This window comes from Apium graveolens, unplaced genomic scaffold, assembly GCF_009905375.1.
Source record: "Apium graveolens cultivar Ventura unplaced genomic scaffold, ASM990537v1 ctg1272, whole genome shotgun sequence".
Lineage (NCBI taxonomy): Eukaryota > Viridiplantae > Streptophyta > Magnoliopsida > Apiales > Apiaceae > Apium > Apium graveolens.
In genome coordinates this window covers 1-61,644 of record NW_027417161.1, presented here as the reverse complement: position 1 = coordinate 61,644, position 61,644 = coordinate 1, and the positions used below count along the sequence as shown (strand labels likewise).

General features: G+C 33.7%; 2 long non-coding RNA genes across 2 annotated transcripts; both read left to right on the top strand.

Annotated features, from left to right (window-relative positions):
• The first annotated feature begins 12,552 nt into the window (after positions 1-12,552).
• Positions 12,553-13,493, top strand: LOC141699754 (uncharacterized). Its single transcript, XR_012566091.1, has 3 exons — positions 12,553-12,786; positions 12,868-12,971; positions 13,233-13,493. It is a non-coding gene; the product is annotated as an uncharacterized LOC141699754 (long non-coding RNA).
• Positions 13,494-43,543: 30,050 nt separating this feature from the next.
• LOC141699753 (uncharacterized) lies at positions 43,544-44,203 on the top strand. Its single transcript, XR_012566090.1, has 3 exons — positions 43,544-43,710; positions 43,792-43,895; positions 44,158-44,203. It is a non-coding gene; the product is annotated as an uncharacterized LOC141699753 (long non-coding RNA).
• The last annotated feature ends 17,441 nt before the right edge of the window (positions 44,204-61,644 follow it).

The window sequence follows — 61,644 nt, the reverse complement described above, 5'->3', positions numbered from 1 at the left end:
AAGTACAAAAGGAGCAAGAAGCAAGAGGATGGAGATGATAAGATCTTGGACAAATACCTACTAAATTCTGACACCATGTTGCCAACCACTCATTTTAATTTAAAAGATGACAAAGATGATGATGAGCAGAAGCATGATGAGCAAAAACCTTCTGGCTCAAATCCAAGCCAATCTTCAAGAGTAACTTGCAGCAAGGATAAAATAAGGATGAGAAGAAGGATGATGATAAAAAAGAGGGGATGAAAGAAGGAGGAAAAATAAGGAAGACAATTCAGGACCACACCAACAAACCTATAAATCCAAATCAGTCAGTCTCAACCTACCAAACCTTTTAGCTCAAACACTCAACCATCTCTCACCTCAAAGCCAAAATTTCTATACAACAAATTTGTTGATGGCCAACTACAACCGAAATAATATTGCGATAGTTAATTAATTTCCAGCAACAACCGTAAAGATTATAACAACAAATTTTGTTATCAAATTTATTTCCTGAAAACCTCCATTAATGTCTTTATTAGTTGTAGATACCGAGTAGAGACCAAATTTAAAATAAACTAATAAAATATTAAAAATAATAGATGTTGTTTTCTATTTTAGAATATACTAAGGATATGACCCGAAAAATCAAATTCATACTTAAATTTTATATTTATGATAAAAAATTATTTAATCATAATTGTTTGGTAAAAGTATAAAATATTTTATTAAAAATACTATATTTAATAAAAGATATTTTTATATCCCATAAATTGAAAAAATGAATAAATTTTGATCCGAATCGAAGCGAATTTAACCAGAATCGAATTTTTCCTGATTTTAATCCAAATTTTATTTATTTTTCATCAGATTTAGATGCAAAATGAATCACATCCAATCTGATCTGAATGGTCTCCAGATATATTATAATCCGAAAATAATCCGATCCGAAATCGACCCGGTTATTCAAATTTTCAGTTCTACACCCAATTAACAAACACATAAATATATTTTTTTCATTCTTTTTAAGAAAAACGAGTTCGCACCGAGTCGAGTTCAAAAAAATTCAGCTCGACTCGAGGTTTATCAAGTCTGAATTTGTGATCGAACTCGATAACGAGTTTGAACACAATCGAGCCCCATTTAATCAAGTCAAGATTCGAATTGCTCCACCAATACTAGGAATAAAGTAATTTTAAAATAATATCAAAAAATAAAAGATCATGTTTTTGTGGATGTTGATAAGGAGTTTTAAAATAATAACACAATTCATATGTGGCGTAGTGGTGGAAGATGTGAACATAAATAACTTTTATTAACCTTTGATGTCTCAAATTCAATTCTTCAAAAATAAAATTCATGTTAAGCCATAGTATATATACGATAATTCTAGAGGTACCAAATCGGTACCCAAAATGAATTCTTAAATACCACTTATTATGGTTTGATGTTGTTATAACTTAATTAGTAATTATGTACCCCGGCCCTACACTCACATAAATTCCCCCAATCACATTATCCCAAATTATCAAGTCACCAATGCCACGTCATTTGAGACCAAATTTGGTACCTACTCTAGCACTACTCATATATATAATGGATTTTATCAAATCTATACTAAACTATAATAACCGTAATGAGGTATAATTTGGTTTCAACCTCCATTTTGGTTATCCTATCTCACGACCATCGATTTTTTTAATCAAATTATCAGAATCGTTAAATCTAAATATTAAAATGACGCAATACTAAAACTCACAGGTTTGCATCCTTCCAACAACAAATATTAAATTATTATTTATAGAGATACAATAAGTTTCAAGGTTCGAATCTCACCAACAACAAACATTATTCAATACTAAAATATGCATAATCATACCATAATAAGTTCGAATCCCTCCAACAAAAAAAGTTATATTTGTCATGTTCGAATCACACCATAATAAGCATTTATTGTAATGTTAAGAATAAGTTAATAGTTTAAATTAAAATCATATATAATTATACTATTTCACATAATCTTGAAATTATATACATTTATATAAAAATGATATTCTTATGAATACTTTTTAAAATTTAACTATTTACATGAAATTTTTAATAAATTTATATAAATAAATTAAAATATATAAATATTAAAGAATCCGTGAATCGCACGGAGTTTAAGTTATATCTTAAGAAACATAAATAACTTGAATAACTACTTGCACATTTTAAAATTTCAGTTCAAATTCGACTTTTAAATTTTTATGAACTTTAATATGATTTTTTTGCAAATTGAGTAGGGTTATAAGAAACTCACTACTCATAATCTTGTGAGAAATAAAATGTTAATCTCATAATTTCAAAGAAAATAATTTGAAATATCATAATTTGTGATTTTTTTATTTCACACATAAAATAACTATTATATGCGTTTATAATTTTTTTCAAACTAAATATTTTTCAATGGGCATCTGTTTAATACAATTCTTTTTTTGCATTTTCTCCCACAATTCAAAAAAAAATGTTTTTCGTGTTTGAAAATGCAAATTTAACTTACGTTTTTATAACAACGCATATTTGAATTGTGTTTATGCTCCGGCGCAATAAAAACTCGCGTTTTTTCAAGTGATATTGTAATATCTGAAATTTTGGCGAGTTATATTTCCGTGAATTTGTGTGCATTAATTATTTTTATGCAATTTATGTGAAATTATTTATTTTTAATATAATTATTTCAAAAATTAAATAACTTACTAAGCCACTTATGATCATGTATTTAATGGTTAGTCAGGTCATAAATGTTTCGTGATCATATTGTTAAATTTTGAAAAATGGTTTAAACATGATGATGAAAAAGAATGTACCAATACCTAATTATGTGACCCATAAGTGTTTATGTGATTTCTCAAATAAAGTGAATATGAAATATGATAGTAATTTGATTTTCTTATAAGACTAGTAAATGCGAAAAGCTATCTATAAGCATAATTATAAATAGAAAATATAATAAATGATGATATTTAATGTTTGAAAAAGTAATTGATATTTAACATGTGCATGTTTGATAGTATAATCAGTATATGATTTTAAATGATTTATTTTGTGAAATTTGTCTTTAAACTTTTTACAAAATCATTGCAGTATATTTAAATCAATAATTTTTTATAATTTTTAAAATACCCCTAGACACTTTGTAAAAATTATAGTTAAATTTATTTTAGTAATTTAATATTTTTAAATAATTTTGTCATCATTATTTCTATTATTGAGTATTATCTTGTAAAATACGTATGAAATAATCCACTCGCTCATAAATAATTTTAAAATTGTTGAGAAAAATTTAATTCGTATTCTATATTTTAAAAATAAAAATTGTATAATCGGTACCATTTTTGAACAATTTTATAAATTTATAGTAAATTTTTAGGTATTTTTAGCATTGATTAAATATAAGAAAATAATCATTTTTATTTAGGAAAATGCGAGATTTCCCTGCCCCTTTTAACCTAGCTTTGCCTTATCTTTTCTTTCCCCAACAACCTCTCTCTCTATCTCTCTCTCATGCTTGGTTTAGAAAAGAAAAGAAAGGTTGGATTATGTGATTTTAATATAGTTTAAGGTATGTGACTCTACCCTATCCAGGGGTATTCAAAAAATCCGCCAAACCGTGAATCCGGATCAAACCACAACAAATCTGAACGAAGAAAAACTGAAATCGCTAAAAGCATTTTTAATTGTTAAGTTAACCGAATTGTTTACGCATGAATGATTTTATTACATTTTCCAACAAAAAAATCGTTTAAACCAACCGGACTACTATATAATAATATATAAAAATTATAGTATATACCTATAAGCTAAGATATAAATTATGGTTTTGTGTATGTGTGGGTGTATATCATATTAAAACATCAAGATATTTTTTAAATTAAAACCTGAGTTAATTGTTAATATATTATAGTTATACTCTAATTCAATACTTAGTATTATATAAGTTAAATTAAAGTATATGACAATCATATATAAACTAAATATATATTACTGATATATAATACTGATATATAATAAATTTTATATTACATTTACTTAAATAACCGTTTCGTTATAAATTTAACAAAAACAAAACAAAAGTAAATGATTATCTTTAAACCGTGGTTCGAAACCAAACCAATCCATTATTTTATGGTCTGGTTTAGTTTGGTTTCGGCGTTTAACTGGTTTGGTTTGGTTTGATTTTTAAAAAACCGTTCTTACTGGTTCGGTTCGGAAAAACGAGAATCCGGACCATATCAATCCGTGAACACCTCTAACCCTATCTTTTAAGTGGTTAAAAAAATATAAATGTTATAAATAACCATTCGTTCTAGAAATCATTACCCTAAAAAGATGGAGAGATTTAAACGCACAACTTGTGAGAGTGTTTATAACGGTCCCGTGTACCATTAGATTCTCTAAACTAACTCAGGTAAAAGGTCTTATGAGAAGAGTGATTTTTAGACTTTTGGTTGTTTAATCTTTTAATTTCAGATACATCTGTGTTATTTGACAGCTCCAAATCGAAATTTCTAATTTTATAATTTAAAAGGATTTTAATAAATTTATATTTTTGGTCGATAGTTGTAATTTATTTCATTACTTATGTTGTACTAAATATTTGAAGCGCTATGAGTTATTATATATCATTTACTATGTAGAGTTTGATTTATAAGTAGTGTCATGACTTCTCAATCTTGTCCTCGAATTCTAGATTGTCACATATATAAAACAATCATTTTAGCTACTTATGAGATTACTGATAAGTTCAGCCCAAATTATAAGTAACCATCCCCAACTTATTTAATTTTGAACAACATAATTAGGCCCATAACTATCAAAGAAGTTAAGCTATATTAGTTTCATACGAATTTTACTCAATATTGAATCACACTCGACTCAAAACTTGGTCAGATCGAACTCTATTCGAGAAGTAATACTAGATACATGAATTCATAAATTTGTATGATAAAAATATGAAATACGAAAGTTGAAATGTAAACTATGTGCATATCATCCTCTATCCTGTCTTAAATTAATGACTAACCGATGATTTTTAATATTGGGCAACTTTGACTTAATCCCTATAAGGTCGAAGCAATTTTTGTTTACAATAAGTTTGAAACAATTTAAAAAATGAAAAGATTTGTATATTTTCCTATGAAATTTAAACGAAACTCAGTTCGATTCAAAATAGTATATATTGAAGAAGTCGATCTTGACTCACTTTCAAATCGTTAATTGTGTTCGGCAAGTTATCAGGTTTGTCTCACGTCGATATTAAAAAAAGTTTGAATTGTGTTTGATAATAGAAAAACTCAATTCACTTACGACAACAATTTTGAATGGTAAAGAAAGTTCCTTATAAATTGATCAAAATATCTCGTTTTATGATTCACATTCTAGTCATCCAAATTATTGATTTTTAGTAAACTAAATATTTAAAACAGATGAAAATGACATAAATTAAATGTTATATATTGTATCACATCGTTCCTTTGGATGTTTATATTTGATACGATTCTTACCAAGATTATAAAATTTCAAGATAACTTTTAATCGGTTGCATCTTCAAAATTTAAAGGATTTTTTTAAAATATTTATATCCCCGCACAAAGTTTAAGGCCTTGCTCCCAAATTTTTATTAGGGAAGGAGTAAGTGATAAGGAGCCAAAGTACTTTTATTCAAAAAATGGGTTGAAAGTTTTAGAGGTAAATTATGTAAAATTTACATTCATGACCACTTGATTTAGCTCCATTTAAAAACACTGGACGATTAAGAATGAAAGTGAAACTATTTTCTTTACCTTTTACTTTTTTCCATCCTTTTTAAAATTACTGAGCAAGGGGTAAAATCTTTAAAAAAATCCATTTAACAAAACTGAAGACATTTCTTTACAAAAACTCAATCAAACCTATGCTCATCAACCCTAAAATATAAAACTTTTTAAGTTGCATTGCATCTGCTAATTCTTTGGGCCATTTGACCACACTCTTCGTATAAATACAAAATTTTACTCGTAAATCTGCCCAAGTAAAGATTTGCAAACATGTCCACAAGTATATACATGTCCACAAGTATATGTAAAATAATGATGAAGCATTTCTGATAGTATAATCTATGATATAAGAAGAAAACCATGTTCAATCCAAAATGTTGCATTAAATGTAAATCAGTAAAAATAAAAAGAGATGGAAAGAACTGTGATCTTCATGTAGCTAATTAACTAGCACGGTAGCACCTGATCATTTTTTGCAGTTACAGCTGTGCTCTAGAACGGCTAATGCTGATATCCATCTACATGTTTTCACATCTCATGAAGATGTTTTCAGGACCAGCTTCACTGAAATCCGCAGGGTTTCGGCTCAGAATGCACACTTCATTGATATGACTACCTGGTCCTTTGTACTGGTCTTCCTGAGGGCGGGATGACTCACCAGCAGCTTTTGTATACTTTCTAGGGATGGAACCTGCATTTGGTGTACCAAGTTATTTATATAGAGTAATGTTAGCTATATCAAGTGAAAGTTTAGAAATTTTATGTTTCCGAATCAGTCCAACTTCGTACCTTTCCGTCGAGAGGCAGTTTTTCCATGCTAAGCATAACACTACAAGAAAAACGCAATCAGACAACACCGATCAGACAACACTCGACCAAAAAAGTGTTGCCCGAATTTTTCATACAACGGTTTTTCTGTAACCAAAAAACTGGTGTTGTCTGACGTTGATTACTACAAGCAATTAAAAATGTTGTCTAGTAAAACAAATCAGACAAGTATTTTCGAAATCAAGGTGTTGTGCGAATGGGAAGGCTTTAGCATTAATACAACGCTTTAAAATCCATTGTCTAGTTGATGAAGACAGACAATCCTTTCTAAAGTAATGTTGTGCAAATGAGTAAGTTTGCACAACGAGTTTTAGAATGCATTGTCTGAAAATGATTGAGATAACGTCTAGTTTAACAGTTGTGGAAATGAGACAAGTGTTTTTTCTATTGGTTATTTAAGCTTGAATCGGACAATGTACAAATTAGGTGTTGTCTAAATGATACCTCATAGACAAGTGTTTTACCTATATTGTATACTACCTATATCAGACAATGGTCAAATTCTTAAAATTGTTGTCTTTCTTACCAAATTTAAAAACATGTTGCATAACAAAATGTTCAAATAAACCGTTGTCTGATTTATTACAGTAAAAATAGTAAACAATTTAAAAAACAATTCCAAACAATTAATTTTAAATTTTTTTAAAACTACAAATTCTAATTAAATCCACTTTCATCCAGATTAAATATTAAATTTTATATTTCAAAATAGTTTAATTATATACTTTATAATTAACAAAAAAAATAATCACAAGTACTTCAAATTTATATTGTTAATTGTTCAATTCAAACAAGTGTTTTTCGACAAAACACGTTGTATTAATCTACCTTATACAAGTTTTTTTTAAAATAAAACACTTGTAACAGTCAGACAACTGTTATCGATATTTATAATCTGTTGTAAAATTTATAATTCTGCAACAATCTTAAAGAAAAAATCGTTGTAGAATTCCAACAACGGTATTTCCTAAAAACGCTTATGTAAAGTAACTTACTACAACAAGATTTTAGAAAAAACCGTTGTTTATACTTTTACTAGTTTCTTATTTTTTTTTCGGAATAATTATATGCCACCGTTTATTAATTTATACGAGTAACCAATAACTTACACCAAATTAATTTGTGTTTATTAAGATTTGAAATCACCTTTTTCATAGAATTTTGAATTCTTTTACCTATTAGTATTATACGTTAGACGAATATTAATAGCGTCAACAGATAATCACATTGATGAGGACATAACGTGTAGATTAAGTTAAAAATGTAACTCATAATATCTATTTATTGGTTTTGTGGACTTCGTACGGACGTTAATAGCGTTAACTTACGAATATTACTCATAATAACATAAAGCAGCACATAATCTAAATACTAACTTACAGATATAAGTCATAATAACGATATTAGGATTTAGTTGACATTATCTACGAATGTTAATAGTGCTACTTTTCAGATATAACTCGTTATAATATTATTCAGCGTATCATATGTGTGCTAACCTATAAATATACCTAATAATTACACTTCAAATTTACATTGTTAATTGTTCAATTCACACAAGTGTTTTTCGAAAAAGCACGTTGTATTAATCTACCTTATACAAGTATTTTTAATATAAAACACTTGTAACATTCAGACAACCGTTATCGATATTTATAATCTGTTGTAAAATTTATAATACTACAACAATCTTAAAGAAAAAACCGTTGTAGAATTCCAACAACGGTATTTCCGAAAAAACACTTATGTAAAGTAACTTACCACAACATGATTTTAGAAAAAACCGTTGTCTATACTTTTACTAGTTTTTAAATTTTTTTCGGAATAATTATATGCCACCGTTTATTAATTTATATGAGTAACCAATAACTTACACCAAATTAATTTTGATTTATTAAGATTTGAAATCATCTTTTTCATAGATTTTTTGAATTCTTTTAACTATTCGGATTAGACGTTACACGAATATTAATAGCGTCAACTAGATTATCACATTGATGAGGACATAACATGTAGATTAAGTTAAAAATATAACTCGTAATATCTATTTGTTGGTTTTGTAGACTTCATACAGACGTTAATGGCGTTAACTTACGAATATTACTCATAACAACATAAAGCAGCACATAATCTATATACTAACTTACAGATATAAGTCATGGTAACGATATCCGGATTTAGTTGACATTATATACGAATGTTAATAGTGCTACTTTTCAGATATAACTCGTTATAATATTATTCGGCGTATCATATGTGTGCTAATCGATATATCGATATCCTTCACGATATATCGATTTACAGGATTAATTTTTTAAAATAATTTTTCGACGATCCAACCGTACGGATGTTAAGATATATTGATTTTAGTCATAAGAAAAAATTATTAAAAAATTTGAAATTCATTTTGCATGTCAGGATTAGAAAAATCTGGTAAAAGTATCCCTCCCGACAATGAGACCCGTTCCCGATTTACAGGATTAATTTTTTAAAATGATTTTTGGACGATCCAACCATGCGGATGTTAAGATATATCGATTTTAGTCATAAGAACAAATTATTAAAAAAATTGAAATTCATTTTGCATGTCAGGATTAGAAAAATCTGGTAAAAGTACCCCTCCCGACAACGAGACTCGTTCCCGATTTACAGGATTAATTTTTTAAAATGATTTTTTCGACAATCCAACCGTACGGATGTTAAGATATATCGATTTTAGTCATAAGAAAAATTATTAAAAAATTTGAAATCATTTTGCATGTCAGGATTAGAAAAATCTGGTAAAAGTACCCCTCCCGACAACGAGACTCGTTCCCGATTTATAGGATTAATTTTTTAAAATGATTTTTCGATGATCCAACCGTACGGATGTTAAGATATATCAATTTTAGTCATAAGAACAAATTATTATAAAATTTGAAATTCATTTTGCATGTCAGGATTAGAAAAATCTGGTAAAAGTACCCCTCCCGACAACGAGACTCGTTCCCGATTTACATGATTAATTTTTTAAAATGATTTTTCGACGATCCAACCGTACGGATGTTAAGATATATCGATTTTAGTCATAAGAAAAATTATTAAAAAATTTGAAATTCATTTTGCATGTCAGGATTAGAAAAATCTGGTAAAAGTACCCCTCCCGACAACGAGACTCGTTCCCGATTTACACGATTAATTTTTAAAATGATTTTTCGACGATCCAACCGTACGGATGTTAAAAATATATCAATTTTAGTCATATGAAAAAATTATTAAAAAATTTGAAATTCATTTTGCATGTCAGGATTAGAAAAATCTGGTAAAAGTACCCCTCCCGACAACGAGACTCGTTCCCGATTTACACGATTAATTTTTAAAATGATTTTTCGACGATTCAACCGTACGGATGTTAAAAATATATCAATTTTAGTCATATGAAAAATTATTAAAAAATTTGAAATTCATTTTGCATGTCAGGATTAGAAAAATCTGGTAAAAGTAACCCTCCCGATAACGACACTCGTTCCCGATTTACAAGATTAATTTTTAAAATGATTTTTTTTGACGATCCAACCGTACAGATGTTAGGATATATCAGTTTTAGTCATATGAAAAAATTATTAAAAAATTTGAAATTCATTTTGCATGTCAGAATTAGAAAAATCCGGTAAAGTACCCTTCTCGACAACGAATATAAAAATATATTAGCTTTTGTCATATTAAAATATTAAAAAATTCAAATTTATTTTATATATTTTAAATACCCGCTTCCCCCTCCCCCCTTCAACTTTTCATTTCCCCTTCTTTTCTTTTCAATACCCGCTTCCCCCTCCCCCCCTCCCATACCCCATTTCATCTCCTTCTCTGTAAACATAAAACACCAAAGTACACAAATCTAAATCTCTCTCTCTCTCTCTCTCTCTCTCTCTCTCTCTCCTAACCCTCTCAATCCACCTCTATTTCAAACACTAATTACACTCTGAATGACGAATTAACTTCATAACCCTCTCAATCCCCCTCCTTTGATTGATTTGTATGTTTCTTTAATGGAGTATGGTTCCGTTTAGGGTTTCAATTCGACTTCAATTTGGGGTTTTAGTTCGTGTTCAAAACTAAGGCTTTAGGGATTATTTGTGGATTCAATGGAAGGTGCTTGTCTTTAATTTTGAGGTATCACACACTCTCTCTCTCTCTGTGTCTCTGTGTCTAACTCTCTCTCTCATTTTAGTTCTTATTTTGTGCTGATTTTAGTTCTTATTTTGTGCGTACAAGTAAGTAAAGGGGATGTGGAGGGGAAAATTGAAGCTCAAGAAAAAAATTGAGTGTTTTGATGATTTGTGTAGGTTTGTTTCTGTGTGATTTAAGATGTAAGTGATTTTTTCTTCTCCCAGTAGCAGTTTTGTGGGTGTGTCTGTTATGACTTGCTTGAATGCTATATGATAGTTTCCGTAACATCTCTGTATAAGGTATTATCCATCTGGACTGTGTAATGATTTTAGGATTCCCACCATTCTACATGAAATGCAAATATGTGATCAGCTAAGAACTGCAAGAGTACTTGTTTCAAATAGTCTGCCTTGTAATATTCATATAAATTGTATCTGCAAACAGGTTAAGCCATGGGTGTAAACAAGTCTTGCACCAGGGTCTGGAGTTGTTACCAAGTACATGCTTCAAAGGTATTACAACTATTCTGTAAAAGAGTGTATTTCTGACTGATAATAAATTCCCAGCTTTGAATTGTTTACCTTTCCGTGTTTTAGTGGCATGCAAGAGTACTTGAACCAGCACAGCTTCAACATTGTTGGGTATGGTTGTACGACATGCATAGGAAACTCTGGGGACCTTCATGAATCAGTTACTGCTACAATTACAGACAATGGTATTGTCTTCTTTTTTCTGATATTTCATTCAATGCTCCACTAAAATTAAGAAATGTCAGGGTGCTTTCCATCAATATTTTGCCTCCCACTGCTCTGTTCCACTGGTATATTGGTCTTAAGATTTTGATTATTAAAACAATTTTCATATCACCCCATGGTGAAATCATCACTTGTATTGTATCTTATATTGTGGTCAAGAGGCTATATTTAGTGAAAACATACGGAATTTAAGATTTTATCATCTTTTTACAAGGGAGTATCATTTTTTATTTCACATCAAGATTGATTATGTTACTATGGATGAATTAGAAGATAATACAACCTGTATTTTAAATATAAGTTACCCTTTTAAACGGGGAAAAAGTATTATAATTGTCCTGAATGAAGGCAACAGTTGTGTGTTGTTAGCTGTCTTGATTTACCTTCTTTTCTTTCATTTTTGTGGACCAGACAATAATCGCTGTACACCTATACTCTGTATATGTATGTTTTCCGGACATTGTAGTTGCAGCTGATCTTTCCGGAAATAGAAACTTCGAAGGACGTGTTCACCCACTAACAAGAGCCAATTATCTTGCTTCGCCTCCATTAGTTGTGGCTTATGCACTAGTAGGCACAGTATGCTTCCTTACTTTTTACTTTAATATTATTTGTTTTTCCCCATCTAAAATCTGATTAATAATGTGCATCGGAGGGTTCCACTAAGCTTTTTGTGCTAAAAGATGAAGAGCTTTCAAGCTACCATATTATGTCATTTTTTCAAATAGCCATATTATTGTCTTTTTCTTTATCCGGGGTTTTTGGAGCTGGGGGATTATGTTTTATATTTAGTCAGGGCTTTCCTTTTCGTTGTCTGAACTTTCTGATTCCAGCTCAATGCGATGAGCTTACTGTTGACATTGTCCAGGTGACACATACCTTCTGTACATTCTTCTTGCTTGTAATATTAAGCTAGGCCATTTTGTATAGCTATCTGATATTGAATATAAAAATTTAATGTTATGATCAAGAAATTCTTATCATTATATACAATTGCTAAAGTAGTATCAAATTTAATATTATGTTTCCTTGCCCAGATGGCAGGCTTTGCTCTATACAGAAGATACATATCCCAGTTCAAGAAGATGCTCAATATCATTTCCCGAAAGTTTGTCAGTGCACTTGAACAACGACCAGATCTAGCCAATGTAGTCATGAACACTTCTTCCTGTATGCCTGCCTTCCTTCTGTCCACACAAAATTGCAAATATGAGTTCAATTTTCAGCACAAATATTATGTTTTCACTTGAGAAACTGTCCTTAACATGCTAAACTAGGTATGTTTCTAACCTTACACAAGATAAAATTTGTTCTAGTTAACTAGGTTGAATATCTTTTATTAAAAAGTGTGTTGATAGTCATATAATGCAGGTGAGAGGGGAAAGGGATAAATTCAGCAGGTGATCTGTTGATAGTCCTGACCAGCAGAGTTGCTACCATCCACATGTACAGAAAAAACCAGGTGCCAAGTTCTATTTTTCTTAAAACTTATAGATTTTAAATCTCTCTCAAATTACTCTTTCTTATTTAAAAAAATCTAGTGTACATCCCTTTATGATATCTAACAGTATCTAGTGTACATTTAGGTCAATCACATCCAAAAGTTGTCACAAGGATAAATGATTTTCTATGTAATTATGTTGTATGTAATTATGTTGTAATTATGTAATTATGTAATTATGTAATTATGTTGTCGATTTATTTTGAAGATTGTTTTCTCCAGATTGGGAAATTGCCTATCACATGCTGTAATGATATTGCAAGGACAACATAGCTCTTGCGGAAGACGTGAAGAGAAGCTGAAAATCCTTGTAGACTCTATATTTTCTTTAATTTGTAGTAGAAATCTTAGACTCATGAAGGCAGTGATATCAATATGCTTTTAGCTTTTGTATAACTATGTTGCTGTGATTTTCGATCATGGATTAACTTTAGAACTTTTGTTTAGATTTGCAAAGTTAATTTCATTTGATTACTTGTTATATTTTGTGTAAGACAACGCTTTTAACAACCAAGCTTCATTAAAATATCATATTTTTAATACTAAAACAATGCTTTCGAACACAAAACTCTGGTGCAAAATTAACTCTCACAACACTAGTAAACCATTGTCTATATAATATTAAGATAATGTATCAAAGGTATTCATGCAATACGTTTGGACAAATAAATAGTTGTATGTATCTGATCATGCTATACATTAAAATCCAAAACTGTTGTGTGTAGAAATTTATTACAAGAGTTCTACGAGCTCAATTTCATTTTTGTTGTCTATCTGAATACACAACAACATTTATACAACAATAAGTGTTGTAGGATTGGTTTTAATGTTATACCTTACACAACGGTTTTCTGAGTTTGTGAGAACCCTCGAGTAATGTCGCTTTTTATGACGAAAACAAGTAAAAAACGTTGTCTTTTCTGGATGTAATACAACGGGCTTAATCCATAATCATTGTCTGTATAATCTCAGACAATGTTTTTTAGCCGTTGTCTGATCCAACTAACAGACGACGGCTCAATAGTCAACGGAAAAATAGGGTATCAGACAACGGACATAAACCGTTGTTGAAGCTTGTTTTCCTTGTAGTGTAAGCAGTTGTCATTTCTCTGGTGCTACCATCAGTGTGTGCTGATTCTAAATCTATGATTTTACATAAAGTAAAGGGCTTCTTAAGGAACTTGCTCATTTCCTTCTGCCTCAGGGATTTCAGTGATGAAAAGCTTATTTTGTTATCCAATGTATCAACACTGCGTTTCCTCTTTCTGTTACTCTCAACAGATATAGCATCATTTTGCACCTTCTGATTCCCTTCTGTTCCAGGGATGTAGAGGCTGAGAGAAAGATCATAAAACAATATAGAGCAATAAATTAATATTGTTGTCACTAGCTATCCAATTATTGTTGTGACAGTAAGATGTAAAGACAAGATTGGAGAATATCAAATAAGTAACATAGTGGCATAACAAAATAAACAATCATAAAAAGAACTCTGTAATCTATAAAAATAATAATTAAAGGCTCATACCAAATTACCGCTACTAGAGATATTTCCCCTCTGCTGCTGCTGATTCTGCAGGGTGTTTGCTGTACTTGCGATTCTAGCATTAAGATCATCAAGGAGAGCTTGGCCATAGGGACGACCTCTCTTTAATTTTCGTGAAGGCTTAACAATACCAGAAGTCTGACCAATTGCTTTTCTGATCTCCTTAGGTTGTCTGTCGAATTCTTCACCTGCAAAAAGTAAGGAGACTTTGAACTGCAAACCATATTTAGATAAAGAATATTATTAGAGAAAGAAAATTGGAAGTCTAACCATTATCTTCAATGTCAATGATGATAGTTTTACCCTTGTCTAAACAAGGCTGTTTTTCTGCTTGTCGAAAAGTATTAGTTGTCAGCTGTTCCAGTGAAGGGGTTAATTCGATCACTCCGTCATCATCACTGTCATCCAAGATGATGACTTCAATACTAGCTTTATTAGATTCTCCTGCAGGGTAGGGTTCTTAGGTAGTAAGTAGACTTTTAACTAGAAACCATTTTAGATAAAAGAATTGTTAGAGAAAGAAAATGAGAAGTCTAACCATCATCTTCAACTTCAATGATGACACTTTTACCCTTGTCTAATTCTTCCGGTGAAGGGGTTAATTCGATCACTCTGTCCTCATCACTGTCATTCAAGATGATGACTTCTGTACTAACTTTATTTGAGTCTCCTGCGATGTAGGGACCTATATAAAAAATTTTAGAAGGAAAAGAAACCGAAAATGAGAAAAAAGAACATAATACTGAAAATGATAGAAGTGTTCAGTAGTCAAAGTTTCCACGCACAAGTATAAATAGACCTATATATTTATCTAGGCTTTTCTTGGAGAGTAAACCCTCTTCTCCAAAGAATTATATAGAGCACTTAATTCTATTATGAAATTTCATAAAATTCGTTACTAATGTAGAATAATAATGTATATTTGAATATATAATAAAACGTTTAACAATTAAGATTGGAAAAAATATATTGATTTTAAATTTGATTTCACAGTTGAATAATTTTGGAAAGAGTGATTTTAATAATGATTCTCTACAGAGCTCTATCTCCCTCTATGGATTGTCACGCATCTAGGCCTTTCTTTATATCTATACCAATATTTAAATTAAACAAAATTTAAGAGGGTGGCCGGGCTCGAACCCAAGACCGCTACCAATAACAATATATTTAAATTAAACAAAATATAAGAGGGTGAGAGGGTTGAATTACGATGGTACTATGTTAAGGACAAACCCAAAACCCGGATATTCTCGGACAAGAAGTTCATATATATAAAAAAGAAGCACATATACCTCCTGCTGCTCTGTGCTTAATTGAAGAATCTTTTCCTGCCAAAGGAATACAGATCTGCTTGGGAATTTTGTTCAGCATTCAATCTTTGCTCAGCAGAAGTGCTAGAGCCTACAACTCTCCCGACACAGATTTCACAGCGCAATGATCTAAAGCGAGGAACATCAAGTGGTCGTCGTAGCCTTTCATAAAAATTTTCAGCGTTATTAGAACCATCAAAGGGGTTGCACACCTCTGGATTTTTAACCCTCATGTCAGCCACAAATCTTCTGGCCAGACACAATATATTAAATCGTAAGAGAACGATATTATTGTGTCATGAATAATATTCAAAACATCGAAAAAACATAAAATTTTCAAGACATCTACATAATATGCATAAAATAAAATATATGCTAATGAAATTGCATAGTATGAACTAAAGGAGACAGTTACCGCAATGAGAAATGCTGACAGCTTTGTTCTTCCTGTCGCTACACAACTGAAGTCATTGCGCCGTCTGAAGATATCGATTTAGTGGCCTCTACAAGTTGTTCCAAAGATTTTGAGGCTGTAGAACAACACTTATTCATTTTGAAGCAAGACTACATGAAGAGGTAAATAAGGAAGGAATATGTTGCTTCTACACGAAGGCAACTGTTGAACAAAGCAAGCTATGGAATAAGAAGTTGTCTCACTTGAATTTCAAGGCAATTAACACTCTGGTCAAAATGGAGTTAGTGAAGACATGCCTAGAGTTTGCTCAAGATGAAGTATGTGATGCTTGTCAAAAAGGGAAAATGAAAAGATCAAGTCACAAGAGTAAAACTGTGAATTCTATAAGTGCACCTTTGCAACTTATTCATATGGGCTTATTCGGACCAGTTAATGTCCAATCAATTTCAAGAAAAAAGATATGCACTTGTGATGATGGATGACTACTCAAGATATACATGGGTAGAATTTATGCACTCTAAAGATGAAACTCCATACATCATAATTGAACACATCAAGAAGATTGAGAAGCAGGCTGAAGATCAGAACTGTGTGAAAAGGTTGATGAGTGATAATGGAACAGAATTCAGGAATGCAACCTTAACTGAATTCTGCAAAAATAAGGGCATTCTTCAAGAATTCTCAGCTGCTAGAACACCTTAGCAAAATGGGGTAGTTGAGAGAAAGAATAGAACACTAGTAGAGGCTGCTAGAACAATGCTGCAAGATACAAAATTGCCAACTAGTTTTTGGGAAGAAGCTGTGAAAAGTGCATTCTATACTCAAAATAGATATCTCATTAAAAAAAATCTTGGCAAGTCACCTTACTCAATCTTGTCTAAAAGAAAGCCTACTGTGAAGCATCTTCATGTGTTTGAAAGCAAGTGCTATGTGTTGAAGGACAACTCTGAATATGTGGGAAAATTTGACTCTAAAGTTTTTGAGGCAATTTTTCTGGGATATTCATTGGAAAGAACTGCATATAAAGTCTATGTGATTGAACAGAAGAAAATTATGGAGCACAAAGATGTTGCTTTTGATGATGATAAGTCTCCAAGCTTGGAATGCCTTGATGAAGATGAAGCTGAAACCCTTATGTTTGAAAATCTCAACATTGATAGTGATTCTGATGATAAAGCTGAAATTAACATAAATCACAGGATTGAATAAGAGTCTACTAAGCAAGTGAATCATGAAAAATAGAAGCTCATCTCAGACACCTGAATTTGATAGAACAAACTCAGGGGGAGAAAGAGGAGAAAAATCTGGAAGTCATGCCAGTGATGAAGAAGAAGCAGAAAATACAAGTCAACAAACTCACACAGGGAAGTGGGATATAATTCACACTAGAGAAGCAATTATTGGTGATCCAACTGCTGGAGTGAGGACTAGAAGTGCAACTGCAAATAAATGTCTTCATGCATATTTTCTGTCACAAGTTGAGCCAAAAAAACTGAAGAAGCCCTTCCTGATCCTGATTGGATATCTGTAATGCAAGAAGAGCTAAATCAGTTTAAAAGAAATAAAGTTTGAAAATTGGTTTCTGCACCAAAGAACATAAGCATAATTGGAACAAAATGGGTGTTTGGGAACAAGATGGATGCAAATGGAATTGTTGCTAGAAACAAAGCAAGGCTGGTTGCAAAAGGCTACTTATAGGAGGAAGGAATTGATTATGATGAAACTTTTGCTCCAGTTGCAAGACTTGAAGCAATAAGGAATTTTTTTGGCATTTGCTGCACATTCAAATTTCAAGGTATATCAAATGGATGTGAAGAGTGCATTCCTCAATGGTGAGCTAGAAGAAGAGGTTATGTGTAACAGCCACCTAGCTTTGAAGATCCAGAATTTCCAAATTTTGTATACAAGCTCCTCAAGGCTCTCTATGGACTCAAACAAACACCTAAAGCTTCGTATTACACACTGTCAGAATTTTTGATTAAGCATGGATTCACTAGAGGTACCATTGACAAAACTCTCTTCTACAAGAAGCATGGTGATGATATGATCCTAGTACAGATCTATGTGGATGATATTATCTTTGGTTCTACTAATGAAAAGCTTTGCCAAAGATTTTCTAAGCTTATGCAGAGTGAATATGAAATGAGTATGATGGGGGAATTAAGTTACTTTCTTAGACTTCAAGTCAGTCAAAGAAGTGATGGAATCTTCATCAGCCAAACTAAGTATATCAAAGATTTATTGAAAAAGTTTGGCATGATTGATTGTTCACCTGCATCTATACCTATGTCTACAACAACAAAGTTGGATGAAGATAAATTGGGCAAGAGTGTAGATATTTCAAGCTATAGAGGAATGATTGGATCATTGCTTTACTTAACTGCAAGTAGACCAGACATCATGTTTGCAACATGTCTGTGTGCAAGATTTCAAGCTAATCCAAAATAGTCATATTTGATGGCTGTAAAGAGAATTTTTAGAAACTTGAAGGGGACTCCAAACTTGGGATTATGGTATCCTAAGAGAACTAGTTTTGAAGCTGTTGGATACACAGATGCAGATTTTTCTGGATGCAGGATTGACATAAAGAATACTAGTGGAAGATGTTAGTTTCTTGGGCAAAGAATTGTATCCCGTTACAGCAAGAAACAACAATTTATGTCAACTTCCGCAACTGAGGCTGAATACATAGCTGCTGGAAGTTGCGGTGCTCAAGTGCTTTGGATTAGAAATCAACTAATGGACTATGACCCAATGTTACAAAAAATTCCAATTATGTGTGACAATACTAGTGCTATATCTATTGATATTTGAAGTTGTACAGAGACACTCGACGGATAAGTGATATCCATCGGGTGAGTGGTAAAGCTATCCGACGGATAACTGCTGTTAAGCTTATCCATCGAGATACAATCACTACTCGACGGATGAGCAATATCCATCGAGAGAGTAGGAATGAATGAGGTGGGAAGAGAAACTATTGTTGACTCTGTGTTGATTGAAGTTATTTGAGACACAGATGTCACAATAGTATATGAAATAATTAGCAAGTGAGCCAACAAATCATCTAAAAGATGATGCTCACTTGCACTAGATTTTGGCTTCCCCAACAGAGTTAAAGAAGGGGAATCAGGAATTGAAGTGTTTATCATATCCACTTCCAGAGAGTTTGTTGGTGAGTATGGTGTTTCAGAGGCTTCTATTATAAGAGATTTTGGCTGTGACTCCACATTTATTGGAGCCACATCAAACTGAATTTGAGAAAGTGCAGGGACTGTGTCTTTAGCACCAGTTTGCACTGTGTGTGTGCCCTGTGTATCCCAAGTGGTTTTGGATTTCTTCTTTCTTGTGTAAGTTTGGGGTGAGCTTGTGTCCCTAACCCTTTTGGCCTGTGCTCTTGGCTGAGAGCTTTGTTCAATAGCCACATCCTTTTGGGAGGATGTAGCTAGAAGTGAGCTTTTGTCCTTTTTAAGCACTGCAGTTTGTTGGGAAATTGCAGTGTGGCTAGGCTGGGATTCACTCAACTCTCCAACCTTATCATTGGGGTTTATTTGATGTTCACCCCTTCCCTCACCTAACTGACCCTCCTTCACACTCCCCTCTTTGGCTTTGGTGGATTTTTCAACTGCTACCTTTTGAGAGATACCAGAGGGGGTTTTCTTTGACTTGGATTTAGAAATTACAGTTGTTTTGGCAGCTTTGGTAGGCAACTGTTTGGTCATTGTCACAGTTGCCATAGCTACTCCTGAACTCAAAGAAATTGAGAAGATTGGAATAGTTCAGGGTATAGATGAACTTACCTCACTTACCTGAGGTGTCTGCATTACAGGAAAGTAGAACATTGGCACATCCCTATGATGGTTGGCTCTGTTCAAATCTGCAATGATTCTTCTCTCCTGAACCCAACAAGCCAATTTGTTGTTTGGGTTCTCAAGTATAATCTTTTGACAAAGATGGTTAGCCAATAGCATGAAAAATCTAGCATAATATACATTCTTTCCCCTTTTGGCTAACTCACCTAGTTTAAAACCTAACTCATACAAGACAAGGTCACCGAAATTGTAAAATTTATCTGTAACTAGCATGTATATCATGTTAAGCATGGAAATGTTCACAAAATCAAAATTACTGATTTTTCCAGAGAAAACTTTAGTCACAACATCACACATGAAACTCCATTCCTTCCTAAGACCTAATCTTCTAATATCACTTAGTTTAGTAGTGGGAAGTGCATAATGCATGGAATTAAGCATATTGATAATATCAGTGTCATTGTATGGTGAAGTTACATTATTATCAGGAATTTTGAAACATGCTTTTATCACATCACTATTGAAACAGAACTCATTACCTTTGATAGTTAGAGTGATGGTTTTGTTAGTAGAGTTGTAGATTGTAGTGGTCCACATCTCTTCAACAACTTCACAGAAAATAGGGGGTGATTCAAGCATGGCATAACTTAACTTACAGTTCTTCACAAAGTCCATCATCTTGTGATAGTCTTCTGATTGCTGAATACCCTTATTGACCAAAGCAGTGAAGTTGTTCTTCTCATAAATGAACCCAGTTTGAGACATAATCTTTACTACAGGTGCCATTGTTAGAGAATGAAAGCTTGAAGAGAAAGAGAATATTTGCTTGAGAGAGAATGAAGTAAAAGCAGTTGAATTTGAGAATGATAAAAGAAAATAATTGGAATGAAATAAGCTTTTATACTGTCTCAAAAACAACGGATAAAAATAATAAAGAAGAGTAAATTAATCAATAAAATTGCCTAAAATAGCCGTTTAAAAATAAACTGTAAAAATTCCACCCATTATCCGTCGTGTAATGCTTACAAACTGTAAGTATACTCGATGGATAATGTTCAAGGAATTAACGATTAAGATTTAGACAATTCGACGGATGAGGATAAACTGATATCCGTCGAGTTTTAAAAGATTCCAGAAAAATAATTGATTTTTATTTGCAAATAGTATATCGACGGATGACTTAACTCGATGGATAATAGTCATCCGTCGAGATGCAAATTTTGACTTAGCCAAAATTTCATCCAAGACTAAAAATTAGCTAAATTTCTGGCTACATTTCAATTTGCAGAATAACTCAGATAAATTTAGGAGTAATTAAGCATACCCAACTCACTTACCAACCTTAAAAAGGTTGATTCATCCAGTGGCTTGGTAAAGATATCTGCAAGTTGCTTCTCACTTGGAACAAAATGTAACTCTACAGTACCATTCATTACATGTTCCCTTATGAAATGGTACTTGATGTCTATGTGCTTTGTTCTTGAATGTTGCACTGGATTTTCAGTGATGGCAATTGTACTTGTGTTATCATAGAAAATAGGAATCCTCTCAACTTGTAAACCATAGTCTAGCAATTGATTTTTCATCCATAAAATCTGTGCACAGCAACTGCCAGCAGCAATATATTCAGCTTCAGCTGTAGAAGTAGAAACTGAATTTTGCTTTTTACTGAAATAGGACACAAGCTTGTTTCCTAGAAATTGACAGGTTCCTGTTGTGCTCTTTCTGTCAATTTTGCAACCTGTATAATCTGCATCTGAATAACCAGTTAGATCAAAACCAGAATCTCTAGGGTACCAAATGCCAAGTTTTGGTGTTCCCTTGAGATATCTGAAAATTCTCTTAATAGCTATCAAGTGAGATTCTCTAGGATCAGCCTGAAATCTAGCACATAAACATGTAGCAAACATTATATCTGGCCTACTAGCTATTAAATACAGAAGTGAGCCAACCATGCCTCTATAGCTTGATATATCCACAGACTTTTCAGTAGTGTTTAATTCAAGCTTAGTTGCAGTGGCCATGGGAGTTTTTGCAGATGTGCAATCCATTAGATCAAACTTCTTTAAAAGATCAAAAATATATTTAGTTTGACTAATGAATATTCCATCACTAACTTGTTTAACTTGTAAACCAAGAAAGTAAGTTAGTTCTCCCATCATACTCATTTCATACTTACTTTGCATCAATTTGGAAAACTTTTTACAAAGTTTCTCATCTGTAGAGCCAAAAATAATATCATCTACATAAATTTGGACAAGTATGCTAGAGCCATTAACATTTCTGAAAAATAAAGTTTTATCTACAGTACCTCTTGTGAAGTGATTTTCCAAAAGGAACTTTGATAAAGTGTCATACCAGGCTCTAGGTGCTTGCTTCAGTCCATAAAGTGCTTTCAGTAGATAATAGACATATTATGGAAAATTTGGATCTTCAAAGCCAGGAGGTTGACTAGCATACACTTCTTCCTCCAAATCTCCATTCAGAAAGGCACTTTTGACATCCATTTGATAGACTTTGAAATTGGCATGGGCTGCATAGGCTAAGAAGATTCTGATGGTTTCAAGTCTTGCAACAGGAGCAAAGTTTCATCAAAATCTATTCCTTCTTGCTGACAATAAACCTTAGCAACCAATCTAGCTTTATTCCTGATTACTATGCCATTTTCATCCATCTTGTTTCTGAATACCCACTTGGTGTCTATTGGATTCTTTCCTTTAGGCTTGGGTATCAGCTTCCATACTTTATTCCTTTCAAATTGGTTTAGCTCCTCCTGCATAGCTAAAATCCAATCAGGATCTAACAAGGCTTCTTCTACCTTCTTTGATTCTTCCTTTGACAGAAAGCTGCTGTATAGACATTCTTCCTGAGTTGCTCTCCTTGTTTGAACTCTAGAAGAAACATCACCAATAATAAGTTCAAAGGGGTGATCTTTTGGTCCATTTCCTTGGTTGAGGTAGATTAGCTCTAGATGAAGAAATCTCAATGTTGTCTTGATGTGTGATTTAGTTTTGATTGCTAGAAACTCCCCCTGAGTTTGTGGATCTTTGATTTGAGAAAGGGGTAATTTCTATAGGGTGATCTACCTTGACTTCCTGCTCCTTTGATAACCCAACGGATGGTGAATTTTGAGTACCGACGGATGAGGCAGGTTGTCTTCCGCGGATAACACAGATTGCCTTCCGACGGATGAAGCATTATGTAACTCGACGGATGTTGAATTTTGTGCTTCATTGGTGGTAGATTTGTCTGCATTATCCTTAGACACTGTTTCTTGATCACTCTCATCATCACTTTCATCACTGACCATCTTAACATTGTCGAATTTGAGGCACTCATGGTAATCTCCATCTTTCAGTCCTTAAATCTTTTTATCATCAAACACAACATGTATAGATTCACAACAATGTTGGTTCTTAGATTGTAGACTCTATATGCTTTACCAACAGCATATCCAACAAAAATTCCTTCATCTGCTTTAGCATCAAACTTCTCATTTTGATCAGTTTGATTTCTCAGAATATAGCATTTACAGCCAAAGACATGAAGAAAGTTAGAGTTGGCTTCTTGTTCTTGAACAATTGATAAGGAGTCATGCATCTTGCTTGATTAATCTGAGAGATGTTCTGAGTGTAGCATGCAGTGTTACAGCTTCAGCCCAGAAATATGTTGGTAATTTTGATTCTTCAAGTATTGTCCTTGCAGCTTCAATAAGTGATCTGTCTTCCTTTCCACTACTTCCATTCTGTTGTGGAGTCCTTACTAGCAGAGAACTCATGTAAGATTCCATTTTCCTCACAAAATGCTCTCATGACATAGTTCTTGAACTCAGTTCCATTGTCACTCCTGATTCTTCTAACTTTGAAATCCAGGATGATTGTTAACTTGCCTTATGTGATTGATGATGATTTCACTAGCCTCATCTTTGGAATTTAGGAAATATGTCCAAGAGAACTTTGAGAAATCATCTACAATTACTAGGCAAAATCTTTTCTTCGAATTGACAATACATTGACTGGTCCAAACAAATCCATGTGAAGCAATTGCAGAGGCTCTTCAATTGCTGAATCAAGTTTCTTCCTGAATGATGCTTTGATCTGCTTCCCTTTTTGGCAGGCATCACACAGTCCATCCTTTGTAAACTCCACTAGAGGAATGCCTCTTACTAGTTCTTTCTTTACTAGCTCATTCATGGTCTTGAAGTTTAAATGGGATAGCTTCTTGTGCCATAGCCAACTTTCATCTTGACTTGCTTTACTGAGAAGACAAGTTACAGATTCTGCTTTAGTTGAGTTGAAGTCAGCTAGGTACACATTTCCTCTTCTCACACCAGTGAGAACCACTTTGTTGTTTTGATTATTAGTCACAACATAGGCTTCTTATTGAAGGTTACTGAGTTGCCTTTATCACAAAGCTAGGCTGATACTCAACCAAATTGTGTTTGAGACCATCCACTAAGGCAACCTCTTAATGATGACATTATCCTTTGAAATCAAGCCATATCCCACAGTATAACCCTTGCTGTCATCTCCAAAAGTAATACTTGGGCCAGCTCTCTCCTTAAAACTCCGTGAGCAGGGTAGAATCACCAGTCATGTGTCTTGAACAACCACTATCCAAGTACCAAAGATTCCTTCTGTTTCCCTGCACACACCAAAATCAAATCAAGTTGATTTTGGTACCCAAGTTTCCTTGGGTCCTGCCTTGTTAGCTTTCTTCTTCTGTTTTCTTAGGTCTTAACTCATTTGACTTAGGAATTCAGATTCTTCCTTAGTCATTTGGGTTGGCCCTTTGAAACCATTTAATGCAACAGAATTATCATGCATATTATGGCTAACAGGAATTGACATGCTTGATGCAAACATGTTATTCCAGTAAGGCATGCTAAATGGCATTTGAGGCATATTGTATGCAACATAATATGGATAAGGTGCAAATGATATATTAGCAAACTGTGCATTCATATTCTGTGTAGGCATAGCATTAACAGGCATGGGAGGCATGACATTTATGTTGGGAAATTGAGACTGAACAGACATGGGAGTAGGCATGGCAGATTTGCAATTAACAGACAAATGATTTACACTACCACACTTGACACAGATTTTTCTAGGAGCATATTTATCAGGTGTGTAGTTATTGTGTTTGTTAATCCCTACTTTACCATTCCTATTGTTTTTCCTTTTAGTCTCTATTTTTACCTCAATTTTCTCAAGTCTGTCACTTAACTGTTTGACAGTCATGTGACCAACATTAGCCTTTTTCCCTTTCTTAGCTTGACTTGACTCTCCTGAAACAAAGTTCTTGGAAACAGACCCATACTTTTCATTTAGCTTGATTAATTTGGCTTTGCTAATGGGTTTGCTTACAGCCGACGGATGAGGATTTCATCATTCGACGGATAACACTTTTTGTTATCCGACGGATAGTCCTCATCATCCGTCGAGTCTACATCTGTCAACAACCCATCTACCAAAATAGGTTCTAGTTTCTCTTTATTCTTCTTCCAGGCTTCATCACAAAAAGACTCAATTCCTTGAACTTGGTGATTTGAGCATGAACATCCCTGGATGTTTCCATGTTTTAATCACCTCTTGTTCATGCTCGAGCTGCTTCTTTCAAAATTTCTTCCTTTTTCAAGGACTCAGTTATTCACTCCTTGGCAATCTTACACTCAATTTTTAGTTTCTCAAACTCAACAAACTGAGACTCAAGCACATTATTCCTCTCACTTAAAAACAGTTGTTTTCTTGATTTTAGCATTTTCTTTAGTGAGAGACTTAAGTGTAACACGCAAATGATACAATTCTGTAGACAAGTCATTTTTGGCATCATTAAACTCAGCTTTAGATAAATGTGCAAGGTTGTAGTGATTAACTGATTGCTTGAGGAACTTATCTCTGTTTCATCAGACTTGGCCATTAGGGCTAGATTGAAATAGCTGACATTTTCATCTTCAATCCAAACCATCTGCTGCCCAGTCATTTCTCTTGTGTAATAAAAGCCCTTTCCCTTTGTTGAGTAGATCAAAGTATTTTTGCTTATAATCCACAGACTCAAACCTTTTCTTACTGGAATCTGACTTTCTACACTCATTGTTAAAATGCCCTGCCAAGCCACATTGAAACATTTGAATTTTGACTTATCCACCATGTTTCTATTTGGCTTGGCTGCTCCAAAGTTCTTTTTGAACTTGAGCTTGGAAAATCTTCTGGAAAGAATTGCTAGGTGCTCATCAATGTCCTCCATGTCATCTTGGCTCAATGAATCTTCACTTTCTGCTACAAGCCCCTTACCCTTATTCTCACAGACCTTTGAAGTTGATTCTTCAGCTTCCATTTTCACTTCCTTCTCCTTTTCCAGATCAGCAACTAGTGCAATGGATCCTCCTTTCTTCTTTCCTCTCTCCATTCTTTCATCCTGCTCTATTTCAAGCTCATAGGTCTTCAGAATGCCATACAGTCTCTCCAAAGTAACTCCTTATAATCTTGTGAGTTTTCAATGAGACTGTCATTGGTTTCCATTCCTTTGGAAGAGATCTGAGAAATTTCAGATTGGAGTCTTTAGTCTGATAGACTCTTCCATGCAACTTGAGAGCATTTAGTAGTTTTGGAATCTACTAAAATGTCAGTGAGTGACTCACTTTCTTCATTGTGAAAATGCTCATATTGCTGAATCAGGAGCTGCATTTTATTTTCTCTTACTTGCTCAGTGCCATCACAAATTATCTGTATTGTGTCCCAAACTTCCTTGGCAGTTTGCAGTTGATAATGTTATCAAACATGTCTGCATCAACTCCATTGAACAAAATGTTCATGACCTTTTTATCTTTCCTGACTTGTTCAATGTCAGGATCAGACCATTCATGCCTTGGCTTTGGAACAGATGGCTCGTTTCCTGTTGCAGCTCCTCATTGGAACATGAGGGCCTCTTTCTATGCAGTCCACATAGGCCTCATCTTGAGAAAGCATATAAAGATGCAGCTTTACCTTCCAATGATAGTAGTTATCTTTATCAAGAAAAAGAATCTTGACTCCAACATCTTTCTTGTTCATCTTGCTGAATTGTTTTGATCTTTAAACTCTTTGTAGATTAAGACTGCTGATACCATTGTTAGTCCCTTAACAATATAGCAAGAATTACAGAAGAGGGGTTGAATGGAATTCTTGAACCTTTTCTCGAAATAAAAATGTTCAACTCGAATATAGATATAATGTTTTGATTAGCACAATACGGAATAGAACTTAATTGAATCAAAACATAAGTAATTAAAAACAAGAGTCTTTAAAAACTTTCTGGTGGATTTAAACAATTCCACCAGAGATATATATAATATATCGAGATGACTCTGTGTACAGGAATGCTCACAGCTGCTTACAAATGGAACTACTGAGAATACAGGAAATGCTAATGATTTTGCTTACAAAGATTTCTCTGTTTTTGTGTTTCTCAGCTATCTCAGTTAATTTTCTATTTGCTACACTCTTGGTTTATATAATACCAAGATTACAAAGTCAAAAAGACTGAACCAATATAAAAACTATCAGTCTTAAGCTTTGCTGCTTTTTGTCCTCTATTACCCAGTTAATGGCTTCCACAATGTGTTTGTATACATCTCGACGGCTGTGTGTCAGCTTTCACTGTTCAACTGCTGTTTGAATTCTTCATATGATCATCCGTCGACTTTCAGAACATCCGTTGATGGTTTAATTGATCATCCGTCGACTGCTATATTAAACATCCGTTGATAGTCATTTGATCATCCGTCGATGGCTTTGTTCATCATCCGTCGGTAGCTATTTTGTCACTTGACTCTATTTCACTTATGCAGGATTACAAGACATCATTTATGTACAATTAATCAACCTATTCTGCATATCTAGTTAAAGTCAACATGACTTATATGCTACTACAGATTCTATACAAAGGTGCATACATAACTGTGCTACAGACTTATTATTACATAAGCTACTCACTTGATGGATAATAAGTTAATCATCCGTCGGGACTATAATGAGTTATCCGTCGGGACTGTAATTCTTATCCGTCGAGTGCTATAAAATTTCACTAAGAAAAATCTACTTAGATGTTTTGTTTATGTAATCATCAAGTACACAACATATGCACAACATAATCCTCTCAAAAGGGTGAAGTGAATAAAAAGAAGAGAAAATAGGTAACCCTTAATATATTAAATGAAAGTGGTGAGGAACAAACACAACCTGAGTCACCCCTGGTCAAAAGAACAAAGAAGCAAAAGACAACTGAGTTGACCACTCAAGGCACCTCTACATTCTCTCAAGAGGATGTAGTTGTAAACAAGGGACTTGAACAGACTCTAGAGGCATCCTCTCAATAGGGTGTATCTATTGAAAAAACATTCTACCAAATGCACCCTGTAAAGAGTCTGCACAACCATCACTTGATCAAATAGAAGTGTATGGAAGGAGAAACAAGGATGGCACACACAAGGAGAACACATTCCTTGGAGCTCCCTCATCCATTCAGGGGAGCTGCCAACACTCACTACTGACCAAGAACACTTAATCTCTCAAATTTCTTCTTCACATACTGCACTTGAATCCATTCCTAAGGTACAAACTCACTCAAGTGACATGGTTTAAGAAACCTTGCTCACCACCCAGACACCAAACTTAGATGGTGAGAGGCTACTAGCTGGGTAGACCTTGATGACACCATCACAAATATGGGGATTCATCAGTTTTTACTGAAGACCCCATGGTGATAACAAATGCAACTTCATGTGCAAATCAGCCTTCACAGGCTGTTAGGTTTGAGGGTAGTACTCCGAGGGGGAGCTATCTAAATCCTCTCCAATTCAATTGGAGGTTCCTGTTCCAGGAACAACTCCCCTCAAAACACTAACAGAAATTACATTGGCAATTGATGCTAGGAGGCAAGTATATCACATTCAAGTGATAGTGTTCTGAAAGGGACACAAAGGTTTGAGATTGGTGTACATGACAGTAACCCAATCAAATCCCCTCCAATTCAAATGGTGGTTCCCACTTCAAGTGGAGGACAATACACTTTCATAACCACAGTACCTACTGTGAGTCAAACTGTGACTCCTATCACAGGTGAATCTGTTATATTGTCACCTTCTCACCCAACAAATCAACCTTCAACATCTCAACCTCAACAACCACATCTCATCTCTTAGTGTCTCCAAAAAACTGAAGATCAACCTTCAACCATTAAATATCTTATAGTTGACCAGATTAGAGGCCTTGCACAAATCTCACAACAGCTGCTCACATCCAACATGTCAAATCAGGACTACCAAGCTATCATGCTCGCCTACCAGACATATGTCGAAGATAATCAAGCTAAAATTGTTGATGAAGCTAGTCAGGATACAAACTGTGATGCTTGGCTAGATAAAGAATTTTATATTGAAATGGATGCTATGCTAGCTCAGTTTAGGGATGAGTATATCACTCTTCTGGGAAGCAATGCTAGATCTCTAACTCCTCAGAAAGTGTATGATGCCATCAATGATGTATATAAGGCTCAATCAAGGCTTTCCATAATTTTGGAAAAGCACTTCAAATTACACTGACTGGACATCAATATAAAATAATGAAGATGGTGAGGGAAAAGATGGATCAAATCATTCCTTCTCAAACTGAGATCAAAAAATAAATTCATAAACTTTGCTGACCAGATGCAAGGTATGATCTGAGTGGAATGGAAACACATGTCAAGAATCTCAAGACCTCATTTGTGGCCCTGAATGAACAAGTTCAAAATCATATCATTCATTCTAATAATACAAGACTGAAGCTGGATCAAATACACTCTAGCAGATACACTCCTTCATCCCTGCTCATGGATGAAATTTGAAAGGCTGTGCAGGACACTTTTAGGGTTTCTATTTCCTCCACATCTCAATCTTCATCCACACTGCAAGTTCAAAAATTGCAACAACAAGTTTCTTCTCTCCAATCTTTCAATGACTCATTGAGTGTACAAGTACAAGCTCTTACATCCTTAGTGCAGAGTCAAAAGACAGACATCAAAATCCTGGTGGATTCTCATAAGCATTCCCAAATGTAGAATTCTGTTACTTTGGGAGCCATCATGAGGAAGCTCAAAATACCATTGCCCTCACTACTTGAAGATGTAAGGCCAGAATTACCAACTCCCCTACTCATGCCTGTCACTAAGACTAAGGGGAAGATTGAAGCTAGGATTCAATAATCCAAGGATGTTGGTAAATCTAAATCTAAAGAGCCTATTCAGGTTGGCCAAAGTTATTCACATGCTCAAATCTCTCATGATGTTGGAAATGAAAGACTTCTAAAGGCTGCAGAAGGACCAAATCAAGATCAAGAATTCAGTGAACTTCTTGCAGTACTAAGGATGTCTCTTCAAAATAACTACATCACCTACAAGAAAGCATTGGCCAAAAACATCAACTTTATTAGGGCAGTGGTTGTGAAAATTGATAATTACTTGGAGAAGAGAATTATTGTGAATATCAATGATGGTGGTGTGGACAGATGTCTCTAGGTGTCTCTTCCAAATCTTAAAACTTTAAGAGCATCTGAGCCTGATGTAATGATTAAAAGAGTAAATCCAGTTATTCTAGAGGACACCCAGCTGCTAAAAGAGCTCAAAAATGCACAGATAATAACTTTTCCTAAAGCCTATTTATATCTAAACAAAGGGGTGGCATACATCTGTCCAACAACCAAATAATGCAAACATCTTATTGCTTCTAAAAACCATGTCAGATCAAATATAAGGCTGATCATGACTCTGCAGTCTGATCTAAAGTACAAAAGGAGCAAGAAGCAAGAGGATATGGAGATGATAAAGATCTTGGACAAATACCTACTAAATTCTGACACCATGTTGCCAACCACTCATTTTAATTTAAAAGATGACAAGATGATGATGAGCAGAAGCATGATGAGCAAAAACCTTCTGGCTCAAATCCAAGCCAATCTTCAAGAGTAACTTGCAGCAAGGATAAAAATAAGGATGAGAAGAAGGATGATGATAAAAAAAGAGGGGATGAAAGAAGGAGGAAAAATAAGGAAGACAATTCAGGACCACACCAACAAACCCTATAAATCCAAATCAGTCAGTCTCAACCTACCAAACCTTTTAGCTCAAACACTCAACCATCTCTCACCTCAAAGCCAAAATTTCTATACAACAATTTGTTGATGGCCAACTACAACCGAAATAATATTGCGATAGTTAATTAATTTCCAGCAACAACCGTAAAGATTATAACAACAAATTTTGTTATCAAATTTATTTCCTGAAAACCTCCATTAATGTCTTTATTAGTTGTAGATACCGAGTAGAGACCAAATTTAAAATAAACTAATAAAATATTAAAAATAATAGATGTTGTTTTCTATTTTAGAATATACTAAGGATATGACCCGAAAAATCAAATTCATACTTAACGATTTTATATTTATGATAAAATAATTATTTAATCATAATTGTTTGGTAAAAGTATAAAATATTTTATTAAAAATACTATATTTAATAAAAAGATATTTTTATATCCCATAAATTGAAAAAATGAATAAATTTTGATCCGAATCGAAGCGAATTTAACCAGAATCGAATTTTTCCTGATTTTAATCCAAATTTTATTTATTTTTCATCAGATTTAGATGCAAAATGAATCACATCCAATCTGATCTGAATGGTCTCCAGATATATTATAATCCGAAAATAATCCGATCCGAAATCGACCCGGTTATTCAAATTTTCAGTTCTACACCCAATTAACAAACACATAAATATATTTTTTTCATTCTTTTTAAGAAAAACGAGTTCGCACCGAGTCGAGTTCAAAAAAATTCAGCTCGACTCGAGGTTTATCAAGTCTGAATTTGTGATCGAACTCGATAACGAGTTTGAACACAATCGAGCCCCATTTAATCAAGTCAAGATTCGAATTGCTCCACCAATACTAGAATAAAGTAATTTTAAAATAATATCAAAAAATAAAAAGATCATGTTTTTGTGGATGTTGATAAGGAGTTTTAAAATAATAACACAATTCATATGTGGCGTAGTGGTGGAAGATGTGAACATAAATAACTTTTATTAACCTTTGATGTCTCAAATTCAATTCTTCAAAAATAAAATTCATGTTAAGCCATAGTATATATACGATAATTCTAGAGGTACCAAATCGGTACCCAAAATGATTCTTAAATACCACTTATTATGGTTTGATTTGTTATAACTTAATTAGTAATTATGTACCCCGGCCCTACACTCACATAAATTCCCCCAATCACATTATCCCAAATTATCAAGTCACCAATGCCACGTCATTTGAGACCAAATTTTGGTACCTACTCTAGCACTACTCATATATATAATGGATTTTATCAAATCTATACTAAACTATAATAACCGTAATGAGGTATAATTTGGTTCAACCTCCATTTTGGTTATCCTATCTCACGACCATCGATTTTTTAATCAAATTATCAGAATCGTTAAATCTAAATATTAAAATGACGCAATACTAAAACTCACAGGTTTGCATCCTTCCAACAACAAATATTAAATTATTATTTATAGAGATACAAATAAGTTTCAAGGTTCGAATCTCACCAACAACAAACATTATTCAATACTAAAATATGCATAATCATACCATAATAAGTTCGAATCCCTCCAACAAAAAAAGTTATATTTGTCATGTTCGAATCACACCATAATAAGCATTTATTTGTAATGTTAAGAATAAAGTTAATAGTTTAAATTAAAATCATATATAATTATACTATTTCACATAATCTTGAAATTATATACATTTATATAAAAATGATATTCTTATGAATACTTTTTAAAATTTAACTATTTACATGAAATTTTTAATAAAATTTATATAAAATAAATTAAAATATATAAATATTAAAGAATCCGTGAATCGCACGGAGTTTAAGTTATATCTTAAGAAACATAAATAACTTGAATAACTACTTGCACATTTTAAAATTTCAGTTCAAATTCGACTTTTAAATTTTTATGAACTTTAATATGATTTTTTGCAAATTGAGTAGGGTTATAAGAAACTCACTACTCATAATCTTGTGAGAAATAAAATGTTAATCTCATAATTTCAAAGAAAATAATTTGAAATATCATAATTTGTGATTTTTTTTATTTTCACACATAAAATAACTATTATATGCGTTTATAATTTTTTTCAAACTAAATATTTTTCAATGGGCATCTGTTTAATACAATTCTTTTTTTGCATTTTCTCCCACAATTCAAAAAAAATGTTTTTCGTGTTTGAAAATGCAAATTTAACTTACGTTTTTATAACAACGCATATTTGAATTGTGTTTATGCTCCGGCGCAATAAAAACTCGCGTTTTTTCAAGTGATATTGTAATATCTGAAATTTTGGCGAGTTATATTTCCGTGAATTTGTGTGCATTAATTATTTTTATGCAATTTATGTGAAATTATTTATTTTTAATATAATTTATTTCAAAAATTAAATAACTTACTAAGCCACTTATGATCATGTATTTAATGGTTAGTCAGGTCATAAATGTTTCGTGATCATATTGTTAAATTTTGAAAAATGGTTAAACATGATGATGAAAAAGAATGTACCAATACCTAATTATGTGACCCATAAGTGTTTATGTGATTTCTCAAATAAAGTGAATATGAAATATGATAGTAATTTGATTTTCTTATAAGACTAGTAAATGCGAAAAGCTATCTATAAGCATAATTATAAATAGAAAATATAATAAATGATGATATTTAATGTTTGAAAAAGTAATTGATATTTAACATGTGCATGTTTGATAGTATAATCAGTATATGATTTTAAATGATTTATTTTGTGAAATTTGTCTTTAAACTTTTTACAAAATCATTGCAGTATATTTAAATCAATAATTTTTTATAATTTTTAAAATACCCCTAGACACTTTGTAAAAATTATAGTTAAATTTATTTTAGTAATTTAATATTTTTAAAATAATTTTGTCATCATTATTTCTATTATTGAGTATTATCTTGTAAAATACGTATGAAATAATCCACTCGCTCATAAATAATTTTAAAATTGTTGAGAAAAATTTAATTCGTATTCTATATTTTAAAAATAAAAATTGTATTAATCGGTACCATTTTTGAACAATTTTATAAATTTATAGTAAATTTTTAGGTATTTTTAGCATTGATTAAATATAAGAAAATAATCATTTTTTATTTAGGAAAATGCGAGATTTCCCTGCCCCTTTTAACCTAGCTTTGCCTTATCTTTTCTTTCCCCAACAACCTCTCTCTCTATCTCTCTCTCATGCTTGGTTTAGAAAAGAAAAAGAAAAGGTTGGATTATGTGATTTTAATATAGTTTAAGGTATGTGACTCTACCCTATCCAGGGGTATTCAAAAAATCCGCCAAACCGTGAATCCGGATCAAACCACAACAATCTGAACGAAGAAAAACTGAAATCGCTAAAAGCATTTTTAATTGTTAAGTTAACCGAATTGTTTACGCATGAATGATTTTATTACATTTTCCAACAAAAAAAATCGTTTAAACCAAACCGGACTACTATATAATAATATATAAAAATTATAGTATATACCTATAAGCTAAGATTATAAATTATGGTTTTGTGTATGTGTGGGTGTATATCATATTAAAACATCAAGATATTTTTTAAATTAAAACCTGAGTTAATTGTTAATATATTATAGTTATACTCTAATTCAAATACTTAGTATTATATAAGTTAAATTAAAGTATATGACAATCATATATAAACTAAATATATATTACTGATATATAATACTGATATATAATAAATTTTATATTACATTTACTTAAATAACCGTTTCGTTATAAATTTAACAAAAACAAAACAAAAGTAAATGATTATCTTTAAACCGTGGTTCGAAACCAAACCAATCCATTATTTTATGGTCTGGTTTAGTTTGGTTTCGGCGTTTAACTGGTTTGGTTTGGTTTTGATTTTTAAAAAACCGTTCTTACTGGTTCGGTTCGGAAAAACGAGAATCCGGACCATATCAATCCGTGAACACCTCTAACCCTATCTTTTAAGTGGTAAAAAAATATAAATGTTATAAATAACCATTCGTTCTAGAAATCATTACCCTAAAAAGATGGAGAGATTTAAACGCACAACTTGTGAGAGTGTTTATAACGGTCCCGTGTACCATTAGATTCTCTAAACTAACTCAGGTAAAAGGTCTTATGAGAAGAGTGATTTTTAGACTTTTGGTTGTTTAATCTTTTAATTTCAGATACATCTGTGTTATTTGACAGCTCCAAATCGAATTTCTAATTTTATAATTTAAAAGGATTTTAATAAATTTATATTTTTGGTCGATAGTTGTAATTTATTTCATTACTTATGTTGTACTAAATATTTGAAGCGCTATGAGTTATTATTATATCATTTACTATGTAGAGTTTGATTTATAAGTAGTGTCATGACTTCTCAATCTTGTCCTCGAATTCTAGATTGTCACATATATAAAACAATCATTTTAGCTACTTATGAGATTACTGATAAGTTCAGCCCAAATTATAAGTAACCATCCCCAACTTATTTAATTTTGAACAACATAATTAGGCCCATAACTATCAAAGAAGTTAAGCTATATTAGTTTCATACGAATTTTACTCAATATTGAATCACACTCGACTCAAAACTTGGTCAGATCGAACTCTATTCGAGAAGTAATACTAGATACATGAATTCATAAATTTGTATGATAAAAATATGAAATACGAAAGTTGAAATGTAAACTATGTGCATATCATCCTCTATCCTGTCTTAAATTAATGACTAACCGATGATTTTTAATATTGGGCAACTTTGACTTAATCCCTATAAGGTCGAAGCAATTTTTGTTTACAATAAGTTTGAAACAATTTAAAAAATGAAAAGATTTGTATATTTTCCTATGAAATTTAAACGAAACTCAGTTCGATTCAAAATAGTATATATTGAAGAAGTCGATCTTGACTCACTTTCAAATCGTTAATTGTGTTCGGCAAGTTTATCAGGTTTGTCTCACGTCGATATTAAAAAAAGTTTGAATTGTGTTTGATAATAGAAAAACTCAATTCACTTACGACAACAATTTTGAATGGTAAAGAAAGTTCCTTATAAATTGATCAAAATATCTCGTTTTATGATTCACATTCTAGTCATCCAAATTATTGATTTTTAGTAAACTAAATATTTAAAACAGATGAAAATGACATAAATTAAATGTTATATATTGTATCACATCGTTCCTTTGGATGTTTATATTTGATACGATTCTTACCAAGATTATAAAATTTCAAGATAACTTTTAATCGGTTGCATCTTCAAAATTTAAAGGATTTTTTTAAAATATTTATATCCCCGCACAAAGTTTAAGGCCTTGCTCCCAAATTTTTATTAGGGAAGGAGTAAGTGATAAGGAGCCAAAGTACTTTTATTCAAAAAATGGGTTGAAAGTTTTAGAGGTAAATTATGTAAAATTTACATTCATGACCACTTGATTTAGCTCCATTTAAAAACACTGGACGATTAAGAATGAAAGTGAAACTATTTTCTTTACCTTTTACTTTTTTCCATCCTTTTTAAAATTACTGAGCAAGGGGTAAAATCTTTAAAAAAATCCATTTAACAAAAATGAAGACATTTCTTTACAAAAACTCAATCAAACCTATGCTCATCAACCCTAAAAATATAAAACTTTTTAAGTTGCATTGCATCTGCTAATTCTTTGGGCCATTTGACCACACTCTTCGTATAAATACAAAATTTTACTCGTAAATCTGCCCAAGTAAAGATTTGCAAACATGTCCACAAGTATATACATGTCCACAAGTATATGTAAAATAATGATGAAGCATTTCTGATAGTATAATCTATGATATAAGAAGAAAACCATGTTCAATCCAAAATGTTGCATTAAATGTAAATCAGTAAAAATAAAAAGAGATGGAAAGAACTGTGATCTTCATGTAGCTAATTAACTAGCACGGTAGCACCTGATCATTTTTTGCAGTTACAGCTGTGCTCTAGAACGGCTAATGCTGATATCCATCTACATGTTTTCACATCTCATGAAGATGTTTTCAGGACCAGCTTCACTGAAATCCGCAGGGTTTCGGCTCAGAATGCACACTTCATTGATATGACTACCTGGTCCTTTGTACTGGTCTTCCTGAGGGCGGGATGACTCACCAGCAGCTTTTGTATACTTTCTAGGGATGGAACCTGCATTTGGTGTACCAAGTTATTTATATAGAGTAATGTTAGCTATATCAAGTGAAAGTTTAGAAATTTTATGTTTCCGAATCAGTCCAACTTCGTACCTTTCCGTCGAGAGGCAGTTTTTCCATGCTAAGCATAACACTACAAGAAAAACGCAATCAGACAACACCGATCAGACAACACTCGACCAAAAAAGTGTTGCCCGAATTTTTCATACAACGGTTTTTCTGTAACCAAAAAACTGGTGTTGTCTGACGTTGATTACTACAAGCAATTAAAAAATGTTGTCTAGTAAAACAAATCAGACAAGTATTTTCGAAATCAAGGTGTTGTGCGAATGGGAAGGCTTTAGCATTAATACAACGCTTTAAAATCCATTGTCTAGTTGATGAAGACAGACAATCCTTTCTAAAGTAATGTTGTGCAAATGAGTAAGTTTGCACAACGAGTTTTAGAATGCATTGTCTGAAAATGATTGAGATAACGTCTAGTTTAACAGTTGTGGAAATGAGACAAGTGTTTTTTCTATTGGTTATTTAAGCTTGAATCGGACAATGTACAAATTAGGTGTTGTCTAAATGATACCTCATAGACAAGTGTTTTACCTATATTGTATACTACCTATATCAGACAATGGTCAAATTCTTAAAATTGTTGTCTTTCTTACCAAATTTAAAAACATGTTGCATAACAAAATGTTCAAATAAACCGTTGTCTGATTTATTACAGTAAAAATAGTAAACAATTTAAAAAACAATTCCAAACAATTAATTTTAAATTTTTTTAAAACTACAAATTCTAATTAAATCCACTTTCATCCAGATTAAATATTTAAATTTTATATTTCAAAATAGTTTAATTATATACTTTATAATTAACAAAAAAAATAATCACAAGTACTTCAAATTTATATTGTTAATTGTTCAATTCAAACAAGTGTTTTTCGACAAAACACGTTGTATTAATCTACCTTATACAAGTTTTTTTTAAAATAAAACACTTGTAACAGTCAGACAACTGTTATCGATATTTATAATCTGTTGTAAAATTTATAATTCTGCAACAATCTTAAAGAAAAAATCGTTGTAGAATTCCAACAACGGTATTTCCTAAAAACGCTTATGTAAAGTAACTTACTACAACAAGATTTTAGAAAAAACCGTTGTTTATACTTTTACTAGTTTTTATTTTTTTTTCGGAATAATTATATGCCACCGTTTATTAATTTATACGAGTAACCAATAACTTACACCAAATTAATTTGTGTTTATTAAGATTTGAAATCACCTTTTTCATAGAATTTTGAATTCTTTTACCTATTAGTATTATACGTTAGACGAATATTAATAGCGTCAACAGATAATCACATTGATGAGGACATAACGTGTAGATTAAGTTAAAAATGTAACTCATAATATCTATTTATTGGTTTTGTGGACTTCGTACGGACGTTAATAGCGTTAACTTACGAATATTACTCATAATAACATAAAGCAGCACATAATCTAAATACTAACTTACAGATATAAGTCATAATAACGATATTAGGATTTAGTTGACATTATCTACGAATGTTAATAGTGCTACTTTTCAGATATAACTCGTTATAATATTATTCAGCGTATCATATGTGTGCTAACCTATAAATATACCTAATAATTACACTTCAAATTTACATTGTTAATTGTTCAATTCACACAAGTGTTTTTCGAAAAAGCACGTTGTATTAATCTACCTTATACAAGTATTTTTAATATAAAACACTTGTAACATTCAGACAACCGTTATCGATATTTATAATCTGTTGTAAAATTTATAATACTAAAACAATCTTAAAGAAAAAACCGTTGTAGAATTCCAACAACGGTATTTCCGAAAAAACACTTATGTAAAGTAACTTACCACAACATGATTTTAGAAAAAACCGTTGTCTATACTTTTACTAGTTTTTAAATTTTTTTCGGAATAATTATATGCCACCGTTTATTAATTTATATGAGTAACCAATAACTTACACCAAATTAATTTTTATTTATTAAGATTTGAAATCATCTTTTTCATAGATTTTTTGAATTCTTTTAACTATTCGGATTAGACGTTACACGAATATTAATAGCGTCAACTAGATTATCACATTGATGAGGACATAACATGTAGATTAAGTTAAAAATATAACTCGTAATATCTATTTGTTGGTTTTGTAGACTTCATACAGACGTTAATGGCGTTAACTTACGAATATTACTCATAACAACGTAAAGCAGCACATAATCTATATACTAACTTACAGATATAAGTCATGGTAACGATATCCGGATTTAGTTGACATTATATACGAATGTTAATAGTGCTACTTTTCAGATATAACTCGTTATAATATTATTCGGCGTATCATATGTGTGCTAATCGATATATCGATATCCTTCACGATATATCGATTTACAGGATTAATTTTTTAAAATAATTTTTCGACGATCCAACCGTACGGATGTTAAGATATATCGATTTTAGTCATAAGAAAAAATTATTAAAAAATTTGAAATTCATTTTGCATGTCAGGATTAGAAAAATCTGGTAAAAGTATCCCTCCCGACAACGAGACCCGTTCCCGATTTACAGGATTAATTTTTTAAAATGATTTTTGGACGATCCAACCATGCGGATGTTAAGATATATCGATTTTAGTCATAAGAACAAATTATTAAAAAAATTGAAATTCATTTTGCATGTCAGGATTAGAAAAATCTGGTAAAAGTACCCCTCCCGACAACGAGACTCGTTCCCGATTTACAGGATTAATTTTTTAAAATGATTTTTCGACAATCCAACCGTACGGATGTTAAGATATATCGATTTTAGTCATAAGAAAAAATTATTAAAAAATTTGAAATTCATTTTGCATGTCAGGATTAGAAAAATCTGGTAAAAGTACCCCTCCCGACAACGAGACTCGTTCCCGATTTATAGGATTAATTTTTTAAAATGATTTTTCGATGATCCAACCGTACGGATGTTAAGATATATCAATTTTAGTCATAAGAACAAATTATTATAAAATTTGAAATTCATTTTGCATGTCAGGATTAGAAAAATCTGGTAAAAGTACCCCTCCCGACAACGAGACTCGTTCCCGATTTACATGATTAATTTTTTAAAATGATTTTTCGACGATCCAACCGTACGGATGTTAAGATATATCGATTTTAGTCATAAGAAAAAATTATTAAAAAATTTGAAATTCATTTTGCATGTCAGGATTAGAAAAATCTGGTAAAAGTACCCCTCCCGACAACGAGACTCGTTCCCGATTTACACGATTAATTTTTAAAATGATTTTTCGACGATCCAACCGTACGGATGTTAAAAATATATCAATTTTAGTCATATGAAAAAATTATTAAAAAATTTGAAATTCATTTTGCATGTCAGGATTAGAAAAATCTGGTAAAAGTACCCCTCCCGACAACGAGACTCGTTCCCGATTTACACGATTAATTTTTAAAATGATTTTTCGACGATTCAACCGTACGGATGTTAAAAATATATCAATTTTAGTCATATGAAAAAATTATTAAAAAATTTGAAATTCATTTTGCATGTCAGGATTAGAAAAATCTGGTAAAAGTAACCCTCCCGATAACGACACTCGTTCCCGATTTACAAGATTAATTTTTAAAATGATTTTTTTGACGATCCAACCGTACAGATGTTAGGATATATCAGTTTTAGTCATATGAAAAAATTATTAAAAAATTTGAAATTCATTTTGCATGTCAGAATTAGAAAAATCCGGTAAAAGTACCCTTCTCGACAACGAATATAAAAATATATTAGCTTTTGTCATATTAAAATATTAAAAAAATTCAAATTTATTTTATATTATTTTAAATACCCGCTTCCCCCTCCCCCCTTCAACTTTTCATTTCCCCCTTCTTTTCTTTTCAATACCCGCTTCCCCCTCCCCCCCTCCCATACCCCATTTCATCTCCTTCTCTGTAAACATAAAACACCAAAGTACACAAATCTAAATCTCTCTCTCTCTCTCTCTCTCTCTCTCTCTCTCTCTCTCCTAACCCTCTCAATCCACCTCTATTTCAAACACTAATTACAATCTGAATGACGAATTAACTTCATAACCCTCTCAATCCCCCTCCTTTGATTGATTTGTATGTTTCTTTAATGGAGTATGGTTCCGTTTAGGGTTTCAATTCGACTTCAATTTGGGGTTTTAGTTCGTGTTCAAAACTAAGGCTTTAGGGCTTATTTGTGGATTCAATGGAAGGTGCTTGTCTTTAATTTTGAGGTATCACACACTCTCTCTCTCTCTGTGTCTCTCTGTCTAACTCTCTCTCTCATTTTAGTTCTTATTTTGTGCTGATTTTAGTTCTTATTTTGTGCGTACAAGTAAGTAAAGGGGATGTGGAGGGGAAAATTGAAGCTCAAGAAAAAAATTGAGTGTTTTGATGATTTGTGTAGGTTTGTTTCTGTGTGATTTAAGATGTAAGTGATTTTTTCTTCTCCCAGTAGCAGTTTTGTGGGTGTGTCTGTTATGACTTGCTTGAATGCTATATGATAGTTTCCATAACATCTCTGTATAAGGTATTATCCATCTGGACTGTGTAATGATTTTAGGATTCCCACCATTCTACATGAAATGCAAATATGTGATCAGCTAAGAACTGCAAGAGTACTTGTTTCAAATAGTCTGCCTTGTAATATTCATATAAATTGTATCTGCAAACAGGTTAAGCCATGGGTGAAAACAAGTCTTGCACCAGGGTCTGGAGTTGTTACCAAGTACATGCTTCAAAGGTATTACAACTATTTTGTAAAAGAGTGTATTTCTGACTGATAATAAATTCCCAGCTTTGAATTGTTTACCTTTCCGTGTTTTAGTGGCCTGTAAGAGTACTTGAACCAGCACAGCTTCAACATTGTTGGGTATGGTTGTACGACATGCATAGGAAACTCTGGGGACCTTCATGAATCAGTTACTGCTGCAATTACAGACAATGGTATTGTCTTCTTTTTTCTGATATTTCATTCAATGCTTCCACTAAAATTAAGAAATGTCAGGGTGCTTTCCATCAATATTTTGCCTCCCACTGCTCTGTTCCACTGGTATATTGGTCTTAAGATTTTGATTATTAAAACAATTTTCATATCACCCCATGGTGAAATCATCACTTGTATTGTATCTTATATTGTGGTCAAGAGGCTATATTTATGAAAACATACGGAATTTAAGATTTTATCATCTTTTTACAAGGGAGTATCATTTTTTATTTCACATCAAGATTGATTATGTTACTATGGATGAATTAGAAGATAATACAACCTGTATTTTAAATATAAGTTACCCTTTTAAACAGGGAAAAAGTATTATACATTGTCCTGAATGAAGGCAACAGTTGTGTGTTGTTAGCTGTCTTGATTTACCTTCTTTTCTTTCATTTTTGTGGACCAGACAATAATCGCTGTACACCTATACTCTGTATATGTATGTTTTCCGGACATTGTAGTTGCAGCTGATCTTTCCGAAAATAGAAACTTCGAAGGACGTGTTCACCCACTAACAAGAGCCAATTATCTTGCTTCGCCTCCATTAGTTGTGGCTTATGCACTAGTAGGCACAGTATGCTTCCTTACTTTTTACTTTAATATTATTTGTTTTTCCCCATCTAAAATCTGATTAATAATGTGCATCGGAGGGTTCCACTAAGCTTTTTGTGCTAAAAGATGAAGAGCTTTCAAGCTACCATATTATGTCATTTTTTCAAATAGCCATATTATTGTCTTTTTCTTTATCCGGGGTTTTTGGAGCTGGGGGATTATGTTTTATATTTAGTCAGGGCTTTCCTTTTCGTTGTCTGAATTTCTGATTCCAGCTCAATGCGATGAGCTTACTGTTGACATTGTCCAGGTGACACATACCTTCTGTACATTCTTCTTGCTTGTAATATTAAGCTAGGCCATTTTGTATAGCTATCTGATATTGAATATAAAAATTTAATGTTATGATCAAGAAATTCTTATCATTATATACAATTGCTAAAGTAGTATCAAATTTAATATTATGTTTCCTTGCCCAGATGGCAGGCTTTGCTCTATACAGAAGATACATATCCCAGTTCAAGAAGATGCTCAATATCATTTCACGAAAGTTTGTCAGTGCACTTGAACAACGACCAGATCTAGCCAATGTAGTCATGAACACTTCTTCCTGTATGCCTGCCTTCCTTCTGTCCACACAAAATTGCAAATATGAGTTCAATTTTCAGCACAAATATTATGTTTTCACTTGAGAAACTGTCCTTAACATGCTAAACTAGGTATGTTTCTAACCTTACACAAGATAAAATTTGTTCTAGTTAACTAGGTTGAATATCTTTTATTAAAAAGTGTGTTGATAGTCATATAATGCAGGTGAGAGGGGAAAGGGATAAATTCAGCAGGTGATCTGTTGATAGTCCTGACCAGCAGAGTTGCTACCATCCACATGTACAGAAAAAACCAGGTGCCAAGTTCTATTTTTCTTAAAACTTATAGATTTTAAATCTCTCTCAAATTACTCTTTCTTATTTAAAAAAATCTAGTGTACATCCCTTTATGATATCTAACAGTATCTAGTGTACATTTAGGTCAATCACATCCAAAAGTTTGTCACAAGGATAAATGATTTTCTATGTAATTATGTTGTATGTAATTATGTTGTAATTATGTAATTATGTAATTATGTAATTATGTTGTCGATTTATTTTGAAGATTGTTTTCTCCAGATTGGGAAATTGCCTATCACATGCTGTAATGATATTGCAAGGACAAATAGCTCTTGCGGAAGACGTGAAGAGAAGCTGAAAATCCTTGTAGACTGTATATTTTCTTTAATTTGTAGTAGAAATCTTAGACTCATGAAGGCAGTGATATCAATATGCTTTTAGCTTTTGTATAACTATGTTGCTGTGATTTTCGATCATGGATTAACTTTAGAACTTTTGTTTAGATTTGCAAAGTTAATTTCATTTGATTACTTGTTATATTTTGTGTAAGACAACGCTTTTAACAACCAAGCTTCATTAAAATATCATGTTTTTAATACTAAAACAATGCTTTCGAACACAAAACTCTGGTGCAAAATTAACTCTCACAACACTAGTAAACCATTGTCTATATAATATTAAGATAATGTATCAAAGGTATTCATGCAATACGTTTGGACAAATAAATAGTTGTATGTATCTGATCATGCTATACATTAAAATCCAAAACTGTTGTGTGTAGAAATTTATTACAAGAGTTCTACGAGCTCAATTTCATTTTTGTTGTCTATCTGAATACACAACAACATTTATACAACAATAAGTGTTGTAGGATTGGTTTTAATGTTATACCTTACACAACGGTTTTCTGAGTTTGTGAGAACCCTCGAGTAATGTCGCTTTTTATGACGAAAACAAGTAAAAAACGTTGTCTTTTCTGGATGTAATACAACGGGCTTAATCCATAATCATTGTCTGTATAATCTCAGACAATGTTTTTTAGCCGTTGTCTGATCCAACTAACAGACGACGGCTCAATAGTCAACGGAAAAATAGGGTATCAGACAACGGACATAAACCGTTGTTGAAGCTTGTTTTCCTTGTAGTGTAAGCAGTTGTCATTTCTCTGGTGCTACCATCAGTGTGTGCTGATTCTAAATCTATGATTTTACATAAAGTAAAGGGCTTCTTAAGGAACTTGCTCATTTCCTTCTGCCTCAGGGATTTCAGTGATGAAAAGCTTATTTTGTTATCCAATGTATCAACACTGCGTTTCCTCTTTCTGTTACTCTCAACAGATATAGCATCATTTTGCACCTTCTGATTCCCTTCTGTTCCAGGGATGTAGAGGCTGAGAGAAAGATCATAAAACAATATAGAGCAATAAATTAATATTGTTGTCACTAGCTATCCAATTATTGTTGTGACAGTAAGATGTAAAGACAAGATTGGAGAATATCAAATAAGTAACATAGTGGCATAACAAAATAAACAATCATAAAAAGAACTCTGTAATCTATAAAAATAATAATTAAAGGCTCATACCAAATTACCGCTACTAGAGATATTTCCCCTCTGCTGCTGCTGATTCTGCAGGGTGTTTGCTGTACTTGCGATTCTAGCATTAAGATCATCAAGGAGAGCTTGGCCATAGGGACGACCTCTCTTTAATTTTCGTGAAGGCTTAACAATACCAGAAGTCTGACCAATTGCTTTTCTGATCTCCTTAGGTTGTCTGTCGAATTCTTCACCTGCAAAAAGTAAGGAGACTTTGAACTGCAAACCATATTTAGATAAAGAATATTATTAGAGAAAGAAAATTGGAAGTCTAACCATTATCTTCAATGTCAATGATGATAGTTTTACCCTTGTCTAAACAAGGCTGTTTTTCTGCTTGTCGAAAAGTATTAGTTGTCAGCTGTTCCAGTGAAGGGGTTAATTCGATCACTCCGTCATCATCACTGTCATCCAAGATGATGACTTCAATACTAGCTTTATTAGATTCTCCTGCAGGGTAGGGTTCTTAGGTAGTAAGTAGACTTTTAACTAGAAACCATTTAGATAAAAGAATTGTTAGAGAAAGAAAATGAGAAGTCTAACCATCATCTTCAACTTCAATGATGACACTTTTACCCTTGTCTAATTCTTCCGGTGAAGGGGTTAATTCGATCACTCTGTCCTCATCACTGTCATTCAAGATGATGACTTCTGTACTAACTTTATTTGAGTCTCCTGCGATGTAGGGACCTATATAAAAAATTTTAGAAGGAAAAGAAACCGAAAATGAGAAAAAAGAACATAATACTGAAAATGATAGAAGTGTTCAGTAGTCAAAGTTTCCACGCACAAGTATAAATAGACCTATATATTTATCTAGGCTTTTCTTGGAGAGTAAACCCTCTTCTCCAAAGAATTATATAGAGCACTTAATTCTATTATGAAATTTCATAAAATTCGTTACTAATGTAGAATAATAATGTATATTTGAATATATAATAAAACGTTTAACAATTAAGATTGGAAAAAATATATTGATTTTAAATTTGATTTCACAGTTGAATAATTTTGGAAAGAGTGATTTTAATAATGATTCTCTACAGAGCTCTATCTCCCTCTATGGATTGTCACGCATCTAGGCCTTTCTTTATATCTATACCAATATTTAAATTAAACAAAATTTAAGAGGGTGGCCGGGCTCGAACCCAAGACCGCTACCAATAACAATATATTTAAATTAAACAAAATATAAGAGGGTGAGAGGGTTGAATTACGATGGTACTATGTTAAGACAAACCCAAAACCCGGATATTCTCGGACAAGAAGTTCATATATATAAAAAAGAAGCACATATACCTCCTGCTGCTCTGTGCTTAATTGAAGAATCTTTTCCTGCCAAAGGAATACAGATCTGCTTGGAATTTTGTTCAGCATTCAATCTTTGCTCAGCAGAAGTGCTAGAGCCTACAACTCTCCCGACACAGATTTCACAGCGCAATGATCTAAAGCGAGGAACATCAAGTGGTCGTCGTAGCCTTTCATAAAAATTTTTAGCGTTATTAGAACCATCAAAGGGGTTGCACACCTCTGGATTTTTAACCCTCATGTCAGCCACAAATCTTCTGGCCAGACACAATATATTAAATCGTAAGAGAACGATATTATTGTGTCATGAATAATATTCAAAACATCGAAAAAACATAAAATGTTCAAGACATCTACATAATATGCATAAAATAAAATATATGCTAATGAAATTGCATAGTATGAATAAAGGAGACAGTTACCGCAATGAGAAATGCTGACAGCTTTGTTCTTCCTGTCGCTACACAACTGAAGTCATTGCGCCGTCTGAAGATATCGATTTAGTGGCCTCTACAAGTTGTTCCAAAGATTTTGAGGCTGTAGAACAACACTTATTCATTTTGAAGCAAGACTACATGAAGAGGTAAATAAGGAAGGAATATGTTGCTTCTACACGAAGGCAACTGTTGAACAAAGCAAGCTATGGAATAAGAAGTTGTCTCACTTGAATTTCAAGGCAATTAACACTCTGGTCAAAATGGAGTTAGTGAAAGACATGCCTAGAGTTTGCTCAAGATGAAGTATGTGATGCTTGTCAAAAAGGGAAAATGAAAAGATCAAGTCACAAGAGTAAAACTGTGAATTCTATAAGTGCACCTTTGCAACTTATTCATATGGGCTTATTCGGACCAGTTAATGTCCAATCAATTTCAAGAAAAAAGATATGCACTTGTGATGGTGGATGACTACTCAAGTTATACATGGGTAGAATTTATGCATTCTAAAGATGAAACTCCATACATCATAATTGAACACATCAAGAAGATTGAGAAGCAGACTGAAGATCAGAACTGTGTGAAAAGGTTGATGAGTGATAATGGAACAGAATTCAGGAATGCAACCTTAACTGAATTCTGCAAAAATAAGGGCATTCTTCAAGAATTCTCAGCTGCTAGAACACCTTAGCAAAATGGGGTAGTTGAGAGAAAGAATAGAACACTAGTAGAGGCTGCTAGAACAATGCTGCAAGATGCAAAATTGCCAACTAGTTTTTGGGAAGAAGCTGTGAAAAGTGCATGCTATACTCAAAATAGATATCTCATTAAAAAAAATCTTGGCAAGTCACCTTACTCAATCTTGTCTAAAAGAAAGCCTACTGTGAAGCATCTTCATGTGTTTGGAAGCAAGTGCTATGTGTTGAAGGACAACTCTGAATATGTGGGAAAATTTGACTCTAAAGTTTTTGAGGTAATTTTTCTGGGATATTCATTGGAAAGAACTGCATATAAAGTCTATGTGATTGAACAGAAGAAAATTATGGAGCACAAAGATGTTGCTTTTTATGATGATAAGTCTCCAAGCTTGGAATGCCTTGATGAAGATGAAGCTGAAACCCTTATGTTTGAAAATCTCAACATTGATAGTGATTCTGATGATAAAGCTGAAATTAACATAAATCACAGGATTGAATAAGAGTCTACTAAGCAAGTGAATCATGAGAATAGAAGCTCATCTCAGACACCTGAATTTGATAGAACAAACTCAGGGGGAGAAAGAGGAGAAAAATCTGGAAGTCATGCCAGTGATGAAGAAGAAGCAGAAAATACAAGTCAACAAACTCACACAGGGAAGTGGGATATAATTCACACTAGAGAAGCAATTATTGGTGATCCAACTGCTGGAGTGAGGACTAGAAGTGCAACTGCAAATAAATGCCTTCATGCATATTTTCTGTCACAAGTTGAGCCAAAAAAACTGAAGAAGCCCTTCCTGATCCTGATTGGATATCTGTAATGCAAGAAGAGCTAAATCAGTTTAAAAGAAATAAAGTTTGAAAATTGGTTTCTACACCAAAGAACATAAGCATAATTGGAACAAAATGGGTGTTTGGGAACAAGATGGATGCAAATGGAATTGTTGCTAGAAACAAAGCAAGGCTGGTTGCAAAAGGCTACTTATAGGAGGAAGGAATTGATTATGATGAAACTTTTGCTCCAGTTGCAAGACTTGAAGCAATAAGGAATTTTTTTGGCATTTGCTGCACATTCAAATTTCAAGGTATATCAAATGGATGTGAAGAGTGCATTCCTCAATGGTGAGCTAGAAGAAGAGGTTTATGTGTAACAGCCACCTAGCTTTGAAGATCCAGAATTTCCAAATTTTGTATACAAGCTCCTCAAGGCTCTCTATGGACTCAAACAAACACCTAAAGCTTCGTATTACACACTGTCAGAATTTTTGATTAAGCATGGATTCACTAGAGGTACCATTGACAAAACTCTCTTCTACAAGAAGCATGGTGATGATATGATCCTAGTACAGATCTATGTGGATGATATTATCTTTGGTTCTACTAATGAAAAGCTTTGCCAAAGATTTTCTAAGCTTATGCAGAGTGAATATGAAATGAGTATGATGGGGGAATTAAGTTACTTTCTTAGACTTCAAGTCAGTCAAAGAAGTGATGGAATCTTCATCAGCCAAACTAAGTATATCAAAGATTTATTGAAAAAGTTTGGCATGATTGATTGTTCACCTGCATCTACACCTATGTCTACAGCAACAAAGTTGGATGAAGATAAATTGGGCAAGAGTGTAGATATTTCAAGCTATAGAGGAATGATTGGATCATTGCTTTACTTAACTACAAGTAGACCAGACATCATGTTTGCAACATGTCTGTGTGCAAGATTTCAAGCTAATCCAAAATAGTCATATTTGATGGCTGTAAAGAGAATTTTTAGATACTTGAAGGGGACTCCAAACTTGGGATTATGGTATCCTAAGAGGACTAGTTTTGAAGCTGTTGGATACACAGATGCAGATTTTTCTGGATGCAGGATTGACATAAAGAATACTAGTGGAAGCTGTTAGTTTCTTGGGCAAAGAATTGTATCCCGTTACAGCAAGAAACAACAATTTATGTCAACTTCCGCAACTGAGGCTGAATACATAGCTGCTGGAAGTTGCTGTGCTCAAGTGCTTTGGATTAGAAATCAACTAATGGACTATGACCCAATGTTACAAAAAATTCCAATTATGTGTGACAATACTAGTGCTATATCTATTGATATTTGAAGTTGTACAGAGACACTCGACGGATAAGTGATATCCATCGGGTGAGTGGTAAAGCTATCTGACGGATAACTGCTGTTAAGCTTATCCATCGAGATACAATCACTACTCGACGGATGAGCAATATCCATCGAGAGAGTAGGAATGAATGAGGTGGGAAGAGAAACTATTGTTGACTCTGTGTTGATTGAAGTTATTTGAGACACAGATGTCACAATAGTATCTGAAATAATTAGCAAGTGAGCCAACAAATCATCTAAAAGATGATGCTCACTTGCACTAGATTTTGGCTTCCCCAACAGAGTTAAAGAAGGGGAATCAGGAATTGAAGTGTTTATCATATCCACTTCCAGAGAGTTTGTTGGTGAGTATGGTGTTTCAGAGGCTTCTATTATAAGAGATTTTGGCTGTGACTCCACATTTATTGGAGCCACATCAAACTGAATTTGAGAAAGTGCTGGGACTGTGTCTTTAGCACCAGTTTGCACTGTGTGTGTGCCCTGTGCATCCCAAGTGGTTTTGGATTTCTTCTTTCTTGTGTAAGTTTGGGGTGAGCTTGTGTCCCTAACCCTTTTGGCCTGTGCTCTTGGCTGAGAGCTTTGTTCAATAGCCACATCCTTTTGGGAGGATGTAGCTAGAAGTGAGCTTTTGTCCTTTTTAAGCACTGCAGTTTGTTGGGAAATTGCAGTGTGGCTAGGCTGGGATTCACTCAACTCTCCAACCTTATCATTGGGGTTTATTTGATGTTCACCCCTTCCCTCACCTAACTGACCCTCCTTCACACTCCCCTCTTTGGCTTTGGTGGATTTTTCAACTGCTACCTTTTGAGAGATACCAGAGGGGGTTTTCTTGACTTGGATTTAGAAATTACAGTTGTTTTGGCAGCTTTGGTAGGCAACTGTTTGGTCATTGTCACAGTTGCCATAGCTACTCCTGAACTCAAAGAAATTGAGAAGATTGGAATAGTTAGGGTATGGATGAACTTACCTCACTTACCTGAGGTGTCTGCATTACAGGAAAGTAGAACATTGGCACATCCCTATGATGGTTGGCTCTGTTCAAATCTGCAATGATTCTTCTCTCCTGAACCCAACAAGCCAATTTGTTGTTTGGGTTCTCAAGTATATCTTTTGACAAAGATGGTTAGCCAATAGCATGAAAAATCTAGCATAATATACATTCTTTCCCCTTTTGGCTAACTCACCTAGTTTAAAACCTAACTCATACAAGACAAGGTCACCAAAATTGTAAAATTTATCTGTAACTAGCATGTATATCATGTTAAGCATGGAAATGTTCACAAAATCAAAATTACTGATTTTTCCAGAGAAAACTTTAGTCACAACATCACACATGAAAACTCCATTCCTTCCTAAGACCTAATCTTCTAATATCACTTAGTTTAGTAGTGGGAAGTGCATAATGCATGGAATTAAAGCATATTGATAATATCAGTGTCATTGTATGGTGAAGTTACATTATTATCAGGAATTTTGAAACATGCTTTTATCACATCACTATTGAAACAGAACTCATTACCTTTGATAGTTAGAGTGATGGTTTGTTAGTAGAGTTGTAGATTGTAGTGGTCCACATCTCTTCACAACTTCACAGAAAATAGGGGGTGATTCAAGCATGGCATAACTTAACTTACAGTTCTTCACAAAGTCCATCATCTTGTGATAGTCTTCTGATTGCTGAATACCCTTATTGACCAAAGCAGTGAAGTTGTTCTTCTCATAAATGAACCCAGTTTGAGACATAATCTTTACTACAGGTGCCATTGTTAGAGAATGAAAGCTTGAAGAGAAAGAGAATATTTGCTTGAGAGAGAATGAAGTAAAAGCAGTTGAATTTGAGAATGATAAAAGAAAATAATTGGAATGAAATAAGCTTTTATACTGTCTCAAAAACAACGGATAAAAATAATAAAGAAGAGTAAATTAATCAATAAAATTGCCTAAAATAGCCGTTTAAAAATAAACTGTAAAAATTCCACCCATTATCCGTCGTGTAATGCTTACAACTGTAAGTATACTCGATGGATAATGTTCAAGGAATTAACGATTAAGATTTAGACAATTCGACGGATGAGGATAAACTGATATCCGTCTGAGTTTTAAAAGATTCCAGAAAAATAATTGATTTTTATTTGCAAATAGTATATCGACGGATGACTTAACTCGATGGATAATAGTCATCCGTCGAGATGCAAATTTTGACTTAGCCAAAATTTCATCCAAGACTAAAAATCAGCTAAATTTCTGGCTACATTTCAATTTGCAGAATAACTCAGATAAATTTAGGAGTAATTAAGCATACCTAACTCACTTACCAACCTTAAAAAGGTTGATTCATCCAGTGGCTTGGTAAAGATATCTGCAAGTTGCTTCTCACTTGGAACAAAATGTAACTCTACAGTACCATTCATTACATGTTCCCTTATGAAATGGTACTTGATGTCTATGTGCTTTGTTCTTGAATGTTGCACTGGATTTTCAGTGATGGCAATTGTACTTGTGTTATCATAGAAAATAGGAATCCTCTCAACTTGTAAACCATAGTCTAGCAATTGATTTTTCATCCATAAAATCTGTGCACAGCAACTGCCAGCAGCAATATATTCAGCTTCAGCTGTAGAAGTAGAAACTGAATTTTGCTTTTTAGCTGAAATAGGACACAAGCTGTTCCTAGAATTGACAGGTTCCTGTTGTGCTCTTTCTGTCAATTTTGCAACCTGTATAATCTGCATCTGACTAACAGTTAGATCAAACCAGAATCTCTAGGGTACCAAATGCCAAGTTTTGGTGTTCCCTTGAGATATCTGAAAATTCCTTAATAGCTATCAAGTGAGATTCTCTAGGATCAGCCTGAAATCTAGAACATAAACATGTAGCAAACATTCTATCTGGCCCTACTAGCTATTAAAGTACAGAAGTGAGCAACCATGCCTCTATAGCTTGATATATCCACAGACTTTTCCGTAGTGTTTCATTCAAGCTTAGTTGCCAGTGGCCATGGGAGTTTTTGCAGATGTGCAATCCATTAGATCAAACTTCTTTAAAAGATCAAATAATTTAGTTTGACCTAATGAATATTCCATCACTAACTTGTTTAACTTGTAAACCAAGGAAAGTAAGTTAGTTCTCCATCATACTCATTTCATACTTACTTTGCATCATTTGGAAAACTTTTTACAAAGTTTCTCATCTGTAGAGCCAAAAATAATATCATCTACATAAATTTGACAAGTATGCTAGAGCCATTAACATTTCTGAAAAATAAAGTTATTAAGTACCTCTTGTGAATTTTCCAAAAGGAACTTTGATAAAGTGTCATACCAGGCTCTAGGTGCTTGCTTCAGTCCATAAAGTGCTTTCAGTAGATAATAGACATATGGAAAATTTGGATCTTCAAAGCCAGGAGGTTGACTAACATACACTTCTTCCTCCAAATCTCCATTCAGAAAGGCACTTTTGACATCCATTTGATAGACCTTGAAATTGGCATGGGCTGCATAGGCTAAGAAGATTCTGATGGCTTCAAGTCTTGCAACAGGAGCAAATGTTTCATCAAAATCTATTCCTTCTTGCTGCAATAGCCTTAGCAACCAATCTGCTTTGTTCCTATTACTATGCCATTTTCATCCATCTTGTTTCTGAATACCCATTTGGTGTCTATTGGATTCTTTCCTTTAGGCTTGGGTACCAGCTTCCATACTTTATTCCTTTCAAATTGGTTTAGCTCCTCCTGCATAGCTAAAATCCAATCAGGATCTAACAAGGCTTCTTCTACCTTCTTTGGTTCTTCCTTTGACAGAAAGCTGCTGTATAGACATTCTTCTGAGTTGCTCTTGTTTGAACTCTAGAAGAAACATCACCAATAATCAGTTCAAAGGGGTGATCTTTTGTCCATTTCCTTGGTTGAGGTAGATTAGCTCTAGATGAAGAACCTCAATGTTGTCTTGATGTGTGATTGAGTTTTGATTGCTAGAAATCCCCCTGAGTTTGTGGATCTTTGATTTGAGAAAGGGGTACTTTCTATGGGTGATCTGCCTTGACTTCCTGCTCCTTTTGATAACCCGACGGATGGTGAATTTTGAGTACCGACGGATGAGGCAGGTTGTCTTCCGACGGATAACACAGATTGCCTTCCGACGGATGAAGCATTATGTAACTCGACGGATGTTGATTTTGTGCTTCATTGGTGGTAGATTTGTCTGCATTATCCTTAGACACTGTTTCTTGATCACTCTCATCATCACTTTCATCACTGACCATCTCAACATTGTCGAATTTGAGGCTCTCATGGTAATCTCCATCTTTCAGTCCTTCAATCTTTTTATCATCAAACACAACATGTATAGATTCCACAACAATGTTGGTTCTTAGATTGTAGACTCTATATGCTTTACCAACAGCATATCCAACAAAAATTCCTTCATCTGCTTTAGCATCAAACTTCCATTTTGATCAGTTTGATTTCTCAGAATATAGCATTTACAGCCAAAGACATGAAGAAAGTTTAGAGTTGGCTTCTTGTTCTTGAACAATTGATAAGGAGTCATGCATCTTGCTTGATTAATCAGAGATGTTCTGAGTGTAGCATGCAGTGTTACAGCTTCAGCCCAGAAATATGTTGGTAATTTTGATTCTTCAAGCATTGTCCTTGCAGCTTCAATAAGTGATCTGTTCTTCCTTTCCACTACTCCATTCTGTTGTGGAGTCCTTGCTGCTGAAAACTCATGCAAGATTCCATTTTCCTCACAAAATGCTCTCATGACATAGTTCTTGAACTCAGTTCCATTGTCACTCCTGATTCTTCTAACTTTGAAATCAGGATGATTGTTAACTTGCCTTATGTGATTGATGATGATTTCACTAGCCTCATCTTTGGACTTTAGGAAATATGTCCAAGAGAACTTTGAGAAATCATCTACAATTACTAGGCAAAATCTTTTCGAAATTGACAATACATTGACTGGTCCAAACAAATCCATGTGAAGCATTGCAGAGGCTCTTCAATTGCTGAATCAAGCTTCCTGAATGATGCTTTGATCTGCTTCCCTTTTTGGCAGGCATCACACAGTCCATCCTTTGTAAACTCCACTAGAGGAATGCCTCTACTAGTTCTTTCTTTACCAGCTCATTCATGGTCTTGAAGTTTAAATGGGATAGCTTCTTGTGCCATAGCCAACTTTCATCTTGACTTGCTTTACTGAGAAGACAAGTTACAGATTCTGCTTTAGTTGAGTTGAAGTCAGCTAGGTACACATTTCCTCTTCTCACACCAGTGAGAACCACTTTGTTGTTTTGATTATTAGTCACAACACAGGCTTCTTTATTGAAGGTTACTGAGTTGCCTTTATCACAAAGCTGGCTGATACTCAACAGATTGTGTTTGAGACCATCCACTAAGGCAACCTCTTCAATGATGACATTTGTCCTTTGAAATCAAGCCATATCCCACAGTATAACCTTGCTGTCATCTCCAAAAGTAATACTTGGGCCAGCTCTCTCCTTAAACTCTGTGAGCAGGGTAGAATCACCAGTCATGTGTCTTGAACAACCACTATCCAAGTACCAAAGATTCCTTCTGTTTCCCTGCACACATCAAAATCAAATCAAGTTGATTTTGGTACCCAAGTTTCCTTGGGTCCTGCCTTGTTAGCTTTCTTCTTCTGTTTCTTAGGTCTTAACTCATTTGACTTAGGAATTTCAGATTCTTCCTTAGTCATTTGGGTTGGCCTTTGAAACCATTTAATGCAACAGAATTATCATGCATATTATGGCTAACAGGAAATGACATGCTTGGTGCAAACATGTTATTCCAGTAAGGCATGCTAAATGGCATTTGAGGCATATTGTATGCAGCATAATATGGATTAGGTGCAAATGGCATATTAGCAAACTGTGCATTCATATTCTGTGTAGGCATACATTAACAGGCATGGGAGGCATGGCATTATGTTGGGAAATTGAGCTGAACAGACATGGGAGTAGGCATGGCAGATTTGCAATTAACAGACAAATGATTTACACTACCACACTTGACACAGATTTTTCTAGGAGCATATTTATCAGGTGTGTAGTTATTGTTTTGTTAATCCCTACTTTACCATTCCTATTGTTTTTCTTTTAGTCTTATTTTTACCTCAATTTTCTCAAGTCTGTCACTTAACTGTTTGACAGTCATGTGACCAACATTAGCCTTTTCCCTTTCTTAGCTTGACTTGACTCTCCTGAAACAAAGTTCTTGGAAACAGACCCATACTTTTCATTTAGCTTGATTAATTTGGCTTTGCTAATGGGTTTGCTTACAGCCGACGGATGAGGATTTTATCATTCGACGGATAACACTTTTTGTTATCCGACGGATAGTCCTCATCATCCGTCGAGTCTACATCTGTCACAACCCATCTACCAAAATAGGTTCTAGTTTCTCTTATTCTTTTTCCAGGCTTCATCACAAAAAGACTCAATTCCTTGAACTTTGGTGATTTGAGCATGAACATCCCTGGATGTTTTCCATGCTTTAATCACCTCTTGTTCACGCTCGAGCTGCTTCTTCAAAATTTCTTCCTTTTTCAAGGACTCAGTTAATTCCTCCTTGGCAATCTTACACTCAATTTTTAGTTTCTCAAACTCAACAAACTGAGACTCAAGCACATTATTCCTCTCACTTAAAAACAAGTTGTTTTCTTTGATTTTAGCATTTTCTTTAGTGAGAGACTTAAGTGTAACACGCAATGGACATCATTACATCAAGCTTTAGATAAATGTGCAAGGTTGTAGTGATTACCTGATTGCTTGAGGAACTTGTCTTGTTTCATCAGACTTGGCCATTAGGGCTAGATTGACATAGCTGACATTTCATCTTCATCCAAACCATCTGCTGCCCAGTCATTCTCTTGTAATAAAAGCCCTTTCCTTTTGTTTGAGTAGATCAAAGTATTTTTGCTTATAATCCACAGACTCAAACCTTTTCTTACTGGAATCTGACTTTCTACACTCATTTGTAAAATGCCCTGCCAAGCCACATTTGAAACATTTGAATTTTGACTTATCCACCATGTTTCTATTTGGCTTGGCTGCTCCAAAGTTCTTTTGAACTTGAGCTTGGCAAATCTTCTGAAAGAATGCTAGGTGCTCATCAATGTCCTCCATGTCATCTTGGCTCAATGAATCTTCACTTTCTGCTGCTAGCCCCTTACCCTTATTCTCACAGACCTTTGAAGTTGATTCTACAGCTTCCATCTTCACTTCCTTCCCTTTTCCAGTAACTAGTGCAATGGATCCTCCTTTCTTCTTTCCTCTCTCCATTCTTTCATCCTGCTCTATTCAAGCTCATAGGTCTTCAGAATGCCATACAGTCTCTCCAAAGTAAACTCCTTATAATCTTGTGAGTTTCTCAATGAGACTGTCATTGGTTTCCATTCCTTTGGAAGAGATCTGAGAAATTTCAGATTGGAGTCTTTAGTCTGATAGACTCTTCCATGCAACTTAAGAGCATTTAGTAGTTTTTGGAATCTACTAAAAATGTCAGTGAGTGACTCACTTTCTTCATTGTGAAAATGCTCATATTGCTGAATCAGGAGCTGCATTTTATTTTCTCTTACTTGCTCAGTGCCATCACAAATTATCTGTATTGTGTCCCAAACTTCCTTGGCAGTTTTGCAGTTGAATGTTATCAAACATGTCTGCATCAACCTATTGAACAAATGTTCATGGCCTTTTTATCTTTCCTGACTTGTTCAATGTCAGGATCAGACCATTCATGCCTTGGCTTTGGAACAGATGGCTCGTTTCCTGTTGCAGCTCTCATTGGAACATGAGGGCCTCTTTCTATGCAGTCCACATAGGCCTCATCTTGAGAAAGCATATGAAGATGCATCTTTACCTTCCAATGATGGTAATTATCTTTATCAAGAAAAGGAATCTTGACTCCAACATCTTTCTTGTTCATCTTGCTGAATTTTTGATCTTTAAACTCTTTGTAGATTAAGAGCTTGCTCTGATACCAATTGTTAGTCCCTTAACAATATAGCAAGAATTACAGAAGGGGGTTGAATGGAATTCTTGAACCTTTTTCTGAAATAAAAATGTTCAACTCGATATAGATATAATGTTTTGATTAGCACAATGCGGAATAGAAACTTAATTGAATCAAAACATAAGTAATTAAAAACAAGAGTCTTTAAAAACTTTCTGGTGGATTTAAACAATTCCACCAGAGATATATATATATATCGAGAGGACTCTGTGTGCAGGAATGCTCACAGCTGCTTACAAATGGAACTACTGAGAATACAGGAAATGCTAATGATTCTGCTTACAAAGATTTCTCTGTTTTTGTTTCTCAGCTATCTCAGTTATTTTCTATTTGCTACTCTTGGTTTATATAATACCAAGATTACAAAGTCAAAAAGACTGAACAATATAAAACTATCAGTCTTAAGCTTTGCTGCTTTTTGTCTCTATTACCCAGTTAATGGGCTTCCACAGTGTTTGTATACATCTCGACGGCTGTGTGTCAGCTTTCACTGTTCAACTGCTGTTTGAATTCTTCATATGATCATCCGTCGACTTTCAGAACATCCGTTGATGGTTTAATTGATCATCCGTCGACTGCTATATTAAACATCGTTGATAGTCATTTGATCATCCATCGATGGCTTTGTTCATCACATCGGTAGCTATTTTGTCACTTGACTCCATTTCACTTATGCAGGATTACAAGACATCATTTATGTACAATTAATCAACCTATTCTGCATATCTAGTTAAAGTCAACATGACTTATATGCTACTACAGATTCTATACAAAGGTGCATACATAACTGTGCTACAGACTTATTATTACATAAGCTACTCACTGATGGATAATAAGTTAATCATCCGTCGGGACTATAATGAGTTATCCGTCGGGACTGTAATTCTTATCCGTCGAGTGCTATATAATTTCACTAAGAAAAATCTACTTAGATGTTTTGTTTATGTAATCATCAAGTACACAACATATGCACAACATAATCCTCTCAAAAGGGTGAAGTGAATAAAAAGAAGAGAAAGGAGGTAACCCTTAATATATTAAATGAGAGTGGTGAGGAACAAACACAACCTGAGTCACCCCTGGTCAAAAGAACAAAGAAGCAAAAGACAACTGAGTTGACCACTCAAGGCACCTCTACATTCTCTCAAGAGGATGTAGTTGTAAACAAGGGACTTGAACAGACTCTAGGGGCATCCTCTCAATAGGGTGTATCTATTGAAAAAACATTCTACCAAATGCACCCTGTAAAGAGTCTGCACAACCATCACTTGATCAAATACAAGTGTATGAAGGAGAAACAAGGATGGCACACACAAGGAGAACACATTCCTTGGAGCTCCCTCATCCATTCAGGGGGAGCTGCCAACACTCACTACTGACCAAGAACACTTAATCTCTCAAATTTCTTCTTCACATACTGCACTTGAATCCATTCCTAAGGTACAAACTCACTCAAGTGACATGGTTTAAGAAACCTTGCTCACCACCCAGATACCAAACTTAGATGGTGAGAGGCTACTAGCTGGGGTAGACCTTGATGACACCATCACAAATATGGGGGATTCATCAGTTTTTACTGAAGACCCCATGGTGATAACAAATGCAACTTCATGTGCAAATCAGCCTTCACAGGCTGTTAGGTTTGAGGGTAGTACTCCCGAGGGAGAGCTATCTAAATCCTCTCCAATTCAATTGGAGGTTCCTGTTCCAGGAACAACTCCCCTCAAAACACTAGCAGAAATTACATTGGCAATTGATGCTAGGAGGCAAGTATATCACATTCAAGTGATAGTGTTCTGAAAGGGACACAAAGGTTGAGATTGGTGTACATGACAGTAACCCAATCAAATCCCCTCCAATTCAAATGGTGGTTCCCACTTCAAGTGGAGGACAATACACTTTCATAACCACAGTACCTACTGTGAGTCAAACTGTGACTCCTATCACAGGTGAATCTGTTATATTGTCACCTTCTCACCCAACAAATCAACCTTCAACATCTCAACCTCAACAACCACATCTCATCTCTTAGTGTCTCCAAAAAACTGAAGATCAACCTTCAACCATTAAATATCTTGTAGTTGACCAGATTAGAGGCCTTGCACAAATCTCACAACAGCTGCTCACATCCAACATGTCAAATCAGGACTACCAAGCTATCATGCTCGCTACCAGACATATGTCGAAGATAATCAAGCTAAAATTATTGATGAAGCTAGTCAGGATACAAACTGTGATGCTTGGCTAGATAAAGAATTTTATATTGAAATGGATGCTATGCTAGCTAAGTTTAGGGATGAGTATATCACTATTCTGGGAAGCAATGTAGATCTCTAACTCCTCAGAAAGTGTATGATGCCATCAATGATGTATATAAGGCTCAAATCAAGGCTTTCCATAATTTTGGAAAAGCACTTCAAATTACACTGACTGGACATCAAGATAAAATAATGAAGATGGTGAGGGAAAAGATGGATCAAATCATTCCTTCTCAAACTGAGATCAAAAAATAAATTCATAAACTTGTGACCAGATGCAAGGTATGATCTGAGTGGAATGGAAACACATGTCAAGAATCTCAAGACCTCATTTGTGGCCCTGAATGAACAAGTTCAAAATCATATCATTCATTCTAATAATACAAGACTGAAGCTGGATCAAATACACTCTAGCAGATACACTCCTTCATCCCTGCTCATGGATGAAATTTAAAAGGCTGTGCAGGACACTTTTAGGGTTTCTATTTCCTCCACATCTCAATCTTCATCCACACTGCAAGTTCAAAAATTGCAACAACAAGTTTCTCTCCAATCTTTCAATGACTCACTGAGTGTACAGTACAAGCTCTTACATCCTTAGTGCAGAGTCAAAAGACAGACATCAAAATCCTGGTGGATTCTCATAAGCATTCCAAATGTAGAATTCTGTTACTTTGGGAGCCATCAGAGGAAGCTCAAAATACCATTGCCCTCACTACTTGAAGATGTAAGGCCAGAATTACCAACTCCCTACTCATGCCTGTCACTAAGACTAAGGGGAAGATTGAAGCTAGGATTCAATAATCCAAGGATGTTGGTAAATCTAAATCAAAGAGCCTATTCAGGTTGGCCAAAGTTTCACATGCTCAAATCTCTCATGATGTTGGAAACGAAAGACTTCTAAAGGCTGCAGAAGGACCAAATCAAGATCAAGAATTCAGTGAACTTCTTGCAGTACTAAGGATGTCTCCAAATAACTACATCACCTACAAGAAAGCATTGGCCAAAATATCAACTTTATTAGGGCAGTGGTTGTGAAAATTGATAATTACTTGGAGAAGAGAATTATTGTGAATATCAATGATGGTGGTGTGGACAGATGTCCTTAGGTGTCTCTTCCAAATCTTAAAACTTTAAGAGCATCTGAGCCTGATGTAATGATTAAAAGAGTAAATCCAGTTATTCTAGAGGACACCCAGCTGCTAAAGAGCTCAAAAATGCACAGATAAAAACTTTCCTAAAGCCTATTTATATCTAAACAAAGGGGGTGGATAATCTGTCCAACAACCAAATAATGCAAACAATCTTATTGCTCTAAAAA